Below are 72,089 nucleotides of genomic sequence, written 5' to 3' on the forward strand. Positions count from 1 at the left end.
ATCCATCTTCAGATAAAAAGGTAAGTAAAGCTTACATCTTAAAAGCTTCTTCCCGCCCCACGGTCAATCTATGTTTGCTATTTCATGGCTCACTACATTGTCCCCTAGTGTTTATTAATGCAATAGTGTACAATACTATAATTTGCCCAAATGTTGCTGCAGTTTTTTTCAAACAAGAAATCATCTGTAATTTTAGAAGGGATGAAGTATCATTGGCAAACCTAACACTCAGATTTAGATTTTTTGAAACAGTACTTTGATTTGTATCTTTTATTGGTATGTCCCTAAGTTTGAAATTCTCAAATGCCAGCCAAAACAGTGAAAACTCACAAAAGAAGAAAAGATACATTAATTTATTCTTATTAGTAGTCCTAGTTTATTTCCACTGAAAAACAGAATGGAGACCGCTAGCCTGCAGGATGCCACATTGGCTATCTCTTCAAACTGCAGAGTAAATCTGCTGTCTGAGGGGAGCCGAAGTGTACAGCAGATTAACTCTGCAGGAGAAGTTATTTGTCCCACCACGTCCGGTATCACCGGACCGCCATCCATCTCACACACTAGTGCCACAAGACTTTGAAAATGTATTGGAAGGAAGACCTTACCACAACACTCCCAAATCACTATTCCCTGCTCCATAGGATCGCACGAGTACAGCAGATTTACTCTGCAGTTTGACAAGATAGCCCATGCGGCATGCTACATTGAGAAACATTGGCAATTTGTGCACATCGGTGCTTTGAAGAGAAGATACATTTGTTGGGATTGAGATCTTTACCATGAGACTCCCACACCTCAAATTACTGTATTTGATTTACGCAAACTAGGAAGAGCACACCATCCCTTAGTCCCCAGGCAATCCCTGTCCAGATGATTCCCTCACATTACAAGTATGGTGGAAACGTCATCGACTACATCAAAAGGATAGTCCAGATAGTGAAGCTCCAAACCAATCTGGTTTATCTTTCCCTCATTGATAACCAAGTGATTGGACAGCCTTACTTAATACCAATAACAGTGTTTTCTAATTCCAAGTCACCTTATTGTCACACATTCTTAGGTTATGGGTTTTTCACTGGGGTTTCATTGATCACCCACTACAATCAAAGTATAGTAGTGAAAAAGTATAAAATATATGTGTAAATAAACTTTTCATAATTTTTTCTTTTGTATTATATCATAATAAATAATTGATTCGGCTGAATCAAGTTAAAAGAAAATAAATTGTTCTGACTACTTCTTACCGGTGTGGAACACAACTTTGGACAGATGTGCTCCGTATATCTTTCTCTTGGATTTAACCAACACAGTAATTATTTGAGATAATATGTAACTGTAACTTAAAATGAATTCCTTGTGAACACTTGCCGAAAGTTAATAATTGTATACCTAGATCATATGGACATATGGGTTGCTCTTGTTTTGTTAATAAAGTTGTTATAGTACTACACACCAGAACCATATGTCAAAACCAGAAACCATTTCCTTTTATACATTTCTAAAAGATGTTCAATAGGTTTCTTCACTGTACTTGAGGCCACATTTTAAAAAAACCCTACATAGTTTGCAAAGCATTGTCTTTTTCTCGAGAGACAGGGAGTCCATTTATCTTGAATTTCAAAAGTGACTCAGAGGTGCGGGTACTAGTGGGTTCTACCAGTAACTTTGCCCACAGGGTTAAAAAATCGAGATAATAAGTTTCTTGGGCCTCATGTGAGTTTTGTTTAAGATGGTATCATGGTTTAGCATCCCCATAAAGTCGCTGAAGGTTTCAAACAGAATTTAAAGGCCGTTAGGTGTCCTGGACAGTAGAACGGCTTCGACTGCACACAATAGCACAGGGACTATTCTTACCAACAGGCATATCACTACCTTTGGAGACTAAAATAGTTTCAAGCCAATTTATGTATAGTAAAAAACAGAACTGGAGCAAGAACATAGCCCTGCCAAACCCCCCCAAACTAAACCAGATGATTCAGAAATGTCTCCATTAGAGCCAAACCTAACCAATAAAGCAAGATCATAATGGAGGGCCCCCAGAAAACCTTCACGGCCATTCTCAAACCATATAGTCTCTTACATGGCCCCAAGCTTGGACCTAATTAAACTGTCAAAAGCACATGAAAGGTCCATTACAGCAAGGTAGATGGAACTATGTTTGCGAACAGTATATTTACATACCAGGAGATGGAGGTTAAGACATTGCTTCATCGTCCCCAGCCAGCTCAAAACCTGCACTGTACTATCAAAGGAATCCTATGTTCCATAACCCAGAGAGTTAGGCATTCAAAGATGCCCCCCACCCTATGATCTTCAGGATGCTATCCAGTAGGGAAATTGGATGGTAACACTCTGGATCATGGCAACACCCTTTTGTGAACACAGGGACGATGAGTGCAGTCCCCCAAGATGGGGGAAAGCCTGGTCTACAAGCATAATTGATAGAATTTGATAGCGATGGGGCCCACAATTCCTGATTCAATCAGCATGATGCCTCCTCTAAGACCAATTGGAGACGTTGGCTTAGTTAGTTAACATTAAATTGTTTAAGTAGTGCACCAAATCTGACAACCAGCAGATAACTGTGCAGGAAAAAACAAATAATGAATGAAAATCATGGTAAAGTCAAAAGGAGCAGGGAAAATTATTCCAAAAAAGTCCCTGAAACACCATGTCTCCACAAACATTGTTTCCCAAGCAAAGTAGATCTCAGAGTATAATATCTTTTTCATGGCCAAAATATTTTCTGGTCAAGAATGTTTACCAACAAACTGAGTTCCACAAAATTAATTATCATTCTAAAAAAAAGAGATAAGGAGAGGTTAGAAAAGGAGTCATGAAGTTGAACTTTAGAAAGCAGCAGTTGTAGATACAACAGGCAATCACAGAGTTTTAATGACATTATAGAGCAGCAAGTTCCATCGCAATAATGTACTGAAACATGTAGGTCCTGAAACATATAGTTCCTGATGAGGCGTGGGGGTACAATGTGGTCCAGAGTTTTTCAAACGCACATTTGGACTGCTGAAAGCATGTGAAATGTGTGAGCGAAAATCCTGTAAAAAACAAGCATTTGCAATGCAACCGGTCTCGCATTTGTGAAAGTTAAAGCTATTTGCGTTGTAAATGATATTGTTTTTTAATTATGTTTTTGTTTGTAGTGGAGTGGATTTATGTTTGTAGTAGAATTATGTGTTTTACATTGGAATTGTTAGTTTTGTAATTTTGTGGGGTGGAATTATGTGGTGTGTAGGGTATTTGTGTATTGGAAATATGTGGCATGGGCAAAAGATAGGGGTGAGAGCTATATAAAATAGATAGAAAGTAAGAATGAGAGGGACAGGTAGTTTGTATATGAAGTGTTGAAAGAACTCTATATAGTAGTAGAAAGATCATGTGAGAAAGAGAGAATAAAGGGGAGAGAAGGTTATAGCTGCATAAAGAGATTGCGCTTGTGTACAAAGAAGATACTGAAAGAAGAGGAGGATAGTTTGCGGTTTGGATTATTAGAAACGTTATGTTAAAGAAACTGTGCTGAAAGACTTGAAGTGAACCAATATGAGCAATGCTGGATGAGTGTGTGCAATAGAATTTTGTGGCTAGTAATTATGTGGTAGTACGTGTAGTGGACTTATGTGTAGTGGTATTGTGTGTTGTGGAGTGGCATGCATTGTGTGGAATTATGTGGTGCGGTTCTGAATTATTTGGCATGATGTGGAATTGTGTGCAATGTATTGAGTGTATGTGGTGTGTAGTGGAACTGTATTGTGGAGTGACATTTTCTACAGTGGAATGGAATTGTGTGAAGTTGAATTGTGTTGTGTGAAATTGTGTGACACTGAGTGGATATATGTAGAGTTGAATTATGTGCTGTGGTGTGTATTTATGTGGAGTGTAACGTGGCATGGAGTATATTTATGGGGAGTGTAATTATGTAGTATGGAGTGGAATGTAATTATGTTGTGTGGCGTGGAATTGTGTGATGTTGAATTGTGTGATGTGGCATTGTGTGGAATTGTGTTGCATGGTGTGAAAATATGGGGAGTGTAAATATGGGGCACATTGCGGAGTTGACATTTGTTGAGTGTAAAATATGTGTTTTGGAGCTGAGTGGATATATGTGGAGTGAAACTATGTGGCGTGAAGTGTAATAATTTAGTGTGAAGTGTAATTATGTAGTTTGCAGTGTAAATAAGTGTAGTTCAATAATCTGGAGTTGAATCACGTTGTGTGCAGTATAATGCAATTACTTTCAATGGAGTGCAGTTATGTGTTGTGGAATTATGTGGCACAAAGCAGAGTGGAAATTTGTGGAATTGAATTTGATAGATTGTCATTATGTGGCATGTAATGGAATGATGTTAAGTAAAACTCTGTGGTGCAGAATTATGAGATGTTGAATTGGTTTGTGTAGTGGGATTATGTGGTGTGCACTTGTGTGTTGTGGAATTGTGTGGTATTTGATTGTGTGGGGTTGTGTTGAATTATGTGATGCGGAATGCTTGTTGTCTTTGAAAGACCTGAATAGGACCAATATAAGAAATGCTAAATGAGTGTTTCTGTGTGCAATGGGATTATATAAATAGGAATTATGTGGTATTAAGTGTAGTGGACTTATGTGTAGTGGTATGATGTGTTGAGGAGTGGTATGTATTGTGTTGAATTATGTGGTGTGGTGCACAATTATATGGCATAATGTGGAATTGTGTGGTGTGGATTGGATGCATGTGGTGTGTAAAGGAATTACATGTTGTGGAGTGGAATTTTCTGCAGTGGAATAGAATTGTGTGAAGTTGAATTGTGGTTTGTGAAATTGTGCAGCACCAAGTGAAAATACGTAGAGTGTAATTATGGGCAATGGTGGGGGGTGTATTTTTGTGGAATGTTATGTGGCATGAAGTAGATTTATGTTTAATGTAATTATGTGGTATGGAGTGTAGTAAAATTATGTTGTGTGGTATGGAATTGAGTGGCATTGTGTGGAATTGTTTTGCATTGTGTGACATTATGTGAGGTGTATTTATGGGTCATGTTGCAGAGTGGAATTTTGTGGAGTGTAAATATGTGTTTTGGAGCTGAGTGAATATATTTGGAATGTACATATGTGGCATGGAGTGTAATTATGTTGTTTGGAGTATAAATATGTGTAGTGAAATTGGTTTGGAATTGCTTGGAGTGTAATGGAATTACGTAGTGGTATTATGTGAAGTGGAATTATGTGGTGTGCAGTGGAAATTTGTGGTTTTGAATTTGATAGATTGTCATTATGGGGTATGTAGTGGAATTATGTAGTGTTGACATGTGTGGTACAAAATTATGAGATGTTAAAATGGTTTGTATAGTGGAATTATTTGGTGTGTATTTGTGAGTTGTGAAATTGTGTGGTATTTAATTGTGTGGCATTGTGTTGAATTTTGTTGAGTTGAATACTTTTTGTCTTTGAAAGACCTAAAGTGAACCAATATAAGAAATTCTGGATGAGTGTGTGTCTGCGTAAATAATTATGTGGATGGTAATGATGTGGTTTTAAGTGTAGTGGACTTATGTATTGTGGTATTGTGTGTTGTGGAGAGGCATGCACTGTGTTGAATGATGTGGTGCAGTGCTGACTTATGTGGCGTGATGTGGAATTGTGTGGTGTGGGTTTGATGTATGTGGTGTGTAGTGGAATTTTGTGTTGTGGAGTGGAATTTTCTGCAGTGGAATGTAATTGTGTGAAGTCGTGTGGTACTGAGTGAAAATATGTAGAGTGTAATTATGTGCCACGGTGTGGAGTGTATTTATGTGGCATGTTATGTGGCATGGAGTGAATTTATGTGGCGTGTAATTATGTGGTATGAGGTAGAATGCATTATGTTGTGTGCTGATTGTTATCTTGGCGTTGTACATGAGGTTAGGTGAGCTGCTGTATTTATTTGTGTGTTAATGCATCCAGATTAAGCAGTCTCCCCACTCCTGTGGATGTGGAGAGAGTTCCTCAAACTTGGACAGCTCTTTGGCACAATGGAATTTACCAGGAGAGTGAGGCAACAAAATGACATGGAGAGCTGAGCCAGAGGCCGGCTCTGGCTCTAAGAGCCTGTGCACAAGCAGAGCATTTCAAATACGGATTCATGCATCTGTGTGCTATTCACAAACCATGGGACTGGCCACACAGGACTGTGTTTCAATAAGTGCAAGTATGCAAAAGGTTTGAAAATAATAAACACTTGCATATCATTGCAAAAACATGCGTAAATAATGAAAACGAGGAAGAAAATAAGGAAGGTTAGTGAAAGAAGGGCAGAAAAAAGACTCGAAGGGAGAAGTGAAGTAATGGAAGAAAAAGAAAGATTCAAACAAAAAGGAATAAAGAATTAGGTATGAAAGCTATACGAAAGGAGCATAAAATAAATAAATAACTCAAACACAAGAGGAAAAAAAGGTTAATGTTGTTAAATCAACGCTTTGGTTTTGAAAGAACCTAAATGTAAGTGTGACTTTTCATATCGAACTGAAAGTCAACCAAATGCGATTTTTGCCACTCATGGCACCATCACGGAACAGTTCAGAGTATAGTGAAGAGACCCCAGAGCTGTTGTGCACTATCTAAGAGTTTACAGATCTCAATAATGGCCCCAGCTGCAGCAGAGCACACACATGAATGGGTGAAAACGTTCAGCTCACCACACAGAGTCAGCAGTGCAAGCTTCTCTCATGATTTAACTGTGTGTGTGATGTTATTTATTTGGTGGGGTACAGTTGTGTTTGTTATGGTAATAAGGTGTGTAAAGACAAGTGTTTGGTGAAGTGAGATGGTGAGTGTTTGTTATAATTTTCAATTGTGGTGGTGATAAAAATCTGGCCTTCTTGGCTAATACTATCTTTAAACTCAGGTGCTAAACAAGTGATGCTAAGGCCTCCCCTTGGATGAGTGACACGTTTCTCAGTGGTACTTACTTTCCTTTCTTCCATAGGTTTACACCAGCCAATATAGCACTTAAGAATTAAAGTGCGAAACAATACTGTCAGCTTTATAGCTCCTCAGGCAACCCTTGCCATCGCTGAATTTATGCCGGTGGTTGCAGATGGGGCCCACCAAAGCAAATTTTTGGGGGCCAGAACTTATTTTTCTTCATAATGTCTTTGACCCAGAGAAAGAGAGGGGAAAAACTCATGGAGAAAGAAGGAGGATGATATTTTATATGTTTCCCTTCTCTACAGCATAGGCGACTGTTGTGGGCATTAAGACAGGTACTCACCTTAGCGCCAAGACACCACGGCATACGAGCGCTCTATAAACACATATCCTATCCTATTCTATCCTATCTTCATTGCTTGGTTTTGCTCACCAGAAAGTGTCACTCATAAGCAATCTGGAACCTTGGCAGCTATGGTGCCTTGTGTGGCATGCGCAGCCTTGGCCTCGAGTGGCAGAGAGGCTTCAGCAGCACTGGAGCCCTGAACCTGAACACAGTCGGGCCCACATCCGCAGTCCAGAAATACTGGCGGGCCCGAGGGATTAAAAACATCCAGAAATTGTACGACAGCTGATTTGGTGCCCCGCACGGACTTTAGATAGCGAGGCACCTGATTAAAAATTACGGTAGAGACCAGTGACCGGCGCCTTGCACACCACCTCTTCGTCGTCTTCGGGCCTGATGAGAAGTGCCCCCCAAACCTCTCCCGATGATCACAGACCCCTGTGAGTGGCCTCGGGGTTTGTCCAAAGGAGCAGACAGAACCTTATGTCATGCGGGGCCCCTGGTGTGTGAAAAGGGCACAGAGGATGTGGTCTGATGGCTAGATTGCCAACTTTGGTGCTGGAAAGCAAGGTTCGAGCCTCGGGGTCGCGTCCATATCCTGTGATTTTGGACAAATCACTTAATCTCCCCATGCCTGAATGATCCTTTGTGTAACGTAACCAGTGCTCATGTAAATCGCTTAAAGACCTCTGGGTCGAGTTTGCACTATATAAATCAGCATAAAAATAAAAAAATAAAAATAATGCTGGGCAGGTGCACTTTTCGAGCCCCTACCGTCCCTCTCTTCTTTCAGTCAGCCTACTGGGCAGCGCGACATTGGGAAGCGCTGTTTAGGATCCCTATGTGTGCCCTTCATCTATGTAGGTGCCCCACAAGGCCTTGGAGCAGCAGGACACCAGAATGCTACTGCGGAGGTGACGGTCTGTTTTCCCTGCATGCATTACTTGAAGTCCCTCTGGGGGTACAAAGCCTCACTCCTGGAGAAGCACTTGGGTGACCCCTGGGCATCAGTACTGGACTGTCAGGCATCTGGATCCATTGGAGCCCCTGGTGAGTTAAAAGGGGCCGGGGATGGCTCTCTTACTTCTCACCCAGCCAGCCTCACATATTCTATGCAACCAGGGGTTGCCCGAGATGCATGGGGGCCCTGAGAGAGAGCCAGATGGCCTACCGGTACGCTGGGGTGAAGACTGATTGCACCTGACCTGGCTGAGAGTACCTGCTCAGAACTGCCACATACTGACCTGGCGCACAACGCACTGGTGTTTGGGGGCACTCCTCTATCAATTTGCACTCCTACAGACACACTAACAGCCTCACTGTGAGACGCTCTGTCAATGAAAAAGAAAAAAAAGAATGGCCGCAGCCGCTAAAATTAAAGTGTGTCTTGCCTGTTAATAAATAAATAAATACATAAAAATGAAAAGGACAAAGTTGCCAGGAAAATAAAGGCATGCTACAGCAATATCGAGCAAGCTGCTGCGCTGCCTACCATAAAAACTTACGGAAAGGGGACAGCCACTAATGTTAAAGCATGCCGTGCTTGTACAAAATAAAAAAATAACTCTACACTAGCCACTCTCAATAGAATGCAGGACTTGCCAATATCTACTCACCACTTTCTCTCCGGTTGAAGGCGTCTCTCTCTCCACCAATGAGAAAGTGATACTGCACCGAGCTCCTCCCGACGCAAGAGTGAAGTTCTCATCACCAAATATATGCCTTTCTCTTCTAGCAATGCTCCCACCCACAGTCAGTTATCGCAAGGTGGCAGCATGTTACACTGAATCAAGATAATCGATTGCCCATGATACAACAGCTATTTTTAAATTGTAAAAATGTATGTCGATGTCTTCAAGAAAATTTTTATGTTTTTTTAAACTAACTTTTAATAATTTTAATACTCACATGCACACTTTCTATCTAAAATTCAAATCAACATTTAATTGCTAAATATACTTAAAAGGGTATGGCGAAAATATTCCTAAATTAACTTTTATCCTTTATTTAAAAATACAAAGCAATCTAGCACCTCACCTTTTTTCTAATGCTTGTAGATAAGCTATGTATATTTTACGCTCCATTTGTTACAAGCCACACGTTTATCTTCCATTTCAGTTTTTGTTGTTACGGAAACCCCCCAAAAATTTGTTCTCATAGAAATCCCCCAATCCCCCATAAAAGGAAGCCCAAAATGAACCAAATATCCTACCAAAGATGAGCCCAAGTGCCGGTACACTTTAAAAAGTGGAAAAAGGCTGAATAAATACAATCAACGGAGCAGGAGGAACAGAGAGGAAGGCAGTACTGACACAATAGTGGCATTAAGAGGAGATGGGAGGGAGGAATGATATATTTACATGTGAGCTGCTTTGCCTCCAAAGCTGAACACAGGCAAACAGTAACAAACCAGGAAGCAAAAAAAAATAAAAAGTCCTCCGAAGAACACTTAAAGAGCCATCGGTGAATGAAACAGTACTTAGTCCCTGCTGCATGGCAAGAACAGAAGGGGAAAAGGAGGAAGAAAGACGCAGGGCTGACCACTAGCAAGCAAATATTTCTAAAGGACACTGAAACAAGCAAATCAAAAGCAAGGGGGTGGCTTTAAGCCAACATGAGAAATTACAAAAGGTCTAGAATGCTTGACCTAATGAAGAAACAACACCGGAACTGGTACTGACACACCCATGCCACCATGTTACATGCCTTTATCATAACTTCACAGATAACCCCCACCACATACACCCACACACTGTATGGTGCCCATTATGTCATTCGTTTAAGGAGTGAGCACATTTTGTATTGATTTCCAACCGACTTGTAGTGGGTCCCATTAATTCTGACTAATATATCAAAGAACTAAGATAAAAAACATATCTACTCATGTGTTTTTTTTTTACTCAGATATGCTTTGAAAACATTATGGAGCGCGTATACGTTTTATGTACTATATTAGTGAAAGAAAGAGCAATTCTACACCAAACATAGTAAAAAAAAAATCGCTACAAGTAAGTGCATTTAATGTTCAGAATTAATGACGGATATGTTAGTTTATTGCTGTGAGATATATATATATTACCTACTGGCGGTCGCCAGTAGGTAGTTATAGTTAGGACCCTGTTTCCATAGGAAATCCGCAACATTCTATTTTGAATAACTTTGGCGCCGGTCAACGAATCCTCGCGAAATTCTCAAAATAGGTGGGGCGCTATGCTCCGCTCCTACCCTGAAAGTCTCGGGGGGATTCGTCAAGCGGGGGCTGAGATAAAAGGGGGGTCCCAAAACGCGTTTTTCCCATGCATTTTTCCATAGGACCTTTAGACAGGGCTACAGCCCGAACGGCTGAACAGAATTACTAGAAATTTAGCAGAGAGGTAGTCCTCAGGTCAAGGAAGTGCCTTTTGTAGGTTTGGTGTAAATCTGTTCAGTAGATTCTGAGAAAATAGCCTTTAAATCAATATATATATCTGAGCCAGCTTACGGTACGCTTACCGTAAGCTTACCGTACGCGTACGGTGGCGTGCGCGAGCGCGATTCTGATTGGCTGTTACATCTAAGTAAACATTCGAATCAGTCGAAACCAGGAAGCGGCGGCCGCCATTTTCTCTCTCGCACTCTGAGGGGGGGCTGTAAACAAAGGCAAAAAACATATAAAGGGGCTGTTTAGACAGCGCCCATGCACATAGCCATGTTAGTTGAGTCCTCAAAGATCCCCCAAGGCCAAAAACGGTACATTTTTATTTTTCGAAAATTTCGCCGATTACGCTTACCGTACGCGTACGGTGCGCTTACGCTAAAAATTTTATTAAAAAAAAAAAAAACACTCTCTGTGCATGGCATATTATTGTCATCACTTACAAATTAAATTTAACAGATTACCTATCACAAGGAAGCGCATAATATGTCCTCCATGTGCGCACGGTGCGTAACGTGGGCATGTGGTGCGCGTAGCGCACTGCATGCCCACCTTGCGTGTACGGCACTAACTGCGTAAAGTGGGCGCGCGGTGCGCGAAGCGCACCGCGTGCTCACTGTGCGCGCACGGTGCGTGAAGCGCACCGTGCGCGCACGGAACGAACTGCGTTAAGTGGGCGTGCACGCCACGAATGGCGTAAAGTAACTTAGCATTTAAAAAACCGTACAAATTCACTGAAAAAACCATAGGTTTCACACACGTTATAGTTAGGAATTAGCATTTAAAAAACCTTGCAAATTCACTGAAAAAACCATAGGTTTCAGACATGTTATAGTTAGCGGAAATTTTACTGATAAAAAACCAATGAAATTCCCCCGTTATAGTTAGTGCAGGCAACTATAACTCACGCGACCGCAATCTTCTGCTGATGACATATGTGTCTTTATGAAAAAAAAATATTTGTAATATATGTATAGCTAAAAATTTATGGAAGAAGACATGGGCAAATAAGTGTCTAAATACAGTATTAGCATCAGCAGAGGATTGCGGTCGCGTGAGTTATAGTTGCCTGCACTAACTATAACGGGGGAATTTCATTGGTTTTTTATCAGTAAAATTTCCGCTAACTATAACATGTCTGAAACCTATGGTTTTTTCAGTGAATATGTATATATTTATATATATATATATATATATATATATATATATATATATATATATATATATAGAGAGAGAGAGAGAGTGTGTAAAAAATAATATAAAAAACTTCAAAAGAAGTTAAGGTGGCCTGATCTCGGCGGATCACAAACTTATCATTTTGGAAGTTAATTAAAAAGGCAAGGAACGATTCGTGGAAGGACATAACCGCACCATCATATTTACCTGCCAGTCTGATGAATTGTGTAATTAAACATTGTATAATGCATTACTCACGATCTGTGAAGACGAGTCTTATTTGCACCACTATTAAAATCGGGCTTTGCTGCAAAAAAATGGCATTCGTAATGGAAAGGGCAGGAGTGCCCCCTTTTTTTTATTAAATGGATAGGCGATCAACAGAGCATTGGTTACTTACCCCTGCTATAATCAGCGAATAGCTCTGTGATAAGTTCTCTACGTGATTCGCTCATAGACATCCAACCATGCCTCATGAAAATGGGCTTCCCTTCCATTCTCCAATTGCAATGTAAACCAATACCAAATTGCACAAATAGCAATGGCAGACCACCCAGAATAAGCCCAGTTTGCATTACTGTGGGTGGTGATATTGAATACTTGGGCGCGTCTATGTGAAGTCTTCACACTCTGCTGAAAACATAGGAGCAGGCAGTCTGATGACGTATGGTAGAGAACCATCAAAGATGACTCCAGGCAGGCAGTGAGAGTATTGCCTGAGCTCAGCTCAGCTAAAAGAACCACATGCAATGCCATAGTGCAATGTGCATTAATTAGACAACGCATAGGATCAGGCTTTAGTCATGTTCTGCAGCAACCACAGTTCTTAAACTTTGCCATGTTGTTAGTAAATACATGGGTCAGATTTACAAGCCCCTTGCGCCACTTTTGCGTCACTTTTAACATGGGAAAAGTGACGCAAAAGTGGCACACGGGGCTTGTAAATAAGCCCCAAGTTATATAGCACTTCTCCACTGTATTAACCACATGTACACAGCAACACCTCGCAACTGATTTTCATCTGATGCATTTCCAAATGTAAATGCTCCTGTGAAAAAAATTCAGTGATAAAGACTTTCTGAAGTTTGATTTCAGACCCATCCATTTTATTACTGACATGTTGCCGCTAAATCAGAATCTATCTTAAATGTCTGTCACTGTTCACTGACTTTCTTTCTCATCTGGTATAGGTATTAATGACAAAGGTGTCAAAAATGACTTATATCTCTTCCACAATTGAAAGTAGTTTCACTGTAAAAAAAATGTTGGAAGCTGTAGGAATTTCAAAGAAGAATGAATTCTTAAAAATGGTTTCAGAGATGTACAGCAAGTTCTTGGAATCTTACAAATTGCATGAGGTCCTGACAAGTAGTTCTCATACTGAGACATGCTTAAATTTGAAATCTTATAATTAGGTATTTTAATAAAAACGAACTGAAAACTGAAGGCGCCCTGATTTGTCTTGACTTTTTCTTATACTGTAACTCAATTGACAGTAGCAGAAATTCTAGGTACAATATGTTTACATTGTGACCATTTCTGTAGCCAAGAGTATTTATTTTGGAGGACCTGGCCCCCTGTAATAAAATTACGAAGGTAGGATTTTAAAGGGGCGGGGATTGGTCTCTTAAACAAATCTATTGAATTAATTTATAATGCAATTTGTGACTGGATTGTAACCACAATATCTGCTTGCCTTGCTTTACATCCTTACCGCTAAGCTACTCTTTGCTTCAACCTTATTTCTTAAGAAAATATTGGCTCAACTCTGCAATACCAGTGCTCCGAACTGACTAGTAGGTGCTATTTAGGCACATTAGTACACCTTAGTGATTAAATAGCATAACAATTTGAAAAGTGCCTTGCCTTAAGTCGGTGAACCCTACACTGCAAGGAGGAAAAAGAAGATTATCATAGTCATGGAGCTGATGCATTACTGTCATTGATGTCAGGCTGAACCTGCACCATTTCCAAAAGATCCTGTTTATTGTTGGATCTATTACCCCATTTGCACCACAAAGGCAACAGGGGGAAGTCAAATTGTATAGCCCCAGTGTATATCCTGGTTGGAACTGGTGACACCAAGAACTTGGTCCTATACATTCCCAGAGAGGCAACTTTTATTCTCACCTTCTCCTACTTTCATGACTTCACCCTATGTTATCTCAGAGGTATCCATGCACCTGATAGGGTTCCCTCGTCACAACAGCAATATCCATTGCCCAAACTCAGACCCACATTTGCAGCAACTTTGCTCCTGCAAAGAAATAGGGAACACATCAGGAACCACATGCTCATAAAACTCCTTGAGTCATCTGATATAAACCCCATAAGATAAAGTTCTCCATATGGTGAAATTTAAGAGAAATCTAGTTCCTATCACAAAGAAGTTATATTAATATTTTGTCGAAAACAAAATGGCACAGGTGGGACAGTGTAATTTAGACTCCACCCTCTGCATAAACTTTACTCATATGGTACCACATTTAATCTATATATTCAATGTGTGCCTGAACTCATTAATGTGTCTCACATATGTGCAGTATTATATATTGTAATGTATTGTATTGTAATTGCATTTATATAGCACTTACTACCCTGATGAGGCGTTGAAGCGCTTTTTTAGCGAGTAGCACGCTACTCCAGAACCCAAAAAGGATTAGTGGTGAATTAGTATACTGAAAGTGATTTGAGTTGTGGATATGTTAGTCACTTATTTTGATTGAGAAGAATAGTGGAGGGATAGAAGAGGGAAAAAGGTTTGCATTTATATAGCGCTTGCTACCCTTGATGTGGTGTTGAAGTGCTTTTTTGGGCGAATAGCACGCTACTTCAGAACACATAGAGGATTAGTGGTGAATTAGTAAAGTGAAATATGAAAGTAATTTAAGTGGTGGATATGTTACTCAGTTATTTGGATTGGGAACGATAGTGGAAGGATAAAAGGCGATAAAAAGGTTTGCATTTATATAGTGCTTGCTACCCCTGATAGGTTGTTGAAGCACATTTTTAGTATGCTACACCAGAACCCATAAAGGATTAGTGGTGGATTGGTATGTGAAATATAAAAGTATTTTGAGTAGCGGTATGCTACAACCAATGGAAAAGGGAGAAAAGTAAGAGACAAGTACAGGAACCAATGACAAGCAAACAATGGCAGGAGGTGAGCCCCTTTAAAGATTAATATTAAATACAATTGATTTCATGATCACAGCGCAAGCACTGTGCAGGCAAAACCTACACATGGAGGTTCCAGTTCACAACCTCATACCTGAACGTATAAAAAAAAGCGAATCCATTAGTTCTCTTATTTCAACACAACACAATTATTTCTGTTTCATTAAATACGGCCCAATTCCTGTATCATGCATTTAAAGGATAGTTCAAGCAATTTCACCTTCTGAGGATTGGAGGATAATAGAGATGCTCTTTAAGTTACTTTACTTTATTTGTAAGATAACAAGGACAAATGCTTTACGATTGACACTTGAGGTCTTCCTCTGAATTGTTGGCATGGCAATGACCACCGCCTTCCTTTCATAAATTAAGAATGGGATCAATTACAAAACTAAGATACAGATCACGTAACTTCCTTATTCTATGTCGCATTAAATCATGTCGTTTAATGCGTAAGATCAAGTTTTAGCACTGAGAAACAAATGGATTAGGGTAGCAGATCTCCTTCTCCTGGGTCTGTAATTGCTCCCCTAATCTCAAGCACGCACGCACACAGACACACACACACACCTTCTCTTGCCATTACACAAGAAGCAACTTTGCTAACCCATCACTCCTCTCAGAAGGCAATCCAGATGTTAAACAGAAAAGGTTTATTACTACTCTGAGAGGGTTTTCCCACCACCCTGTTGGCATGGTAACAGCAACATGAAGTATAATGTAGGGAATGGGTTAGTCCCAAAGCATACTCTTCAGTCAAGCCAGGTATCAAAAGGTGCAGCGCAACACAGTGCAATCCAGTTACCACTCAATACATAATGAATGACCCAACTTTGTTTTTAGTATAAAAGGAATGTAAAAAACTATGGATGCTAAGAATATGCTAGCTCTAAAGATCTAATTACTACTTACTCTAACTAAAGAATGCTTCTTTTACACTTGGAGAGATTAATTGTAATTTTGAAAAACACACGTGTTTACTATTACAATTAAAGTAAGGCAAATACAATATGTGATACTATAAGAAAAAAGCAAGAAACACAGGATGCAAGTCGACAATGAACCATTCCACACACTTTTTTGAACATGACTAATCCACTGGAGTCTTTGTAACTTCAACACTGTAATTGTAAACAACGTCAAGAAGTTACCTTTGCTAGAAATACCAGCCTTATCCAATTCCATTATAGAAATGAAATCTGAAGGCATTTTATCATCCTCCTTATCTTCTTACTCTTCCTGATTACTGGAAAGAGGAGTTGGATACATCTTGCCATATACAGCAGGGCTTAAATCTCCTGTGGTCGTACTGAGTTCATTATTATTTAGTTAAAGCCAGAATTTCCAAGTCTCCTTGGGCTTCATGACCTCGTTGGTATGTGAATCCAAATAGCCACCCTTTTTAGCAGATGTCACACAAGTTAAGTTTCTCAGGACAATATTTTTAGGTGAGAATTAGTTTAGAAGATTTAATCCACACTATTGAACGCATTACTCTTCAACCCACGTTTATCTGAGAGAAAGATCGAGGAGCACCCATTAGGATGAAATCATCTTCAGGGAATAAGACTATTAAAACACCTTACTTCAAATTCTTCTTCTTTATGGATTGTAAATTTGATTTTACATTTTTTTTTTATCTTAGCCTATTAATCATTTGTTGTTATTAAATCTTCACCTGCTAAACTGACCACTTTACGGTGTCTTATTTTATTTAAAACAAGTTTCAGTTATGAGAGCTCTGGATATAAATTAAAGGTTGCTTTTCAATATTTGTAGAAAAACAAAATGCAGTTCTTCTGGTGCTCAACATTCATCTTTACCTGAATATCCAAAACTATTTGTGGTTTGCTGTTCAAAAGATTTCTACTTTATAACATGTTCTCTAAGAACATCGTTGCATCATGTTTTTTAAATTTCTTACAGGTTACATCACAGTGCTTCTTATTAGAAAGTGTCAAAATGTTTGTACTTTTTCCCCATGGTTTCTTCTACACTAATACCTCCATCACTGTGATGATTTACAGCAAAGTAGTTATTGGAGTTCTAATATTCTCATTAGAGTATGTTTGCTAATGACTTTGTTCCTGTTCTCCAAAGAGCATAATACTCTGCTGCGTCTTTCTCATTTAAGTAATTGCCGACTTGTCCCTTACTGAATGCTGGGCTATAAAAGTATCCACGCCCTCAGTGGTGAGGAAGTTATGCATCTTATTAGTCAAATTAACTGTCAAAATCGCTGGGAACCTTAACTGCACTTGTGCCCCCATTTCCCTAAGGAAGCTCCATTCGCTTGCCCAATTCCCACCGTCTATCCTCGGTGGTACGTGAAATGTCTGACCTGATTTTAAAGGTAAGATCCTGTACGTGCAGTGTTTTCTCCTTTAATGCTGCCCCCAGAAATGTTTCTTTGGTTGCATAAGACTGAAAGTTAATTAAGATTTTCCTGGGTTTCTTTCACCCAAGATTCAGTTTAAAGGGATCTCGGTGCACTGTTTCTGAATTTCCGTTTCCAAGTTCACATCAGAGACCACCTGAGGGAAAGCTTTAGTAAGTAGATCTACAACAGATGACTGGACATCTCCCCGTACGCCCCATCCTTAACCTCTAGAATCCTAATGCTGTTTCATTTGGTATTGTTCTCCAGCCTCTCTAGTTTCTTGGCTAGCTCTTTGTTTTAACCTTCCTACCTCCTGGGTGTTATCACTCACAGTTAAACCCAGTTCCTGAAATTATTCTGCAAGAGCTTCTGTGCGTTGTGTAAGGATTGGCATCTTCTCCTCTAGATTCCGACACGTGTCTTGTATCGCTCTTTGATTAGCTTCTGATGTTGAAAAACGCTCTTTAATCTCCTTCAAAGTTGACTTAACATGCCTTGAACCATCTAAAAACCAGCCATTTTGCTACCTGTTTTTTTCTAAAAATTGATCTAGCGGGTGACAGTGTTTACATTCCTCATACCATGTTGCCCTGCTTCATACGCTACTCCACACCTCATTACTTAAAGTTAAGGCCGGTCCTTCCAATGGTGTAAATCTATTTGCAGTAGGTATATATGGGGGAATGATGGGATTTTCCACTTCCCTAAGTATGACCATCTCCTGACACATCACTTTCTGCACTATCTGAGACTACCATATCAGACATTGTGTTTACTCAATGAGGGAGTTACTCTAGGGTCTTTTGAGGCAGGCTTATTTCTGTTCTCCTTTAAAGCAGTGCCATTCTTTTGAGAGGTTTTATTGAGGACTTTGGACTGGGTGGACCCTAATAGCTGCTTGCCTTACCTCTATTAGGGCCAGTCTCTAGTTCTGTTCAAAGGATGGAGCAGGATCTAAGCTTATATCTTTTCCCCAAATTCTGCTCTGTAGCCTCCCTCTCTGTCGCTTACGGCTCTCTTTGTGCTGCTGGTAAGGCCACCCCCACCTTTAACCACCTTTCCCTCTGAGCAGGGGTTCACCAGTCCCATAAGTTCATGGGTTTCTATATTCCTTAGGCATTCTCTCTTGCCCCAGTTCGGTATACTCAGCTGGGAGACACCAAAGCAGTCTCCTTTTTCCCTACACCGCCGTTGTTTTGCTGTTCTTTCTCAAATGCCACATTAGGTGCAGAGCAACCACCTCCTTTGCCCAGACTGTCACTGCTGGTACTGGCTCTGCCTCCATGCCGCCCGGACTGTTTCCGTGTCAGGGAAGAGCACGCTGAGATCAGGGCCGGACTGACTACCGGGCGTTTTGGAATGCTGCTGAGCTGGGGGCTGATTTCGTTGATGGGGACCTGCGTGTACTGAACGAAATTCGTTTTGCTTTAGTTATTTCGAAGTACACGCAGGTCTCCATGAACGAAATTAGCCCCCACCGCAGTGGTAGTCAGTCCGGCCCTGGCTGAGATGCTCTAATGCTGCCGTAAAGACCCAGGCAGCTGCACATTGGAGAGTCCGCCTAAAAAAACAGATGGCGCCGGAGCCCGCACTCAATCCGGCTCGCGCTATACCCCCAGGACAGCAGGCAAGTAAACCCCAATGACTGGCCACCGCTTTCATCATCGCACTCACCTGGACTCTACTGAACCCCTGGGTGGACCTTCCCACCAGCTCTGCTAGCTGGCCGCCATGTTCCCACTCGATCTGTCCTTTCTCACCCTTCAGGTGATTTTCCTGTTTCTTGACTAGGAAGAGCCATATTTACAAATGATACAACCAGGAACGGACTGACTACCGGGCGTTTTGGAATTCTGCCAAGCCGGGGGCTGATTTCACCGAGGTGGGGGCTGATTTAGTTTATGGAGACCTGCGTGTACTTCGAAATAACTAAAGCAAAACAAATTTCGTTCAGTACACGCAGGTCCCCATCAACGAAATCAGCCCCCAGCTCAGCAGCATTCCAAAACGCCCGGTAGTCAGTCCGGCCCTGGATACAACATTGTCCTGAGTAAAATGTGCTATAATCAAGACCACTGTTAATATGCGCCTCTGTAGCTGCTGCATTTTCCACATACTTATGGATTTACTTCACTAACATAATGTAAAATCTTGTGCATAATTTCCAGTTTTTAACAAAAACTGATTTTCTTTCTAGCTAAAATCGATCAAACTTAACTCTCAAAAGTGCCACACTCACACTCCACACAGAACAGTGGCAGATACATTGAAGTTGTTAAACAATTTGGTGCTGATTTCTGTATTCAGTTGTTCAATGAAGTAAAACATCTGCACAGACTATTATAATGTGAATTCACATAACCAAATAGCTAAATTATACTGCCAAACAATGCGCTGCATTAAATTGTAGAAATTGCCTTTACTTGCCATATAATTGAGTTAACCCACCCAATAATATGATTCTACGATGCCAAATAATTCCAGTAGCCCCAACTGTGTACAGCTTCACTCTGGTCATAATACAAATATCAAGCACATTCAATTTGAAATAACTGAAAAATGTAACCAGTCTGAAACAAAATTGTGGAAAGTATTGCAATTTCAAATGTATTTCTCATTTCACTCTTCTATTACTAATTTGATATCACACCGCTGTACAAATCAATAAATGAACATACCAATCAACTGCTCTCTGGTGGGGCTGAAAATATAGAGCTTCAAGGCTCTTTCACTAATTTTTTCCTTTGACTCTGGAGGTTTTTTCAATTCCTGGGTCACTTTAACATCTTCACCACTCTACATAGCTTTCATCTTTTTATGCTTTGCCCCTTGATAATGTCCTTGAAGAGTTACCGGATCGAGGCAAGGAACTTCACAGGTATAATGTTGCAGTGCACATTTGGAAGACATAGGGCCTGATTACGAGTTGGATGGTGTGGCAACGGCCCAACCTGCTGCCTCACCGCCAAACCCCCGTGAAAACCGCCTGTCGTATTAAGACTTTTTCAGTTACATGTGGGCTTCCCACAGCGGTGCCTATAAAATAGGCACCACAATGGGAATGCCAAAGGAAGTTCCAGCACAGCATGGACTGTGAAGTCCATGCCATGCTGGAACTGGGGATACATGCACCCTGTAGGGCCCCGATTCCTTCCTCACTGCCACTGTTTTCATGGAGGAAAGAACTCAATGAAATCAGTGGCAGTGATGAAAGTTGTAACATGCTTGCCAAGCATACTACTGCATCAAGACTACTGCATCACTGGCAGGGAACGGCGGTGCTCTGTTGGCTGCTGTCGTCCCAGACAGTACAACCAGCGGGTTCAAAATGTGGCAGTCAGAGGACCACCAGACTCATAATTAGGCCCATAAAGTAGTGGAGTGGAGTGAATAAACAACACATGCATTTACATTTTTGAATATTCACAATTATAGTTATGACAGCTTGCATTCTTCTAGCATTGTAAGGTGCTTCCATTTTGATTCCCAAGTTAACTAAGCCTGACTTTAGACCTCGGCCAAATGTTACACATCTTGAAACTGTCAGCATATAACATGCTCCTTTCTTTGCAGGTTTCTATGCAGTGTGGTGAATCTGGGATAATAGATGCTGTTGTACCTTGGGAGACACAAATGAAACTAATATGAGTGAATGTTGCTCTCATATTCTTTTGAAATTGTATTCTTCAGTACACAGCCTTGATTATTTCTCCTATTACCTTAACTGAAATTATCTTCTTTTCTATTGAGGGCCCACTTACGGTTGGGGAATTTTCTTAACCTGTGAATGGGATTCTCACTGTTCCCTATACATTTATTTATTTCCTTTACTACTTAAGTGTAGCGCTGTCTAAATACAGACACAAGTCATTGTAATATCACAAGTTCAGATTTTCTTCAAGAAATAAATGTTTGTACATTAAGTTTGTTTCACTTACTTATAACTGTGTGATAAACTCTTAGTAGATTGATCTGTTACTTCACGGATTATATTTCTCTTCTCTTGCTGATTTTCTAACTGCATCATCCTTTAAAATGTAATTTCCAATCAATCAATCAATCAACCAATCAGACATTTATAGAGCGTGACAAATCATCTGTGAGGGTCTTGAGGCGCTGGAGCTGTATGCTGCTGTGGGGAGATTTTTAGTTATCTTCTGAATTTCTGGAGCAATGGTGTGGTGCTGACATGCAGGGGGAGGTTGTTCCAAGCCTCGGCTGCCAGGTGCAAGAAGGAATGTCCTCCGCAGTTGGCTTGACAAATCCATGGAATGTCTGCAAGAGAGAGGGAAGCCAATCAGAAGGGCCTGGTTAGTTGGTGGAAGGTCAGTTGTTTGCTGATGTTTGCTGGTCCTTCGTTGTTCCTTGTAGACATGGGTCAGGATTTTGAACTGGAATCTCTTCTGAATCAGGAGCCAGTGCAGCTTCCTGAGATGGGGTGTGATTTGGGTCCTTCTGTGGAGGTCGTGTATGAGTCTTGCTGCTGAGTGCTGTATTGTCTGGAGTCTCTTCATGAGGGTTCAGTGATTCCTACATAGAGCCTGTTTCCTTAGTACAGTCTGCCGGTGATGAGGTCCTGTATGACAGTTCTTATGGTGTTTATCAGGAGCCACCTGAAGATCTTGTGCAACATACGATGGGTGTGGAAGACTGTGTTAACTTCTTTCTTCATCGATAGTTTGCTATCTAGGATGATGCTGAGGTTGCAAGTGTGGTCTGTTGGGACCGGTGGTGTGCCGAGCTCCTCGGGTTACCATGAGTGGTTCCATGGTAGCGTGTTGTTCCCAAAGATGAGGACTTCTGTGTCTGTGGAAGGTAGCTTTAAAGATGGAGGGATCTTTGGAAAGTAAGAGGAACAGCTGTGTGTTGTATGTGTAGGAGATGATGGTTAGTCATTGTGATCTGACAGTGTCGACCAGGGGGTCATGTGGTTATATTGAAGAGAAGAAAGAAGATATATCCTGAGCATATTCCACATTAATCAATTAGAGTCCTTAATGAATCAACAACAAAGGTTCTTCTTAGTCTTCTTTTATTTCTTTATTCTCCAAGAGCAGTCCTAGCCGACAACACGTGTTTCGTCTCTTTGTGGTGTATACCACAGACTTCCTCAGGGCTAATGTTTCACAATGTACCAAAGTAAACAGCAAATTCCAAAATATCAACAAATATATATATATTTATCATATTTCCAAGGTTTTATCAGAGTCCCGATCCATGAGACAAAAAATGTAGTCTCTCCAGTTTCCCTTGTGTATCAAGAAACCATCAGGTACCCTCACCGTAAAGAGTAGCGTGGTCAGTAGCGAGTTCTGGAGCACGGCGTCTAGGGTTGAGCTTGGAGACGATCCTTGTGGGGCTCTGCAGATGATCTTCTTGTGCTCTGAGTTGAGCAATGGGAGATCAATGCTTTGAGTTCTGCTGGTGAGACATTTCCTTCAATGCCAATGTTGTGGAGTCTGTTGATCAGGATGTGGTGGGAGACAGTGTCAAATGAGGTGGACAGGTCTAGGAGGATGAGGCTTCTGTTTTCCCATGGGCCAGGAGGGTTCTGATGTTGCTGGTGGCTGCAAACAGGTTTGTCTCTGTGCTGTAGTTAGCTCAAAATACATATTAGAAGGGGTCCAGGAGGTTGTGGTATTCTAGGTGTTGGATGAGTTGCTGGTTCATTGCTTGGTCATTATTCAACCTGGCTGGGTCGGCAGAGGGTTTTGTCCTCAGGGAAGGAGGCAGCACTGATGGAGGTGTTCAAGACCTTCCTGAGCTCATCTCTGATGGTTTTGCTCACAAGGTTGAAGATGTGGTGGGGCCATGGTTCTTTGGGGACTCCCTAGTGCACACAGTTCATGATGGAGATGGTGTTTTGCGTGCTGTGAAGTTCCCAATGGGTGACAAGGTGTTTGAGGTGTGTGTTTGTGGATGTGAACTGGTTGATGCTGACTGCAGCAGAGGGTTGGCATTCAGAGTTTTCGTAGATGACTGAGATCTTGGCGTGAAAGAAGTCAGTGAGGTTGTCGCACAATTCTTAGGAGTGTGTGATGGCGTTCTCAGTGATTGCAAGTTTGGTGAACTCCTTCTTGACAAATTATTTGCTGTGGTTTGCGCTGGCTTTGATGCGGCCTGCTAGGGCATTCTTCTTAGTTTTTTTCAGGAGGCAGTGGTAGTGGTTGAGAGCAGTCCTGTAGGCGGTGTGGTTTTCTGTTTTTTTGCTGATGCTCCACCTCCTTTCAAGTTGCTAGCAGTTGCTTTTGGTGGAGTGCAGATCCTCGGTGAACTAGCTTTCTCTTTTCAGTGCATTTTGGATGAAGTTCTTTGCTGCTTGTTTAGGGTTGTGTGTAGAGTGTGGGAGTTGGATGCAGAGTGTGGCATTCCAGTTGACTTGTGATACCTTTTTCCAGTCTCTTTGCATGAATTTGAGGGGCCTGGCGATGGGGTTGTTGGGTGAAATGTATGCTGTGATGGTCGTACCAGGTGAGTGGTGTGGTGCCTAGGTTGCGGGAGGTGAAGAAGGAGTCGAGCGTGTGTCCTGCGATCTGGGTGGGATAATTAATGAGCTGCCTGAGTCCGGTGTTGCTCATTCTTTCCAGGAGCATTCGTGGAGCTGGTGTCACTGAGGTGGAAGTTGAGGTCACCTAGGAAAACGTAATCCTCGGAATCGATTGTGAGTGAGGCGTGACTTCTGGGATGGTGTTGCAGAAGCTGAAAAATGCTCCTGGTGGTCTGTAGGACCGGTGCCTTGGATGGTGCTTCTCTAGTCTGTGTGGAGTTGGAAGTTGAGGAGGTGCATTACCAGGGTTGGGTCGTCTGGGGATGTTGTGCAGAGGATGGTGTTCCTGTAGATGATGGCAATTTACCTCCGTGGTTGTTGGTTTGTCCCAGTGTGTTATCTTGTAACCTTTGGGAATGGTGATAGTAACGTCTGGTGTGGAGGTGGGGTGAAGCCAGGTTTCTGTTTGGAAGATGACAACTGCGGTGAGGGAGGAGATTGTGTTCCTGATCTCCGTCGCATGTTTACAGACAGAGCATGCATTGAGTAGGAAGCACTGGATTTTCATCATTATGGTCTCTGTCGATGTTGCGAGTGCAGCTGCGGCCACATTCGCTGTTTTGCTAGTGACATTGGTTCCTTGGTTCCTTTGGTGCTGAAGGTGAGGCTGAAGTGTCAGCAGGAGGACGATCCTTTGGTGGTCCGTGGAGATGTGCAGCCACAGAGATTGTTGGTGCACCTGGTATCCAGGCCATGGAGGTTTGTAGCAGTGTAGCACAGTGGAGTGGAAAAGCCATGGCTCCTGGCGCTTGTCACGGTCAAGGACAGGACAGGCACAGATGGGCTTGCCTTCGTCGTGCCTTTGACTCTCCCAATGCACAGCCGGGCAGCAGCCTCCATAAGTATTCCTGGGAGATAGGAGGGACTGGCAGGGAGGGAAAAGGGCAGAGAGCATGAACCTGTGGGAGCGGGAAAACAGCAGTAGCAGGTGAGGGTGGGGCTGCAGCTGATCCAATGGCAAAGCAACTCCTGAGAGTCGCAGAGCACCAAAATTTAACCACGAGGCTGATAGAAGAATTTAGAAGCCCGGAATAAAAATATCGCCGAAGCTTGTTAAATGAAATGTAATCCACCCTACCATGCAGCTGGATCGAACTGGTAGTATCAAGGGCTGAGAGCAGCAGTGCTTTCAGAGGAGCTGAGTGGCAGTGGCTTCAGGGGATCGGCGTGTAACACCAGGAGGTCATGGTCTACACACAATGGCTGCACATCACCCTCCATAAGTTGTCCTGGTAGGTGGGAGGGGCTGGTGGAAAGGCAGGAGGGTGGGGGAGCAGGGAGTGAACCTGCAGGATAATGGAAGGAGTGGGCAGGGATTTAGCTGATCTGATGGCAAAGCAACTCCTTGGATTTGCAGAACATCCAATCTAAACACAAGGCCGATAGAAAAACAAAGAAACACAGAATCCCTAGAAGCTAAAGTAACCCAATCTGTCAGCCAGTCTATAGTTTTATCCAAATCAAACCAAAAATAGCACAAGCTCTGTTAAATAAAATGTAATCCACCCTACCCAGCAGCTGGATCGATCCAACAATCTCAAGGGGAGAGAGCAGTAGTGATTTCAGAGGAGCTAAGCAGCTGAGGCAGTAGGGGAGAGCGGCACACAAGACCAGGAGGTCAAGGGATACATACGCACCCAAACTGTACAAACATCCGTTTATAAAATGCTTGTCAATATTGGTATTAATTCTCAAAATGTCATTCACTTGCTTTTGCTTTCTCAAAATGTAATGTGCTTGCTTTAGTGTTCCAAAATGTAATGTTGCTTTATGAATGCATTCAGTCTTTTGGTGACGGCTCGTTTTTTGTGCTGCAAATTTTAATTGTCTGTTCTTTAATTTTCAGGTTGACTCTATGAGCTGACGAGACTTGCTTAACTTGTGCAAGATCCCATGATAAGTATAATCTTGTGGGACTTCGAACAACTTTAATTGAGATAACTACTACATCAACATGTGCCAATCTGTGGATTGAGGGCTTAGATACTTGATATAGAGGTTAGGAGATTGTCATGGGCTGAGATATGAAACATAGCAACAAACCCACAATTGTACCAACAAGACATACAAGATCAGGGGGCTCAGATTAGAAGCACAGCAACAAACATAAAGGTGCACTGACAAGACACAGAAACTCTAGGTAGTTATCTGTTAAATATTGTTATTTCGCATACCAAAACTGTCTGGACATTGATTTTGTCGAGTGATTGTGCCACCCACACAAGTAGCTTTTGCCTTTCAACCCTGTCTCAGGCCTGCCATCTCAAGGCCTATGTTTGAAGTTTACTGTCACTTCGACTTGGCATTTGAAACCACTTTCCAAGTCTTACATTTTCCTTTTATTACAAATAGATCACCCCTAAGGTATGCCCTAGGTAGCCCTAAGGGCAGGGTGCAGTGTAAATTGCCTCTAGAGGAAAACAAAAAAAAGAAAAAGACTTACCTGAACCGGCCAGCTGCCGCCTCTTATCCGTCCTCTTTCTTCTTCCGGTCTCCAGTCCCGGCCGATAGCCGGAAGCACCAGAGCTCCCAGGATTCCCATAGCCAATCGGAACACTTCAATACAGCATTGGGATTTGTCTGAGCGCCATGGTTCGGTGCTCAGACAGGGACTGGGAGGCTTTGCATGTTCCTCACAAGGCTCTGTAATGCACCCTGGTGGGGAAGATACAAAGTGTGCAGGATTGTATGGCCGGTCAAAGAGGGCCGGTCAAACAGTCATGCACACTTAAGGATTGTGAACCACTCCTCTCCCTGCTCTTGCCAGCTCCTCCCCGCCACTGACTCCAAAGGGAAAAATAAAATGTTAATAACTATATGTTTTCATATCATTTTATTTTTCCTTTAAGCAGTGGGGAGCCGCTCCTCCGCCTTAGCAGAGGAGCCGCCACAGCCGGATTGCTGGCTTGCCCCCTGTTCTGAAGTCTCAGGGACATCAAACACTTCATTCAACTCTTAACTAGCCATTTGTGAGTCCTGACCTGCCAAAGGGTGCCAATCCAGTCCTGGGCCCTTGCAAGGCGATTTCTGGTGGCCAGAACCATCAACCCTTTGATGCTGATGCAGGATCGACAACATCTCCTCGAAGGACAGCACGGCTCGATGATGACGCAGTGCCTACATCGTAAAGGGGATCGACGCCGAAGCCTGCATTTACAGATTGGAACCAGCGTTTCGTCTCCATCCACGTGTTTGATGACAAAGCGGGGCCTCCTCAACTCCTCGCATCAAGTCTTCATCGTTGATGCTTGCTCCATCCAAGTTACTGTGTCAGTGGGACCTGTCGTCTTGTAGCCAGCCTGCCCTCTATTGCTGTGGGCCTGAACTTTGGATTCACCCCAGTCAAGTGGAATCTCAGGTAACCTTATGGCTCTATTGACTTCTAGTGTTAAAGCACACAAATAATAGATGGAATGCTGACAATGCAGACATTCTCCCCCAGTCAAAAGATCTGGGTTAACTCCATCGTTCTTTTGCCCACTATGCCACCCCAGTTTGGACCCAGCCATATGCAAATCAGTCTTGACCCTGTGCCCCATGGGAACAGTCCAGACCGAACTGCCAGGCCAGGTCCTCCCTGGACTTGAAACAAGCATCCTGGGACCGGTTTCAGGGTATGTCACCTTTCTTCAGCCAGGCTAGCTTGAATCCAGTGGCATAGAGAGCAAGGGACCCACGTTTGGGCATACCCATCCCACTTAGGGTGAATAGTTTTACAGCAAACAAATGATAGACGGAATGCTGACAATGCAGACATTCTCCCCCAGTCAAAAGATCTGGGTTAAATCCATAGTTCTTTTGCCCACTACGCCACCCCAGTTTGGACCCAGCCAAATGCAAATCAGTCTTGACCCTGTGCCCCATGACAACAGTCCAGACCGAACTGCCAGGCCAGGTCCTCCCTGGCGTGGAAACAAGCATCCTGGGACAGGTTTCAGGGTATGTCACCCTTCTTCAGCCAGGCTAGCTTGAATCCAGTGGCATAGTGAGCAACGGACCCACGTCTGGGCATACCCATCCCACTTAGGGTGAATAGTGTTACAGCAAACAAATAATTTCAAACTGGAATGGCATGGTGAGCAAAAAAACAATGGATTTAGGCCCAGATCTCTGTACTGGGGTGAATGTATGACATTGTTCTCCATTCTGTCCATCAATTGTTGTTTTTGCATCTATTGACTTCTAAGCACTAGTTTTGATTTAGTCTTTAAAAAGTAATAACTTTGGTTCTACTTATTGTGTTTTTGTCATTTTTTATCTCTATTTACTAATACAATTATGGTCTATTGTTTTAAACATGTGTGGAGTCTTCATTGTGTTACTATGTGTGGGTGTTGCACAAAAAATGTACACATTGCCTCTTAAGTTAAGCCTGCCTGTTCTGTGTCACTACCTATCCTTTGATGCATACCGTCACCTTTCATTTATTCACTGTAGGGAATTACCACATTTTGAGTGGTATCTCCCAATGTGTTTGCTCTATCTGTTTAGCTGGCATTAAAACCGCTAAACAGGAGTAAAGTGCCTGTTATCCCACTTTAAACATGTCATAATTGGTTTGAACCTGATTGGCAAAATTAACTTTCCTATAGGGCCATAATTTGGTGCAGTAATATACTCCTAGCATAGTATGTTTACTGCCACCTGGCATTTGCAGCACCTATTGTGCTATCTACTACAATGGCAGTGAAAACGTGGCTTCAGGTGTACACTAAGTAGCCCAACAACATCAGCTTGAACACTGCTACAAAGACCTGTCAAAATTACCACACCATTTGGAGGGTCGTAAAAACCATAATTTAAATATAAACTTTTGCTGCCCCCAGGATTTGAAGCATAATATTTAAGAGCGACTATGTGTGACCATAGAAATGGCATGTGCCCTAAGTGATTTTGCTCAAAACAACATTGTCCCTGGTCAAGCTGTAACTAGTGCATAGTGGAAGTCAAAGTATAGATTATATACTTTAATCTATAGTTTTTGACATGTGAATACACCAGACTTCATTCAAAAATGTATTTTTTATATGTAACTTGATTTCTATTTGCAAATATTGGAGATGCAACTTGTAGACAGCTGCCTTTACCCAGCCTGAAGCTGCTGGAGGCTAATTTGTATTAACTTTCCAGCCACTGCCCAAGCTATGCTTGGCCTTAATGAGGTGTGAAAAAGGAAAGAAAACTGATTAGAGCAGAAACAGGTGTGGAGAGGTGTTTTCTTCCCTAGCAGGAAGGTGAGATAGGGTGGAGCAAGAAACTTCATTAAATTCAAAGGGGTCTGCCGTGGAACAAGCAAATGTTAGGTGACACTTGTACTTGCCACTAGAGATAGGTTGGTACCAAACCCAGTGAGAATAAATCTACCCCCAGAATTGGTTTGAGTGACCATAAAGGAAAGGACAGCTTATTACCCTAGCCATACTATTGGGTGGGGACACAGGCTCTGCACAACTGGACAAGAGTTTCCCCATCTTGAAATTCTAGTGTGAGCGGCACTGTGAGATTTTTTGCCGCAGGGTAGTCAGGAACAGCTGAAAAGTGGGTATGGTTACCCAAGGGAACCTTTGCCTCATTGGTTAGTGAGTGCCCGGGAGTCCCCCATCTCGCTAGCTAATGCAATGCAAAAATGGAGCACCTCAAGCCACCATCTCAAGAACGCCTAATACACCTGTGGAAGATCAAAAGATGAATGGACCTGCTGTTTGTGATCTGAGAGTATCCCTAAAGGAAGGGGCCTGCTCTTCTATACACAGGGCAAATATGTGAATTCTGGGGTCAAGTGGCTGACCTCGTGTTTTAGTAGAGGGACGCAACAAGTCCTTTCCCCTGAAGTGCCCTACTGGTAAGTGGCAACTTGACCTAGACAGGACTTTGCTCCTGTCATTGAGAGTTTCTAAGTCCTTTCCCCAAATGTCCTTGGGGCCTCACAAGTGTACACCCGTAGTTGTCTGGGCACCAGAAGAAAGTATGGGAACTTTTAACATTTCTCCCTGCAGAGGTCCTGCAAAACCTATGTGAAAAATTATCCGACCGGCGGTTCCACTGAGTCATGGTTGGATTTCAGCTTCGTCCCACTCAAGGCTTCCAGCTCCTCCAAAACTGACTAAGTCGTATTCCTCTCCAAGATTCCAGAGCTCCAGCTGAACCAACCTGCTTTGAGTATCTGAACTTTGGTTCCTTGGCAGGATCTACAAATTCACCAGCGGCCCACTCAGGGCAGATTTTTCTTCTCAAAAAGTGACAAACTCTTTTCTTGTTGGAACTTGAAATACATTTTAATACTTTTTCTAAAAAAAAAGTGACAATGTTCTTATCTGCATTGGGAAAATGTTGATGCTTTTCTGAAAAAAAGTGACTTTCTGAAGTGGAACTTAGGGCCTGATTTAGATCTCGGCACACGGCTTAGTCCATCACAACGGTGATGTATATCCTGTCTGGCGAAATCTAAATTAGGCCCGTAGAAATTTTCACACTCTTCACTAGCACCCATCCCTTTGTTATATCTGACGAGGGCTCTATTGTGGTCTGTCTCAAATCATGCCTACATCCCGGTCTACCACTTCCATAGACTATCAATGCCACTGTGGGATTTGTGGCAGTATTTCTACTTACAAATTTAATTCTACGTACAAATTTAAAAACTCATATATCTGGTTCTCTTAATAATTTCTTCCCATTTTGGGGTCATTATATTAAGGTTTTCTCTATTTTTCTAATTCAGTTTGGAATTTTGAATGTTTTGGTGTTTTGACTTTACTACTGCTTTTCTACTGCATACATACTTTACAAATTGCCTTAAGTTCTGCTGTGTGTTTGAGAGCTACCAGGATGTTAAGGTCAGGATAATGTAGTGACTTTGAGGATTCTCTCTGAAAAGAAGTGTTATTATTCACCCTTCATAATGTTCCACTTTCTAATAATCATCATGATAATTAAGTGAGTTCAAAGCTTGTTCTAAAAGATGCAGCCCAAAGATGGAACCAACTTGAGGTCAGTTGTTTGTATCCTGGCAAGGCTGCCTTCCATCCTTCACAGGGTCCGATTCCGATCCGGGTCGGAAGGGCACCGAACGTGATCCGGCCGGAAAAACTACGAGCTGTACGCATCTTTTCCACCCGACTCGAACAGCTGTACGAGCGAGCCAGTACGGTGCAGGCTTCATGAAAATCACCGACCTAGTAATTTCAGGGTCTGAACCGCTCCGTTCGTCTCGGTCGTAAGCTAACCGTGGCGTGCAATCGATGCGATTCATGACCGAGCCAGTACGATGCATGCGTAGGCCAGCCTGTCCGAGCCGGAGTGTCCGGCTCGCAAAAGCTCCCAGAGTCGGGCTTCGGGGGTTCGCGTCGGACCCCCCGACACCCGCAGCCATACGGCTTGCACACAGGGGGAGACACATGGGACTCCCCCACACAGGCATGTGCGGGGTGGATGGCACTGACGCATACCCACTGTAGGGGGCGCACTTGTTCGAGACATTCCCGTTCAGTCAATGGGAGCGCATGTACGCGTCGTACAACTGGCTCCCATTGAGAGTCCGACCGAACCAAGTCCGACAGCATACGTGCGCATCTTACTCGCTCGGTCAGACTGTAGGGGTCCAGCTCGGTTGGAAAAACTCCGGATCCGACTCGGTCGGAGTGCTTTCCGACCCGGATCGGAATCGGCCCCTAAGTGTGGTAACCTATGTACAATTACATGTGGTAAGAGGAACAGAAATTGTTTATAATGATTGAAAAGGGCAGCAGTTCCGAAGGCAGCACTTGAAAATGGCAGTAGTGCAGAATGAAGCACAAAACAAAAAGCGAGTTAATATTGTTAGCATTATTAGTAATACAGGCAGAATCTGTGCATGATGTCTCTTGTTTTTCCTCATGTGCTGCGGCCATGTATTTAAGCACAGATTCACTTCCCTATTTCTTGGGAAAGGATTCATTCTCTGCGTACCTTGTTTCAGTTTTGCCTTGTAGTGCTTCACTTATTTGTAAGTGTGCTTGATTGAATTGTGCATCTACAAAAGTGCTTAATAATGATAATTCCGCTTATATAGCACCTGGTTACATCCAATGGTGTGTCCCCATGCTGGACACCATTCTCCTGAAGGGAGCGAATGAAGAGAAGCCTAGATACTAAACAGGACAGAGTACAGATGGAGGACTCAAGGATGGAAGAGCCCACTTTTAAAATTTTTACAGAAGGTTATTTTCCGAGGACTTGGCTCGTAGGGAGAGAGGTAAGGGATCCAATTTCTGGCTGCCAGGTAGCCAAAAGAGTGCGCATCCATTCTGGTACTTTGAACTTTGGGGATTTTTACCAGTTGAGCTCCAGTCGATCTCTAATTCTGGCCAGGGTGATAAAGAGTTAGTATGTGATGGAGATAACTGGGACCTTTTCCATGCAAACTATGATGACAATTGCACATGGCTTTATAGAGTATTCTCTTTCTTATTGGCAACCAGTGGAGAGTGTCGAGAGCTCTAACAGAGGAGGCTCTTCTGGGCAAATTGAGAACCAGACAGGCAGCCACATTTTGGATGCGTTGCAACTTGTTGAGACTTTTTTTGCTACTCCTAAATAAAGAATATTTCCATAGTCCAGGTGAGATGTCACAAGGGCATGAACTAGGGTTTTTCTTATGAATACAGAGAGTGTGTCTAAGTTTTCCTGAGAACTTTCAGGGTTCAAAAGAATGTTCCAGCAGCCTTCTTAATATGTGTCTTGAGGGAGAGTTTGGAGTCTATCCAGAATCCGAGATTTTTTGTTTCCTCCGTCGGGGTCAGGTTAGGGCCGAAGGTCTGGGGCCAACATGCTGAGGACCAGATTGAGGGAGCCATTTCCACAATCAGTACCTCAGTTTTACTGCCGTTCATTTTAAAGCAGTAATTAGTCATCCAGTTCGCTCAAAAAGGAGGAAAGCTGGTTAGCTGCATCTTACCAGTTTTGAGATAAGGTGACAATTAGTTCTGTGTCGTCTGCATAAGAACCAATGGTGACTTTATGTTTGTCAACAATCCCTGTCAAGGGTCCAATATAAAGATTAAAGAGAGTTAGCCTAAATATTGAGCACTGTGGGACCCCTTGCAAAAGTGGGATGTTTTGGTAAATATGAGGGTGCTGTGCTACTTGGAAACTATGATTATGAACAAATAAGGTAAGCCATCTTAAGGCTGGGCCCTTGATCCCACGGGTCCTTAATCTCTGAAGGAGTACATTGTGGGAGACAATATCAAAGGATGTGCTAAGGTCCAAAAGGACCAGAGCAGCAGTCTGACCATCATCCATGCACTTATGCAAGGTCTCAGTTGCAAAAAGCAATGCTGACTTCATGGAGTGGGTAGCTCAAAAACCTGATTGTGAAGGGTGAAATTAGTTGTTTTGATTGATGTGGGCGACCAGCTGGGAATTCACCACTTTCTCGGCAATTTTGGAAAAATAAGGCAATAGAGAAATAGGGCGGGGATTTCCCAACAAACCCAGATCGCCAAAGGTTGTTTTTCTTTAATGGAAGAAAAATACATTAATTTCAGAGGGACTTTGCCACATCGGAAAGAGAGATAAAGAAGTTACTGTACATAAGGTAGGATAACATCAATACCTTTCCTTAGGACTTTAAGCGAGGCTGGGTCCACCAGGGAGCCCGATTTGATGCTCAAGGCCAGACTTTTAAGGTCTTCCAGCATCTGAGATTTAAACTCCGAGAGGGAACTACCCTCAAACGGGGTATTAGTGTAAAAGTTGGAGCAAGTGCCATTTCGAGCATCCGGTATAAAGGAGTCGAAGATTTTTGCTACTTTTGTAGCAAAGAAGTAAGCAATCTTGTTGCAGTACGCCAGAGAGCTGGGAGTAGGGGCCACAGTAACGATCCAGTGAGGATAAGGATTTAAAGGTAGAGAAAAGGTATTTGGAGGAGTTTTAAGATTGCTCTATTCTGTCTGTGTAGTAAGTTGCATGAGTTTTTCTGATAAGAGCTTTTTAAAATTCTTACCTCATTCTTATTGGCAATTTTATTGATTACAGAATAATCCTTTCTCCATTGGAGCTCCAGGTGATCACAAGAGTTTTTGGCTATCATTAGGTCTTCATTGAACCAAGGCGTCGAGTTGGTCCGCCTCTGAGAAATGTAGGTTGTCCAAGGGGCGGTTGTATCCATTGCTCCTAAGATCTACTTTTCAACTGCCGAATTGACAGAGTTGATATCAGCTCCAAATTGAGATGATTTTGCAGGAGTACTTGAGTGAAACTTTCTGCGTTAAACCTAAAGCATTTCCTGCGAGCAACTTTCAGACAGGTCCTGGCAGGAGGAGGGGTCTGGCCAAGAGGGTGGAAAAAGCCACCAAATGGTGGTCGACCAAGGAACCGCAGTTGGGGATTCCAGTATGATCTCAGAACAGTTGGAGAAGATAGAGTCTAATATATGACCCAACTGATGTGTGGGGAGATTGATTTTGTAATTTAACTGCAAGGAGGTTTGTTCCTGAGATAGGGACTGCGCTTCAACATTCGTGCTCGAGTCGAAGTGTAAATTGAGATCGCCTAAAATAATCAGGTTGTTTTGGTGCAATACTGGTTGAAACACAGTCTTCACAAGGCACGAAATAAAATTGGCTGCCAGGCTTTGGGGCAAAATAGATCAGGAAACCGGTTAGCGCATAATTGTCAACAGCAGCAATAGTGAAGAAGATGGTGAAGAAGATAGCTTCACAGCTATCAATATCAGCAGTTTTAATAGTGCATTTTAGAGAGAGTTTGTAAATAATAGCAATCCCTCCACCGTGCGTAATAGGGGGGGCTGTACCTTAGAATGCCATTATCTTGGGGAAGGGCTTCTAAGATATCAGCGACTGAGGATTCATTCAACTAAGTTTCAGTAAGAAACAAGGTGTCGGGTTGTTTGGCGACAAGGCATTCATAGATTTCATATTTATGTTTGTGAAGCGACCTGCAGTTGTTGAGAAGGAACTTAAATTTTGAATTTATTACAGAGGATTCCTTCATCAGAGTCTGGTTGAATGGGCAATAGGTACATAGCAGCTGGTCTGTCTCAACAGACAGGGTTTGGTGGCAGGCTTCCTAGGTCGACGGCTATAGCTCCTTTAGTCGTTCATCTAAATAACTGAGAGGCTGATCGTTAGGGGAATGGGAAGGGGTTCTGGGCCCTGGGTCTGGCCAGAGGCAGACGGGCACAGACGGGCTTGCCTTTGGCACCAGCAGCACACCCCCCTGCGCATGTCCGATGTGAGTCTGCACCACAGGCATCGAGAAATAGACCGCCTTCAGGGGCATGGCCAGAACAAGCCAATCCAAGGCAACAGGGCATGAAGCGAGATGACTCTCCTTGCCCTGCACTCGGTGTCAGGTGAAATCAGAGGCAGAGAGCGTGATGGAGCAGGTAAAGTATGGGGAGTGGAACCAGGGTACTCCGGCACTGAGGTGCTACTCTAAGATGCTACAAGGAAAACAAATACAAAAGCTATACTGAGGGAGGCAGGCAACTCCCAGCAATAAGTGCTACAAGGAAATTGAAAGTATTTAAAAGCAGTGCAGGAAAAACACAGTGGATTATTAGTTGGGGGAAGTATGTCTACTGCAAATAATAATATCATTTTTCCTGCTAGGTTCAGTAATGGTTTAATTCATTTAAACCTGAGCTTAACCTCTGGCAGTAGACAGGCTCAACTTAAGAATGTAAAGCATCTGGAAGTACCAAAACAGTCAACATGTTGACAGCACAACAAAATAATAAGCCCACTCCAATTTATAAAATTGGAGAATAATGTGATGAACAAAATGACACCAAAATGATAAAAAAAAAATAAGGGGAACTGAGATATGGATATGCATTGGCTGGCTGGTTGTTCACAGTCAAAGTATTTTATTCCCAGGTCCAAAAAGTGAGGTAGCAATAGAGCGCTGTAGGGGCCTCTAGCCCAAAGATCAGGAAGTTGTTTTCTCTCAGTGTGATGGTATTTACCTGTAAATAGCCCAAATGTTCAGCCCAATATATTGCTCCTCACAGGGCTTTTATGTTGTAAATCTGGAGTGAAGGGGTTAGCAACTTACTTGGCAAGAATGTAGATACTCTAAAGATTCCTGAAGTATTCCATTGCAGTTTTAAGCTGCTCCTGTTAATTTGCATGGCCCCAGGATATGTGTGCTAGAAATGTTACTCCTAAGTACTCAAAGACATAGACCCTTCCAAGATTGCTTCCACTCAGGATAATTGTCCCTTGAAAATTTGTCACTCCCAATTTCCCCAGAACAAACCAAAGTTTATTGTGTGGATCGTACAAGGAATTTAGGTTTATGAAAGCAACATATAAATGACCCTTATTCAGGGCCATGGCTATCCAATAGATGGTGTGAAATCTGAAGCCCTGGTGTTGGACCTGGGTATTTTTTCAGGGTCTCCCCAGATCTTTGCCTTCTGTTGCTGAACCCATTGTTATTGGCATTCGTACTCTGTGAACTTTTTCCCTTCTAACTAGTGGTAAAGTGCTTGTGCTCTCGCCCTAAAACATGGTAAAAGTGGCTCACATCTAATTGGCAGATTTAATTTTTTGCCTGTTGGTTCCTAATTAATGTTACTATTGTACTACAGATACTCAGGGCTTATAAATTAATGCCATTAGTATGCTGACAGCACTCGTTGTGCCACCCATTAAAGTAGCATGTTAAAATATGCTTCAGGCCTGCCACTGCAGCCTGTGGTGTAGTTTTAAACTACTATTTTGACCTTGCAAAATAAACCTTTTGATAGGCCTAAATCTTTCTTTAAAATACAGATAAATTACCCCAAGGTTGTACCTAAAGGCTCATAGGGCAAGGTGCTTTGTATTTAACAAATATATGTGGGTTTCAATTTTACATGTCCTGGTAGGGAAAAAATCCTAAAGTTGTTTTTTACTACTGTTAAGCCTATTACTCCCACTGACTAACATAGGGTAACCTTATTACATTTGATTAAAAGAATAAAGATATATGAATTGCAAATGAATTGCAATTTAATGGTAAAGTCAGATTGTAAGTTACAATTCTGAAAATGCCCCATTATAAAGTTGCCATTTTTTTGTACTATCTATGTATGTCCTCTGTCATTGCCCTAAGTCACATGACTGTGAATGGTTCAGCATTAGGGTGAAAATATTCCTATTGAGAGTGAGACAAAGGTGACTGAATTACTGGGGCAGAGCTGTAACCAGCCCCACTTGCATTTCAAATGGCTTTTTCTCCAGCCCACACAAAGGAACATGACATTAGGCTTTTGTCACCCCAGATTTCTTGGAGACTTGACAAAAGATAGGAACATTTTCCAGAACTAGATGCGGGGTAGTATAGGAAATCCCCCACTTCAAAGTCTGGTGCCAGGTTTAAATATCAGACTTTCAAAGCCACTCTTATTGAAACTTCTAGACCTGCAGGCATTACAAGAGGAAGGACTGCCTTGTTTCCCAGAGTATTTCACTGCTGCTCGAGGCCTGCCTTGCCCCCTAGAGGACTGTCCTGCTGCTTAAGGTGTTTCCCGATCTCTCAAAAGGAATACTGAACATGCTCCCTTCATCCCAGGATACTTGACTGACTCCAAGGGTCAGTTGGCTTACCTCAAGTTCTGAGCTATAGGGACACAAGCTCCAGAGGCCTCCCTGTAACTGCTCAGCTGCACCTCTGCACTGGGCTTGCCTGGACCTGCAACTTGACCTGTCTGAGCACTGCTGGCCTTTGCTAGAGTGAGTCTCTGATACCCAAGAAGTGCTTCCCAGGTCCTTGACTGTTGGCTGGCATCAGAGTGCATTCCTCTTCAATAAAAAGACAATCTTAAGGTTTTGGGTTCTTCATGACCGTGAACAGGCTATTTTGTGTTCAGACTCTGCTGCCAATTACATCTGCCAACATGAATCTCCTTTGAACCGGACACTTTGCGCTATAGGGACTGCCAGCGACAACTAGCAAACCAAGATCTGTACTTCGTGCTAAAGCAATGGCATCTAGTGGAGGCTTCAACACAAAGCACTAGCTATTGCCATCCGCAACGTCTGACTGGTTCTTCTTACTACAGCGGCGACTATACGAGACACCAGGCCTGGTCTTCATCTACAGCAATTAACATCTGCAATTCTCTCCTTGCTCTTTGTGGCCTCCTCCATGGTGAACTGGAATTATTTCTGCAAGTGGGAGACATGGAAGTGCCTGATATGGTGGCATTGCCTATACTTTTTGATTATTAAAAAAATAAGTACCCTATTTGGGCCTTGTACTTTGCCTGGAAAAACACTTTCAATGACATGCAATTTCTCCTTATACTCTATTTCAAAAGGTGGTACATTCTGAAAGAGGGGACTCTGTCCCAAAGGGACTGTCCCACAGTTACCTCCTTCAATATGTTCATGTATCTTAGCAAAGTGCTTATATCAGGCTCTGGGTTGTACGAAGTTGTTTATAGTACTCCAGCTGTTTTTGCTGTAGTTAGCCATGACATACATGATGTCACTTTGCTATCTAGGAGTTCAAAAGTGGTGTAAGTGGTGTTAACATTGCTTGCGACAAAAGTGGATTCATAGGCTGTGCACATCTCCTTGTAGCACTCAAACTGTTTTGCCATTTCAGATTTACCTCCACCTCACTTGCTTGTGGAAGGTACAGTGACAGCTAAAATATCGTAGCATTTGATGGTTAGCTACCTAATTAAGCAGTTTAGAAAAATGCTATCCAGAGGACTAGCCCAATATATGGATGACCCACTTCCTTGTATTAGGTTGAGATGCAGTGTTTGGTATAACCTGATCTTAGTACCGGTCTAGAGCACCATGACTCTTAAAAAAGACATATGTCATGAAGATCTATAAACTAAGGTGCCCCAATCAGGGTCAGCTAGGTTTGCTTTGATTCCCTCTACATTCCATGATAAAATGGTAGTTGTCAAAGTATTTGGTAAATCACCAAATCTGCTACAGTATGTCATTTTGCTCATACTTTGTGTACTGTCCATGGTCTGATGTTCAGTTTCCAAGTCTGCAAGAGGAAGCTTATTCAGGTTCCTAGTGTAATGAGACTGGTCATGCACGTATTTACAATACATGTCCCCTGCAATCAATCCACTTGTCTTAGTCTGAAGTCCATTGCAATAGGTGCGGTATTGTGTGTATTGAGTAGGTCAGTGGGCACAATGGGAAGTGGAGGGCCCAGTGGACCATTATGTTGAAATTGGATTGAATAATTTTTAGGAGGACTTGTAAGTATATCGAGCCCTATTGGCCCAATAACTAGCTTTCCACTTTCAAGCCTGAGTTTTATGTAATCATATTGATTTGTGAGAGAAAAAGGCTGGGACTAATGCCTAGTCTCCAGGATGTCTGAGGAGTTCACTGAATGACAGATCTTATCCAATGAATGCATGTGTTTTTCATAAAGCCTTCATCCTCACTAACTTAGGGGCTGATTTTGACTACATTTATCATGAACAAAATGAAAAGGTCTCTTCATCTCCAGTTGCCCCAGAACCTCATCCCAAGGTGGTATGGATTCAGTTCTGCTTATGGAATGTCTTCACTGTAATTTACCTGCCCTTTTCCTCCATGTTTGGGATTATAAGACTCTGGTCAAGGGAAGGCAATGCCTCACGTCAGCCCCATTGTTCTTGCCCAGATTTATAACCCAACAGTGTGGGTTTCTTTTTTTTATGTTTGCTGCCATAATTCTCCTCGGCCCGAGATTTCTGCCTGTTCACCACTGCTATGAAGGAAGAATGAACGTCCTTTTTGGGAAACAAGGATCCCCTGTGGTGCGCCTGGATTGAATGCCCCAGTCTCATCGCATTCCGGAGCTTGTTGACTATACATGATACTACTGCTACCATAGCTTTCAGCTCAATGACGTCAGACTGGAGACTCTTCACTACAACATGGGGGGCTACCATCTTGCCCGTATCTATTTAGGGTAAGGTGTTTTGGCCCCTCCCCCAATTTAAGTTGGTTTCCATGTCTGTAAGTAGTGTCAGAGAGCCATGAGTTAAAACAGCAAATCTTTGTATGGTTGATTTTTGGCCCAAGTGACAAACATGTAGGCGTGGCGGAAAAGAAAGCTGGATGACTTTCTGGTGGACTGAAATCAAGTAACAGTACACTAGGATTTTGAATTATTGCCAGAAGTGTGCTTTCAGGGTTTTTAATGAATATGCTGCAACTTTAGTAAGAGATTTAATGGGACATGATCCAGATGCCTTATCAGTATTTAGCAGTAATTCCAACTCCTCTATAAATGTATCTATGTGTTTTAGTGTGCAGTGCCCAGGTGGTTTTGGAGCTTGGTTTTTTTCGGCTCGGTTGTCTCCTGAAAAGACTGTTGCCTTACATTTTGTGTGCATATACCTCCTATCACGAAATATCAGTCAGTAATTTGAGATCGGTACAGTGACAATAAAAAGTCAGTACGAGGGACAACATTTGGGGGTGTGGGGAAAGCTTGGGTTAGCTCCTCTGGTTTGGATTGATTTTGAGAGGGAGAGAAAGAGTAAAAGAAAGTCTCAGCAACAAAAGCCAAAATTGTTTCCGGCCCAGGAAGGGTGGCCCAGCCTCTTCCAGGGATGGCAGGTGAAGACGAGCCCCTCCTTGGACAGAGCTTTGCGAGGGCATGGCCCACGCTCTGGCCACACAGGGAAATTTAGGTCAGTATTATGCAACTCAGGTTTGTCGCTCCTCCAGCACCAGCTGCAAGATTTGGTCCAGCAAAGTGCCTCCTGGAAACCTTAGGCCTCAAAGTGCTGTGTGCGGCCCACACAGCAGGGTTCAGGTTAGTGCTTTGTAGCTCATATTTGTGGCTACTACACCGCAAGCTGAAAGTCTTGGCTTAGCCTAGCAAACGGCCTAGCAAAGAGCCTCCTAGGACCTGAAGTTCGCAAAGTGCATGTGTGTTCGCCACAACGGTGTTCAGGTTGGGCACTTTAAAGCGTGAGCGCAAGGCTCCTCCTACACGGCTGCGATGCTTGGACCAGCAAATTCATCTTTGAACGTGGATTCCCAAAAGTGCTTTGTGAGTCACCTGCAGCTGGGTTCCCTTGGCCTTTTCTAGCCTCAGTTATTGGCTCCTCCTACTCCAGCTGTAAGGCCAGCATAGTGCTTCCTGGTACCTGGAACCTCTAATGTGCTGTGTGCATCCTATGCATTGGCGTTCAGGTCAGCATTCAGTAGCACATGGTTGTGGCTCCCCCTTCCCTTTCATCACTTACCAACCAGCTGCAAGGTTTTGCCCAGCAAAATGCCTCCTTGGTCCTTGAGTTCCCAAAATACTGTGTGGAACCCGAGCAGCAGGGTTCAGGTCGATATTTTGTAGCACAAGTTCATAGATCTACCCCATCAGCTGCTAGGCTTGGCCCAGCACAGGGCATTCTGGGACCTGGAGTCCTAAACTTGATGTGTGAGTCCGGTACCGCAGTGTTCAGATCAGCACTGTGTAGCACAGGTTTGTGGCTCCTCCCTCACCATCTGTGAGGTTTGGCACAGCAAAGTGCCTTTTGGGACCTGGGGTACCAAAAGTGCTGTCTGCATTGCATTTTCCTATTTGTTAACCATTTTGTTTTTGAAAATATTTGATTGCAGTTGTAGTTAGGTGTTACTTCTTGGGTATTACCATACAGGATAACGCTAATGAAAGTTTTATCTGTATGCTGTATTTGTTATATGTGCCTATTATAATTTACCTTTTATCTTATGTTGTTGAGGGTTATTTTTGTGTTCAAGGCTTATTCTTACTTATAGCGATATTATAGTAGTTGATATATTTATTAATGATAGTTTTTTGATTTTTTAAATATGCTCTTGGTATTTTAATAGTCTATATTTCTTTTTCAATATTATTTGTTTTCTAATGTCTAAAATGTCAATACTTTAGATCTTTCTTTAGATGTTTTAGAAATGCAATGTTATGGTTATTGATGAATTTGTCATGATAATTTTGTAGCACAATCATTTTGTACTCAATGTGTCATGGCGCAGCTTCAAAATTATGTCCTTTTTTATAATTGTGACTGATAACAAACTCTACCAGTCCTGTCATTTCATGTAAAGCCAAGGGCTCTTAAACTACTATGAATGGAAAGCACTGAGCACTGGTATCACATGGCCTTGCTTGCTAGGAGCTGTTGTACTTGTAAACTTTGCAGCACATATAACGGTATAGTATTAATTCCACACAGTACAAGCTGTGACAGATTTTATTAATTGAATTCCAGTGACAAATTAATCAATAAGAGCAGCACCAGCTAAAATGTGTATGCTGGCACTTTTAGTTTTTAATCATTTTTCATAGCTGTCGGTGTACGAAGGAATATATGCTCATATGTCTTGAAGTGAAAACACAGCCACCCTTCACCTGAGTAGTAATTAAGTAATGGCAGGCACTTATGGTGACAGACATTCAGAATGGTAAGAATGCCAATTTTCTAGACACCAGTTATTTAGAGAGTGACAGAAATGTTATAATGGTAGTCTATTTTAAAAGTGAACACAGTTCAGGCAGTGATTTCCTCAAATTGACCTTGTAAAAAACATCAGAGTTGTTTTTTTTGTTGTTTTATTATCAAAAACCCATTAAATGTGTGTGTGTGTGTGTGTGTGTTGACGAGCAAACATTTTGGTACTTGCATTTTCATTTGTTTGTAGTCTCAAAAAGACCCCAACCGGTAGAGCGTTATCTTTAAGAAGCCAGCTTACATCAAATACGGAATGCAGTGTGTTGCATCTATCATTATTATAACTGTCTTCAACTACCTATAAAACAGTGAATACAGTTGAAGGACACAAGTTTAATCATTCATAACATTACAAATCTTCAAGTGTAAATATGAGCTGCATCAGTATCAAGTATAAATGAAGTGCTATGTATAATAGCCTGAATTCAAATAGAATCTTGCTTAAAACATTTAGTAATATCAGTTCAAACTACAAAATTTAAGGTTTAAGAAAACAGTTGCAGAAACAACAGATGAATTATTTGGATATAGGATAGGCGGCTGCCCTCATTAGCACCTTTTTTTGCTTGTTTCTTCTACCTCACTGTGCCTCAGAAGTGAGTGATGTCTGTGGATTTTGACAACAGTCTTTTCTTTAAGTTCTAAAAAAATCCTTCCCGATAGTGAAACGCATGATTACAGCTTCACTACTTGAAATTTACTTGTTTAAAAAATGTTTACAATTAAAAGCTGTTTTCACAGAGAATGTGAGGCAAATGAAGTGCTGCTTCTGCCAGGCAAAATGCAACACTTAAAGTGAATTGAAATACAGAAGCATTCCTCCAGTTTGATAATATGTCTAACACCATACGTCAACCATTTCATATGCATGAATTACCACTGAAATTTCAATCACATGAATCAAATTCTGATTCCTGAATGCTATTCAATAAACATTTTCAAAAAAGTTTAATAAAGTACTAAATGTTACCATATATTCAGTCAATGGGTATGTCAACAGGGTGTATATGTATATATGTATATATATATTGCCTCAGCTAACTGTAACAGCTGAATTTCTCTGGTTTTGTACAAGTGAAAATTCAGACAAACTATAACGTCCATCTAACCTTTGTTTTTTCTGTGAATATATTATATATATATATATATATATATATATATATATATATATATATATATATATATATATATATATACACATTATATGTATATTTATATTACCTGCTGGCGGTCTTACCAAAGGTTAGAGTGATGTTATAGTTAGTCTGACATTTCACTCGTATAAAACCAGCTGAGCTATCTATAACTCATGCCCCCACAATGCACTGCTTATGATCTCACATACTACAGGAGCCAGGAAAGAGTTCAGACGCACGTATGCCCTGAGACAGCAGGAGACAGCTACATCGGATTCTAGTTCTGACGTCTCTTATTTGGATGATAGACAATCAGCCTCATTAGCTGGCCAGATTAATTTTACTACACTTGAAGAATATTGTACGACAGAACCAGGGGCCCAGACATAAACTGCCAAAAGAAAAAGAAAAATAAGGTAACAGCAGAAAAGGAAAACAAGGAGGGGCAGAGGAGGAAGGAACAACAGAGAAGCCGCTTCAGAGATCAATTCGGCAGAGTAAGAGAAGCAAGTGATGGGTAAGCCAACTTTAACGGTCATTAATCTGTCTTCCCACACCCTCACTCATGATGAACAGACGCTGTTGGAATTGGGATTTTCTTTTTGTCCCACGAATGATTTTGACTACTCCCGGACACGAGTTGATATGTTCCTTTTTGCTAGAAAACTCAAGTTGATAAAATGCATACCCTAAAAGGGTTGAGAACCTTAGGAGATGTTATCACAATGGGGCGGGACCCTACTAACCCCAACACCCCCAAGTGTCCTCTCCATTGGAGATATCGCCGACCTAGCTTCCATCAGGGAGTTGGACTTGGGCGAGAGGGGCTGGTCTACTGAGAGGGAACTCTTGAGTCTCTTAGATCTAGAAACTGGCAAGAGGAGTCACAGTGATTTCAGACCAAAATCAGGTTTTAACCCCAATACCCAGCATGATAAAATTGACTCTTTTATGAAGGGGTGGTACGTGACATTTGCAAATTGGGTATGAAGAAAAGCAATCGTGCTGTCACAAACTTAACCAAGGGCCAACAAGCAGCACTTCACTCCCTGAAGCAGGCAAACTCTTTTGTCATCAAACCATCTGATAAAGGGGTTAATATTGTTTTGTGGGATGCTAAAAAGTATATGGCGGAAGCCAAGAGACAGGTTGATTTTTCTGGCAGCTATACCAAGGCTAGAATTGAACAGTACTTTGCCACTATTGATTGCTTTCATGAAATGATCTGTAAATGGCACTCTTCAGGGCTTGTGAATCAAGAAGAACTTTTGTTTTTAACTGTCAAAAAACCAGTTAGCCCCTGTTTTTATATGTTACCTCAGGTTCACAAGCACAGCACTAACCCACCAGGTAGGCCCATCATTTCTGCCAATGATAGTCTCTTAGAGAACGCATCAATATACTTACTTAGACCATTTTTTATTTCCCTATGTCTGCAGCCTACCCTCCTACTGTCGGGATAATATAAACTTTATATCTAAGATTTCTGAGATACCATGGCACCCCAGCTACATTTTCTGTACAGTGGACATGGTCTCACTCTACACATGCATCCAACACGAACTGGGGATCCAGGCATGCAAACATTTCTTTAAGGACAGACCTATTGCCACTTTTGACCATTCTAACCTGTTACTGGAGATTCTGCAGTTTTGCCTGGAGAATAATTTATTCTTGTTCAGTAAACAGTGGTACAGACAACTGACAGGGACTGCCATGGGCAGTTGCTTTGCGCCGAGCTCCGCCTGTATGTTTATGGGGTGGTGGGAGTCAGAATGCTTGTGGTCGGAGACTTTTGACAAATACACCACGTACCTGGTCCATTGGACTAGGTACATTGATGACATTTTCCTCATCTGGGTCGGCTCCCAAGCCATTTGAGATGAGTTCCTTGAAATCATCTCCGTAAATGACCTCGACCTCAAGTTCACTAACAAAACCAGTAGAGAGAGGATTGATTTCCTAGACGTGGAGGTCATAGTTCAGGATGGTAAATTTGAAACGAGGTTGCACAGGAAGGAAACTGCTGGGAACAGCATCTTACATGCGAGGAGTCACCATCCACCTAAACTCAAATGCAGTATCCCGTACAGGGAACTTCTTAGAGCTAGGATAAACTGCAGCACCCTAGAAGCCTATGAGCTAGAAGAAGTGAAGATGATTGAGAGATTCCTCCAACAGGGGTATACACACAAAGTCCTTGATGGTGCTAAACGCAAGGTCAGGGAGGTGAACAGAATGGCCTTACTTAAACACAAACCACACACACCCACCAAACCTGAGATTAGGCTTATAACAACTTACAACTCCAGCTCTACTGAGGTCGAAGCCATAGTGAGGAAACATTGGCATTTGGTCAAGCTGGACCATTTCATAGGGAAATTAGTCAGCCCCAATACACATATCATATACCGAAGGAGTCAATCTTTAAAAGGCATTTTGGTACACACAGTGATGGAACCAGACAAATCACAAGGTAGCACTTGGGTAAACGAACTCCTAGGTTTCTACAAATGCAGCAAGTGCAATGCTTACACACACAGCTCTAATAACAAATCTGTGCCGCTCGCAGCTGTTGGTGAAGTTTGCCTGAACCTCTACGGACCTTTGCGGTGTGGGACTGCGAGGACCAGCAGTCCACACCACCTCCAGCTGGTTCCTCTTCCCGCCCCGCCTCTTTGGTGTTTAAAACGGCTCGCGGCCCCCGCTTCGCGGGAGCCGCTCGCAGCTGTTGGTGAAGTTTGCCTGACCCTCTACGGACCTTTGCGGTGTGGGACTGCGAGGACCAGCAGTCCACACCACCTCCAACTGGTTCATCTTCCCGCCCCGCCTCTTTGGTGTTTAAAACTGCTCGCGCCCCCGCTTCGCGGGCGCCGCTCGCAGCTGTTGGTGAAGTTTGCCTGAACCTCTACGGACCTTTGTGGTGTGGGACTGCGAGGACCAGCAGTCCACACCACCTCCAGCTGGTTCCTCTTCCCACCACGCCTCTTCGTGCCCCGCCCCTAACGTCACTATATATACTGACGGTAGTTGCTGCACGGGACGCGCGCGGGACGTGCCGGGCGAAGCCCGGGCCAAGGGCGGGCCCGTTTGAGCCCGTTCGAGACCAAAGAGACAGGGCTGGGCCACCTCCTCTGCATTTATATTGAGGATTGAGGATTTGTGTAAGTAAAACCTGCTCTAAGCTTACCTTATGACAATGGCGGGTGGAACGGGCAGGGGAAGAAGCGCTGCAGTCGGCGGTACTGTGGCAGGTACATTGGACAATTTCATTATAAGAGCCGCTACCCTTCTTGAACGTGAAATTGATCTCACAGAGCGTCGCCTCTCCCTTGACCCTGTTTCCCATAAACAATCATCATTGGGCAAAATAGCTTTGTCTGTCACACCCAAGGGAAATACTAAAATTTTTACCCTACATGACTCTATGGACACTGATGAAGACATTAATGACTCGTCCACGGACAAAACTATGGAGATTAAGAGTGGTAAAGAAGGGAGAAGTACTGCTAAGCATCTAACTACCAAAGCAGCCCCTACGACCGCTTTAACAGAAGGTGTATTCACTCAAGCACAAATACACGCTGTTACAGAGGCTACAATTTCTCCCTCAGGCCAAACCTTAGGAGCAAAACCGAAACAGAAGATTGTCCAGCGAGAAAAAAAGGGCATACAATCGAGACCGATGAAATCTAAAAACACAAAATCGGTATCCAATAAACAGATAAGTGCTGCTGACCAATCCCTGCCCACAGTGTCTGCGGATCCAGCAAGGAATCTTGATGAGGGACTTTGCTCCAAAATTGGGGAACTTTTTGCCCTTTCAACTTGTCCCATCTTGGACAGACTTACGCTTATCGAGGAGCGACTTAAGAAGCTAGAACAAATGGCCCTGTCGAATCTTGAATTCAACAAAACGTTGGAGTCTAGATTACTAACAGAGCCTAATGAGCAGCTCCACTTTGGTAGTCAGGCAAGTAAGGCCAAGGGGAAAACTCTCGTGCCCCCGGTTCTTATTTCAGAACTTCCGATGGGATCACATAGGGATAAAAGTGAGGAACTACCATGCACTAAAAAAACCTCAGACGCCAACGGACTAAAAGACCTACCCCTAAAACAAAACATACCTCAAAAACATACTGATGTTAATGAAAAAGTAAAATGTGGTATGGTCCAGAATGCTAATGAGATAGAAAATAGATCCGTTCGCAATGACAGTCGAGGTTTTCTGTTACCTAGTATAGATTTGCCGCCAGAATCCTCTCCCTATGTCATTGTATTAGCAGGGGTTCCTGGTTTGGGAAATAATGCCACTGAAACATACCATGAGTTAAAGAACAAAACAATGCACTGGCTTAACATTAATCGACCACTTCCCCCTTACATACATAGTAAAATCCTGTTCGTTCGGAGAGTCAGCTGGGTGGGTAAGGGTAGTAAAGACATTCCAGGGGATTGTATTGTTGTTAATTTTAAAGACACACAGGCCGTAAAATACATCCAGGAGGGGCGGCCATTTATGCCAAATACAAGAATTTGGCCACTTCCCCTTGGTTATTTTTATGGTTTCAATCCTCACCAAACAAACAATAGTTTATGGGAAAAGGTTGGGAGGGGCAAAATAGATACTGATATTCAGAGACACAGGTTAGCCCCAGCAGATTATGGCTGGTTAGAGGCCTTCCCGACAAAGAACAGATATAGTGGTCTAGATATGGTTGATTGACTGTGCCCAAAAAACACTGACCTCGAATATACATGGGAGGTGGTAACTGCTGAAAGGAACAAGCAAGTTAGCGATCATAATGTACCCTCTGGTTTCTTGGCTGCGTTCTTGCCGATTGATTCTAAGGACAAATCTAAAAATGCTCTCTCGACTAGCGAAGAGGGGGAGCAAAATAATTACCTTTCATTGACTGAAAGCCCAAGAGGAGCTTCTGTAACCGGGGTCCCCTCCCAAATATCAATCGCGAGAACACTCAAAGATGTTGATAGAGTCCCCGATCTAAGAATCCTAACTTGGAATGTTGCAGGGTTATCTGCCAGGTTAGGGGATGCAAATTGTATATCTTTCTTACAGCAGTTTTCGATTATTGGCCTACAGGAATGCTGGACTGTGGATCCCATTCATATGAATGGCTATCGTACCTTTCATACACCGGCAATTAACACGACAAGGGGGAGAAATAAAGGAGGTCTTTGCACCTACGTATCCAATTGTTTAAAAGAAACAAAAATTATTTTTGCCCCTGTTTCTGATTTTTATCAGATATTGACAATTACGTATGGGGGCAAACAAAATTTAATTTTGATACATTTTTATAACAATTTTCCAAAAGGCGAACGGGCCACGACTTTCAATGAATTACATGAGACCCTTAAAAACATGGAGGAAAAACAAGTCGTTGATACTTGTGTGATCTGGTTGGGTGATTTTAACTCTTTTTTTATGTCCACATAGCAATTTAAACATTTGCGGGTTGGGCGAGGTTACAGATGATCCCACAGCGCACTTTTCCCACACGCCTTTGGGTAATTATTTAAATGAATTAATATTTCGATTGGACATGGGGTTTGCTAATGAACTCTGCTCCCCTTCAGTTCCCTTTAATACCACTTTCATAGGAAGGGGATGTAAATCAGTTATTGATTTTATGTTAATATCTAAACGGTACTCTAGCTATATTTGCTCATTTGAAACATGCGAGATAGCTATGAGTGATCATTTGCCAATTAGCATGTCCATCTCCTTCTTGGGGGGTAACAGAAAGGCTAACACAGTGGTTCAAAACCTATACAACTATCGGTTGGGACTCGCCAGGAAGAATGGACACACTCTAAAATGGAATAAAGTGGAACCAGTGGCTTTTTTTAGAAACCTGATTCAGACTAAAGTGAGGGAATTTGATACCTGTCTTACTGAGAATGATGATCCCACCAATGTGCCCGATGCATTTCTTAGCATCTCTGAGGAAATACGTAATTTACATTCAAAACCTCAGAAACTAAGGGAGAGCAGGCTGAAGAGGTGGTTTAACAGGGAGTGTAGTAAGACCCATGCCTGTTTAATGGCACAGTTAAAACGAGACCCTAGGGTTATGGCTGAAGTTAGATCTGCTAGATCTGCATATCAATGTGCATTGAAAAACAGAAAAAGACAGCTAAAACAGGAAGCATGGCAGGCCTTGCAGGAAGCCTGCCAGACAAAAGATAATATTGCTTTTTGGAGAGCGGTAAATGCTCCCTTTTTTAAAGATAATGCAACAGATACAATTGAGGTAGCAATCACGGAAGAGTCATGGGTGACTTATTTTGGGGAGCTCTACCAAGCAGAAACCGTGGAAGGCTCAGAGAGGGGTTTTAACTTATTAGGGGAGGACACTGTGCCCTACCCAATAAATGTTGAATTCCTATTGGATGATGTGCTGGTAGCTATTGATAAGAGTGTGGCAGGGAAGGCCCCGGGCCCAGACAGAATTCCTGTTGATATCTTTAAGGCTAATACTGCTTTGTGGGCCCCGCTTTTAACAAATGTCCTAAACAGTTTTACTAAAATAGGATTTCCTTCTACTTGGCAGGAAGCGATTGTGGTTCCTATTTTTAAAAAAGGTGACCGAAGTGAGCCAAAGTGTTATAGGCCAATTTCTTTATTGGACTCGCTCATGAAGATTGCTGGGAGAGTTATACTCAATAAACTGCAATTATGGGTTGAAGATAACGGTATTCTCTCACAGTTCCAATACGGCTTCAGGGAAGGTTTGGGAACAATAGAGCAAGGCCTGAACTTAGCTCTGCTAGTAGCCAAATATGTTGAGGCTAAAAATGAAATCTTATTTCTTACTTTTGTAGATCTAAGCTCGGCCTTTGATTGTCTTAATCACAACAAACTCTGGTTAAAAATGCAAGAAATGGGAGTAGACCCAAACCTCCTAATTTTTATTAGGGAACTATACCGAGGGGCAGGTGCCAGGGTTCGTTATGGGGAGAAGGGGGACTGTACTTCCAAATTTGGTATAGAGAAGGGTGTGAGACAAGGCTGCAGATTAGCCCCATTTTTGTTTAATTTATACATTAATTCGGCAGCCTCTCACCTCATGGAAGACAAGCAAGATTATCCCAAAGTTGGAAATTCCTATATCCCCATTCTTTTATATGCAGACGATGCAGTGATCATGGCTCGGACTCAAGTGGGCCTTCAAAGATCACTCAAAAACTTTTCGGATTATATGGGCGATAGGGGCCTAAAGATCAACATAAGTAAGACCTTCAACATGTGTTGTACCAAAAAGAAGAATATCACTTGCAAAATCTTTCTATCTAATCTAAAAATTGATACGGTAAACACATTTTCTTACTTAGGTATCAATTTTGAAAAAAAGGGTTCTTGGTCTGTAGCAGGCGAAACAAGAAAGTTAGCATTTTCTCGAGCAATTGGGGCAGTTAAAAACTTTGCTAATAAGGTGGGAGGACGCCCAGTACCTGTCTTAGTTGACATCTACAAATCTAAATGCGTGACTACGGCGCTATATGGCGCAGGGATTTGGGGGATAGCGAGTAATCACAGCATACAGTCTTGTGAGAACACTTTCCTTCGTTATCTGCTGGCAGTGCCTGGGTCCACTTCCACCTATGTATGCCATCAAGAGCTAGGCCTACCTTATATTATGGATCTCATTAAAGTTGACCCCATTTTACTGTGGCACAAAGTTTGGTCCTCTAATGAGACAGGCCTGAATAGGGATATAATCATGGACTGTTTAGGTCTTGAGGGCGTCTCAAAGATTTCCTGGTTTAAGTACATAACATTTTTTTGTGCGGCCATGGGTCACCAGGAATACTTTGATACACCGGATAGCATGGTAGGGACGTCAAGGAAGAAGCTCAAGGAAATATGCTTGCATTTCCTAGAAGCTAAACGTTGGCAGATAGAGAAATGCAAGAGCACTGTCATGGCTAATTGCTTACTCATACAAGATCGGGGCATCCAGACATACCTGACGCAGGTGCCCAGCTGCTACTCCCGTATGTTATTGACTCATTTCAGGGTGGATACCTTTTTTAGATTAGTTACCTTCCCAGAGATGAATGGCTGGACAAAAGAATTAATCCCCTGCCCATGTGACCAGGTTTCCGCCCAATCCTCCCTTCACTGCATTTTCTTTTGTAAATTTTATTCGGGACCCAGGAAAAGCATTTTAATTCCTGTTTTAAGAAAGTTTGGTTTGAGACAATGTAGAGTGGCACTGATAAGATTGCAAATGTTGGAGGACGAATTGCTTATGTCCTCGTTGTCAATGTTTCTTAAATCCATTATTAGATTTAGGACCACAATGAACTACGATTCTATATTTTTTTTTCTTTTGATTCCTTAAGGTTAACTATTTATTAACCATGATGTACTTGAATGATATGTTTTAAAGTGTGCTTTTATGGTTTTGATTTTAAAATCGAATAAAGTTGTTTTTGATTTGATTTGATTTGAACAAATCTGTCATTTTGTCCAGTGGCATAGAACACAAGATTAAGCCCTTCATTACATGTAACTGTGACTTTGTGGTCTCTGTACTTGTATGTGTGTGCCATAAGAGGTATGTGGGGAGTACACTCTTTCCCGTTAAGAGACGCATCCTGGAACACCTTAGGGCTATTTGGAACAATGATAGAACATATCCCATAGAGCTCCATTGAAGCTGAGAATCGGAAAATCAAATTTTTGGGAATCGACAGGGTTCCAACCAACATCAGAGGTGGAGTCAGGGAACGGGCCCTCAGAAGAATGGAATCCCGATACATAATCTACCTAATCTACCTATGCTGTAAAACCCTGGGAGGCCTCAACCAGAATGAGGAGCTTCATGTACATCTGGGATAGCTCAAAAGAAAAATCAAAACAACTGACATTTGATAACCTAGTAGCACTGTTGTCTCCCCCACCCACACCTCTGACTCCTCTCTGTCTTCTTCTACCCACTTCTCTACCCACTTCTCTTCTTCCACCACCTCTCTCCCTTCCTTCATATCCTTCTCCAAACCCCCCTCCCCCTCCCTCTTTCCCTCTCCCCCTCTCTTCTCACCACAATCTCGCTTTGGGGCCTTCCTCCCTTGATTTCATCATCATTTTTTATATGAATATACTACCTTAGACCCCATTTGGCTGTCCCTCTTGGTTCCCCTGGTCACTGAACCGGGATTCTGCTTCGGCACACTCCTTTGAGGGCACATGATAGGGTTACTGTTGCACCACGTATACATGCACTGGCATGAACCATTATTTAGTTGATAAATTATTTCACCTCTGTGTTTTCTTCTATTTTTGGATTTATTATGTTATTGTTATTTTTGAGTCATTTTAATTTTTATAATACATGATATACAATGATTTATTTAATTTACGGAAATAAACATTTTATTATTTTTTGGTATTTTGTTGACATATGAATCTTTTTTCTCATGAACTGAGTGGCACTTCTTTTATGTAACAGTGCCTAAAGTCTTTTCCCTATGTTTATCAATTATGTAACAGTGTCTCTCTGGCTATATAGAGAGCACTGCCACAATGTTTCCCCAGCTTTGATAAACACTGCAAGGTTAAAACGCGTCAGCGAAAATAAAATTCTTTGGGCTTAACCTGGTGTGCGGGCTTCCTTGCAGCCGCGGCTGCGTCAACAAGGGATGTGAGTACATATATATATATATATACAGTCACAGAAAAAAACTAAGGTTAAAGGGACGCTATTGTTAGTCTGACATTTCTCTCGTACAAAACTGGCTGAGCTAACTATAACTCATGCCTCCACAATGCACTGCTTATGACCTCACATATTACATCACTCATGACATGCTCAGTGATGACATAATACAGTGACTATGAGTGTTTTAAAAAAGTTTATGACTGTTAAATATATACCAAGGTACCCCCTTGAATCAGTGGGTTTATGAGCGATTGTATGGATGACTCAGTGGGTGCGTGACTCACTGTGTAAGTGAGTGATTAGGTGTCTCAATGAATGTATGGGTGAGTGACTGGATGTGTGAATTTGTGTATCTGTCTGTTAGTTAATGTCTAAGTGGGTGTATGTGTGTGTGGCTATATGGGTAATTGATTGGTTGTCTGACTACGTCTATGGTTGTCTGGGTGTCTGTGTTTGAGGGTGAGGAGGTGTGTGACTGCCTGTATGGATCAGTGAGTGGGTGAGTCAGTGGCTGCATGGGGTACTGTTACATGTGCGAAAAGTTGTATGAGTGAGTAAGTGTCTTTATGGCTTTATCAGTGATTGAGTGCATGTGTCAGTATGGGTGAGTAACTGAGTATGTGAAAGTTAGTACACATGAGTGATGGGGTATATGAGTGACTATGCGTGTGTGAGTGAATGTGAGAGTGGCTATATAGATGAGTGCATGTTGCTGTCAGTGACTCTATAGCTAAGTGAGTATGTGTTCCTTTTTGTATGAGTAAGTAAGTGGGTGGGTATGTAACTGTTTGGGTGAGTAAGTGGATGTATGATTGGCTGTATGGGTGAGTGTCTAGGTGTGTGAGTAGTTCTAAGGGTGACTCATTGTGTCAGCACCTGTATGCCTGTATGAATGGATATGTCAATGGCTGTATTAGTGAGTGAGTCGGTCTATGAGTGGCAGTATGGGTGAGCGAGCGAATGGATGTGTGTATAGATCAATGATTCAGTGAGCAGGTGTGTAAGTACTGGTATGCCTCTCTGAATGGGTTTGTGAATTTTTGTGTGGGAGTGGCAGTAGGTGTATAAAAGATTCTATACTGGTGTGAGTGAGTGCATCAGAGAAGCTGTGGATGATGTAATCACTGATGATGTCAACACTGATGCCATCAGTGATGTCACTGAACATGTCATGAGTGATGTAATATGTGAGGTCATAAGCAGTGAATTGCGGGGGAGCAATATGTAGTTACATAAGTTAACTATAATAGCTGAATTTCTCTGGTTTTGTTTGAGTGAAATGTCAGACTAACTATAACGTCCATCTAACCTTTGTTTTTTTCAGTGAATTTCCAACGTTTTTTTAAATGCTCATTTTTAACTATAATGTTCCTAAAACCTGTGTTTTTTTTCAGTGAATTTCTATGGATTTTCAACTAGCAGTCACATTTGCAGAGTGGTGGAGAAAGAGGTCTGGGCCTCCAACCAGCGCTCAGGAATTCCGCTGCTTAGGACTTACAAGAGGTACCAGGAGGGCTTCTTGGCCCAGAAGGTTTTTAAGGAGTAAAGTAGGATTAATCCCCCAACCAGTAAAGCACCAGGAGGCGCATATGCAGAGTAGTGGAGAAAGGGGGGCCACCAAAAATCTCTTAGCAATCCCACTGTATGGGACTTATTGGAGCTAACAGGAGGAGGAGTTGGCCCCCAAGGACGTCCTTTGGGACCAACTACCCCTCCTATTACCTCCAGTAAGTCATGCACAGCAGAATTGCTGAGTTCTGATACAGGCCACTCCCCCTTTGTTCACTATGGCAAAGGCACCTCCTGCCATGCTCTTGGTTGGGGGATGAGGTCCCCTTCACTGCTGGGGGTCCTTAGGGGCCAACTAGCCTACCTGTTATCTCTAGTAAGCCCCACACTGTGGGATTGCTGAGAGGTGATCACAGTCCACGCCCCCTTTCTCCAACACTCTGCAAATGCGCCTCCTGATGCACTCTTGGTTGGGGGATGAAGTTCCTTTGCTTCTTGAGGGTCCCTGGGGGCCAACTAGCCTTCCTGCTACCTCCAGTAAGGCCCACACAGCTGGGTTGCTGAGATGTGGTCAGAGACTATGCCCCCTCTTCACACCACTCTGCAAAGGCTCCTTGTAACGCACTGCTGCTTGAAGGATGAAGTCCACTTTAGTCCTAAGGTCCTCAGGTCACAAGGGGACCTCAAAGCCCCTCCAGCAGTGCGACTCGAGGTGCGTTTGCGGAGTGGTATAAAAAGGGAGGTGGCCTCCAACCCCACTGTGTGAGGCTTACTGGAGTTACCTGGTGGGCTAGTTGGGCCATAAGGACCCTCAGCAATGATGGGGCCTTCATCCCCCAACCAAGAGTGTGCCAGGAGGCACATTTCCAGAGTAGCGGAGAAAGGGGGCGGGGCCTCCGTCAAGTTGGCTGTTAGTGTATTTTTTTAATTTAGGAAAGGGGGCTGTGTGGCCCCCCTTCCGTTTGAACTTTTCAGCCCCTCGGACACCATCCCCTGAGGCCTGGCCAATATTTTTTTTTAAGGGAGGGGGCCGAGCAGCACCCTCCCCCATGCCCTTTTCAGCCCCAGGGATCCCATCCCCCGGGGCTTGGCCATTTATTTTCCTTTTTAATGTTATTTATTTTAAAGGAGGGGTCTGTGCGGCCCTCTTCCCCAGGCCTAATGCAGCCCCTGGGACCCCATCCACCGGGGTCCGGCCATTAAAAAAAAATCATTTGAAAAGGAGCTGTGGCATTTTCAGCCCCGGGGACCTCAGCCCCTGGGGCTTGGCCTCTCGTTGGGGACTGCAGGGGATGCCCCAAGGCAGTGGGATCCCCTGAGCAGGCCTAGGGGTTCAGGGTGTTTTTACCCTGCCCCCTTTTCTTAATTTGTAACCTTTTTTTACCTTTTTTCTTGTGAGTCGGTTCAACCGAGTCACAAGATGGCTGCCAATACTTCCTGGTTTGAAGTGTTGGCAGCCAATCAGATCTCAGATAAATGAATATCTGAGAAATGTTTACATTTCTCAGGAAATACTGAACGGATTTACACCATTTAACAAAAAGAGTGCTTTCTGGACCAAGAGCTAACTTTTGACAAATTTGGTGTCATTTCGTTCAGCAGTTCGGGCAGTAGCTGTGTCTAAAGGTTCCTATGGAAATGAACATGGAGAAAACACATTTTGGGACCCCCCTTTTTCTTGCCCCTGACTTGACAAATCACCCCAAAACTTTCAATACAGGAGCTTACCTGACCACCCCATAATTTTTTTTAATTTTGTGAAGATTCATCAAACGGCACCAAAGATACAGGCAAAAGAAAAGATGCTTTTGAATAGATACTACGTATTGGAGGCTGCCAGTAGGCAATATATATATATATATATATATATATATATATATATATATATTACCTACTGGCGGTCGCCAGTAGGTAGTTATAGTTAGGACCACGTTTCCATAGGAAAACCTCAACATTCTATTTTGAATAACTTTGGCGCCGGTCGACGAATCCTCGCGAATTTCTCAAAATAGGTGGGGCGCTACGATCCGCTCCTACCCTGAAAGTCTCGGGGGGATTCGTCAAGCGGGGGCTGAGATAAAAGGGGGGTCCCAAAACGCGTTTTTCCCATTCATTTTTCCATAGGACCTTTAGAACGAGCTACAGCCCGAACGGCTGAACAGAATTACTTGAAATTTGGCAGAGAGGTAGTCCTCAGGTCAAGGAAGTGCCTTTTGTAGGTTTGGTGTAAATCTGTTCAGTAGATTCTGAGAAAATAGCCTTTAAATCAATATATATATCTGAGCCCGCTTACGGTACGCTTACCGTACGCTTACGGTAAGCGTACGGCGGCGTGCGCGAGCGCGATTCTGATTGGCTGTTAGATCTTAGTAAACATTCGAATCGGTCGAAACCAGGAAGCGGCGGCCGCCATTTTGTGTATTTCACTCTGAAAAAAAAGAGTGAAAACAAGGAAAAGGGGCAATGAGGAGAGTTACAGACCCCCTAACATTTGTAAGGGGGTCAAAGAAGGACAGAAAAGTACAAAAAAAACATTTATTGATTTAAAAAAAAATCACGGGGTACGCGTACGGTAAGCTTACGGTAAGCGTACGGTAAAAAAATTAAAAAAAAATGAAATGAAATGCAGATTTAAGAGTTTAGAAATTAGGGAGCTCTAAAAAGAGCCGTTGTGTTTATGAAGTCATTTTTTTAGTGGTACCTACAAGTAAGTACCGATGCAGAGTCTAAGGTTCAAGAGGAAGACTCTGTTCCCTTCATCATTGAAGTGCACACCATCTCCTCTATAAATGTCTTGCATGTCATAACGCAAGTTGTTGTGGTAAATGGCACCCATACCATAGTCACGGAGGAAAGCAGAAACAGATTTGTTGACGTGCTTTCTTGCTTTGTCAATCTGCGGACAGAAATGATTGGACCAGTTCCATTTTTGCCTTTGGCATATGTTAGAAAACACAAAGGCAGTTTTAGGGAAAAGTGAAAACAGTTGTGCAAAGGTGTCCTTCATAAGCATTTCCAGACCTACCCCAGTCAAAGTGCCTAGGTCATTGCCACCACAGTGCACTATTATGAGGTCAGGGTGTTGGATGTGCATGAAGGATTTCACCAATGGCATCAATTGGTGCCACTTTAACCCTCTCTGACCAATCCATTTAATGTCTACATTTGGCAAAGCAAGGTCTCTCACCATATCTGTTTTCTCTGCAAACTTTTCACTCCAGAAGACATAGCTGTGCCATACAATCCACACTGTGAACATCTTCAAAGGAGAACTGGATGCACTCAGGAGGTGTCTTTCAGTAGAATGGCAATAAGAAAAGAAAGACAGTTTGGAAATGGAGGCATACATATTTTTTTAAAACAAAAAGAACTGATTGGCTGTTTCATACCATTCTAGAATAAAAACTAGGCTGTATGTGAAAATTAATAGAAGCATGTTTTGTATTGGTACAAAAAAATGTGTAACCAAAGAACAGTACTATGGATTTGCTGTAAGGTTTGAAAAGTCAAGCACTCTTGCTCTGTGGAATTGAAACATTGTGTGTCGAACTTCTGACCTAACTGCACACAGCAGTGTTCCATGAGCTGTTGCTATGGTAGCAGGCAGAAGTCAAGTTGGGGGAAGGGTACTAGGCAGAAGTCAAGTTGGGGGAAGGGTACTTTTGGAAAAGGGTTGGTTTTCAACCAATAGAAATGTGTGAATACATTTGAAAAAAAGGGGGAAGCACTGAGATTTGAAACTTACATGTATATGTGTGGAAAAAAAGAGGGAAAGTTTGCCATTATCTGGTTCTGCTGAGAGGAGAGAGGTGAACACAACAGAGATCCTGGCTCTGATAATCTGCTGTTTGAGTGTCACATTTCTTTCACAACTAACTAATTTTAAAGGTGAGTTTAGAGTTTGAGAGGGGATGTATGTGGTAACTTAAGAAATGAATAATAGAAATGGGAATTGTTTTTGTTGTAGTTACACATGGTGGTTTCATAATGTGTCAGTGTGTAAAAGTGATTTACACTTGCCCTGAAAAAAAAAAAGAGCAGTAAGTGTGCTTTCAAATTGGCAAAGAAATTTCGTTTTGGCACTAATGTGAAAACATGACTCTGTGTGCATAGAAGAATTATAGGCAGAGATTTATTGCGTCTTGCTCTGGTGATTTCACAGTTGCATTAGATGGAAAGGGGGAGCGAATTTTTGGGGGAAGAAGCAGAGTCTTAGCACACACCCATGTGCTTGCCGTGTATAGTCATGCACAGTATTTAGAAGCCAGTGGGGTTTTCAGGTTTAAGTCTGTAATGCAAATACATTCAGCATCACTAAGGCTGGTTGCCCTTGCTGGAGTGTAGGCAGTCACAGAGAATGCACATGGTGGTGGTCTGAAAAAAAAGCAGCTTGGACACGTGCAATTAAATAAATCAAAAATAGTGGTTTCATAATGTGTCAGTCTGTAAAAGTGATTTCAAATTGTAAAAAGAGATTTTCACTTGGCCCGAAAAAAAAAAAGAGCAGTAAGTGTGCTTTCAAATTGGCAAAGAAATTTCGTTTTGTGACTAATGTGAAAACATGACTCTGTGTGCATAGAAGAATTATAGGCAGAGATTTATTGCGTCTTGCTCTGGTGATTTCACAGTTGCATTAGATGGAAAGGGGGAGCGAATTTTTGGGGGAAGAAGCAGAGGCTTAGCACACACCCATGTCCTTGCCGTGTATAGTCATGCACAGTATTTACAAGCCAGTGGGGTTTTCAGGTTTAAGTCTGTAATGCAAATACATTCAGCATCACTAAGGCTGGTTGCCCTTGGTGGAGTGTAGGCAGTCACAGAGAATGCACATGGTGGTGGTCTGAAAAAAAAACAGCTTGGACACGTGCAATTAAATAAATCAAAAATAGTGGTTTCATAATGTGTCAGTCTGTAAAAGTGATTTCAAATTGTAAAAAGAGATTTTCACTTGGCCCGAAAAAAAAAAAGAGCAGTAAGTGTGCTTTCAAAATGGCAAAGAAATTTCGTTTTGGCACTAATGTGAAAACATGACTCTGTGTGCATAGAAGAATTATAGGCAGAGATTTATTGCGTCTTGCTCTGGTGATTTCACAGTTGCATTAGATGGAAAGGGGGAGCGAATTTTTGGGGGAAGAAGCAGAGGCTTAGCACACACCCATGTCCTTGCCGTGTATAGTCATGCACAGTATTTACAAGCCAGTGGGGTTTTCAGGTTTAAGTCTGTAATGCAAATACATTCAGCATCACTAAGGCTGGTTGCCCTTGGTGGAGTGTAGGCAGTCACAGAGAATGCACATGGTGGTGGTCTGAAAAAAAAACAGCTTGGACACGTGCAATTAAATAAATCAAAAATAGTGGTTTCATAATGTGTCAGTCTGTAAAAGTGATTTCAAATTGTAAAAAGAGATTTTCACTTGGCCCGAAAAAAAAAGAGCAGTAAGTGTGCTTTGAAATTGGCAAAGAAATTTCGTTTTGGCACTAATGTGAAAACATGACTCTGTGTGCATAGAAGAATTATAGGCAGAGATTTATTGCGTCTTGCTCTGGTGATTTCACAGTTGCATTAGATGGAAAGGGGGAGCGAATTTTTGGGGGAAGAAGCAGAGGCTTAGCACACACCCATGTCCTTGCCGTGTATAGTCATGCACAGTATTTACAAGCCAGTGGGGTTTTCAGGTTTAAGTCTGTAATGCAAATACATTCAGCATCACTAAGGCTGGTTGCCCTTGCTGGAGTGTAGGCAGTCACAGAGAATGCACATGGTGGTGGTCTGAAAAAACAGCTTGGACATGTGCATTTAAATAAATCAAAAAAAGTGGTTTTATAATGTGTCAGTCTGTAAAAGTGATTTCCAATTGTAAAAAGTGATTTTCACTTGGCCCGAAAAAAAAAGAGCAGTAAGTGTGCTTTCAAAATGGCAAAGAAATTTCGTTTTGGCACTAATGTGAAAACATGACTCTGTGTGCATAGAAGAATTATAGGCAGAGATTTATTGCGTCTTGCTCTGGTGATTTCACAGTTGCATTAGATGGAAAGGGGGAGCGAATTTTTGGGGGAAGAAGCAGAGGCTTAGCACACACCCATGTCCTTGCCGTGTATAGTCATGCACAGTATTTACAAGCCAGTGGGGTTTTCAGGTTTAAGTCTGTAATGCAAATACAATCAGCATCACTAAGGCTGGTTGCCCTTGGTGGAGTGTAGGCAGTCACAGAGAATGCACATGGTGTTGGTCTGAAAAAAAAACAGCTTGGACACGTCCAATTAAATAAATCAAAAATAGTGGTTTCATAATGTGTCAGTCTGTAAAAGTGATTTCAAATTGTAAAAAGAGATTTTCACTTGGCCCGAAAAAAAAAGAGCAGTAAGTGTGCTTTGAAATTGGCAAAGAAATTTCGTTTTGGCACTAATGTGAAAACATGACTCTGTGTGCATAGAAGAATTATAGGCAGAGATTTATTGCGTCTTGCTCTGGTGATTTCACAGTTGCATTAGATGGAAAGGGGGAGCGAATTTTTGGGGGAAGAAGCAGAGGCTTAGCACACACCCATGTCCTTGCCGTGTATAGTCATGCACAGTATTTACAAGCCAGTGGGGTTTTCAGGTTTAAGTCTCTAATGCAAATACATTCAGCATCACTAAGGCTGGTTGCCCTTGCTGGAGTGTAGGCAGTCACAGAGAATGCACATGGTGGTTGTTAGACCTGTCAGCCCTTTGGGTGGTCCCTCCTCATCATTATTTATTTTGTCCCACTTTTGCCTCAAACCCTGTTTGAATTTTTCCTTTTTTTGGGAACCACCAGACTTTTTCGTGTTGCTACAGATTCAGGGAGCCATTTTAGCTACCCCTGAAACTTCTGTCTGAGGGCCTGGAGCACAAAATGGTGGCCACCTGTGACATCACCAGCATCCACTGGAACCTACCAGCACCTTCCAGAACATTCCAGGAGATTCCAGAACTCTGTGACAGTTGGAGGCCGTTTAGAATGTTGGGAGGTTAAGTCAGAGTGTTGGCAGTTGGAGCTGGCAGTTGGCACCTGACTGGTGAAGAGAGAGGAGCACAACAGTGAAGGAGGAAGGAGTGAAGCAGCAGGGGTGGAAACTTGTGCCTGGAGTGGGGTCCATAAACCCACCCTTGATACTTGTCCCTACTGATGGATCCCAGCCTATAGCCCTGTGTGGGAAGAAGACAGAAAAACTCATCCTAAGGACCTGGACAGCAGGAACAGGCCTTAGAAGCAGAAAGCAGCAAGATCCTGACCTGGAAACTGGTTTCCCTGGAGTCCGGCGTCGAGTAGCCTGAAGACCTGGAGCCGAGGTGGAGAAGCGGCGCTGACTGAAGTAGCAGACGTCGTACCCGGAGCCGCCCGAGGTCGTGAGAGGGCGCCGACAGAGGTCGTGAGGAATACCAGAGGTCGAGGAGGAAGTGAACCGAGGTCGAGCGAGCGGCGTCATCGGAGGAGTGAAGTCCGCCCTCCGGAGTCGTCGGAGACCGAGGTAGAGGAGCACCGGAGGTCGGGAGTGAGGATCGCACTCCGGAGTCGCCCGGAACCTGTGAGGAGGAGCACCGGAGGTCGGGGGTGAGGATCGCACCCCGGAGTCGCCGGAAGTCGACATCGAGGCCAGGCCGGCCGACGTCATCGGAGCCGAGAGCGCCATCGGACCGGAGCCGCCCGAAGTCGACATCGTGAAGAGACTGCCCGACGCCGTCGAATTGGAGGTAGAGATCGAACCGAGGCCGCCGACATCGGACCGGAACCGCCTACCGGCGTCGTCAAAGAACTGACATTGTGCCGAGGCCGTCGAGACCGAACCGGAACCGCCTCACGGCGTCGACACGACTCCAGCGGCGTCGGAACATCAGAAAAAGGGCAGTAAGTGGAGTAGAGGGCGCCTAAGGCCCTGTGGAGACCTGAGAGACTGCTCTAAGGGGCTAGGGAGGTGCTGAAACCCACCTGACTGTGCCTGGGGTGAACTGGGACTAACCTAGAGAGGTTGTGTGGAGAAGGAAAGCCAGGGCATTGGTATTCCCCCCTTTTGATCTACCTCAGTTTAGGCCTCAGCCTTGTCCCAGCCAGGGAGTAGCCTCCCCCCTCAAGCCTTCCACCACCCTACAAGCTGTGCCTGGGCCAAATCAGCCCTTAAGGAATTGAGAAGTCAACTGATTACATGAGGGTTGCTGTATACTTTTAATTATTTATTGGGGATACTGTATTTATTGAATTTTTATCTAGTTATTGCTGCACTATATTTATAGGTCCACAGGACTTGATGGTGTACAATATTTATTAGTACAGTATTTATTGCCTCAAAGTATTTAATTGTCTGTATATATTGCACTTGTATTTATGCCCTGTTATTTATGATCACCCCTATTTATTTCATCAAACAGCCAATATTTATTTGACCTGCACTAATTTAAAATTGTATATTGTGATTGACCTATTTATTTTTCCAATCAGCAACTAAGAGAAAAAGATAAAGAAACATATTTTCATAATTTTTACGGTGTAGAGTCGTTTTTGGAACGGATGCACGCATGGTTATTGTATGGGTATGTTGTATGCTTAGCACTGCGCCTGTTTCCTGACCACTCGAGCCAAGCTACCACAGTGTGTTCGGGAAGTCCACCACCACCCTGCGGAGTGGGAGTGGGCTGTTTCCAACAGTGGTGGTCTGAAAAAACAGCTTGGACATGTGCATTTAAATAAATCAAAAAAAGTGGTTTTATAATGTGTCAGTCTGTAAAAGTGATTTCCAATTGTAAAAAGTGATTTTCACTTGGCCCGAAAAAAAAAGAGCAGTAAGTGTGCTTTCAAAATGGCAAAGAAATTTCGTTTTGGCACTAATGTGAAAACATGACTCTGTGTGCATAGAAGAATTATAGGCAGAGATTTATTGCGTCTTGCTCTGGTGATTTCACAGTTGCATTAGATGGAAAGGGGGAGCGAATTTTTGGGGGAAGAAGCAGAGGCTTAGCACACACCCATGTCCTTGCCGTGTATAGTCATGCACAGTATTTACAAGCCAGTGGGGTTTTCAGGTTTAAGTCTGTAATGCAAATACATTCAGCATCACTAAGGCTGGTTGACCTTGCTGGAGTGTAGGCAGTCACAGAGAATGCACATGGTGGTGGTCTGAAAAAAAAACAGCTTGGACACGTGCAATTAAATAAATCAAAAATAGTGGTTTCATAATGTGTCAATCTGTAAAAGTGATTTCAAATTGTAAAAAGAGATTTTCACTTGGCCCGAAAAAAAAAGAGCAGTAAGTGTGCTTTCAAATTGGCAAAGAAATTTCGTTTTGGGACTAATGTGAAAACATGACTCTGTGTGCATAGAAGAATTATAGGCAGAGATTTATTGCGTCTTGCTCTGGTGATTTCACAGTTGCATTAGATGGAAAGGGGGAGCGAATTATTGGGGGAAGAAGCAGAGGCTTAGCACACACCCATGTCCTTGCCGTGTATAGTCATGCACAGTATTTAGAAGCCAGTGGGGTTTTCAGGTTAAAGTCTGTAATGCAAATACATTCAGCATCACTAAGGCTGGTTGCCCTTGGTGGAGTGTAGCACTGTGGACATGGGCTTTTTAAAAAATCTGAAAAGTGGTTTCATAATGTGACAGTTTGTAAAAGAGATTTTCACTTGCCCAAAAAAAAGAGCAGTTTGTGTGCATTCAAATTGGCAAAGAAATTTCGTTTTGTGACTATTGTGAAAAGAAATGTAGTAATATATTTAAATACAATAACAGATTTTTTTTTTAGTTTTTTTCAGGTATTGCTGAAGAACAGTGAACAAAATTTAAGATGCCTACAAAATCTCGAGTTCAAAAAACGCTAAAAAAAAACTATATTTGAAGACAACTGGAGGACCAAAGTTAGTAGAAGATGCTGATGTTGGGAAAAAGAAAAAATCTTCTGGTAAGGAAAAAAAACAATTCCTAAACAAAATATTTAAAACAAAGAAAAATGTACAAAATGTCTGTTCTCGGAAAAATGTAACAAAACATAGAGAACAGCAAAAAATTGAGAATTTAGTTAATGCAAATATACCTTCTGCAATTGAAAAGTTTAACATAAACAGAAAAACAGCATTTAAAGAGATACGTAGAAAAATGTTTCAGAGAAGAGTTATGTCCAATTTGATAAAGGATATAAAGAAATATAAGCAAAAGGCTAAATATTACAAGAGAAAAAAAGAAATTGAAGCCATTGCAGCAAAAGCATTAGAATTAAAAAGGAAACTATTCATATTAATTTTGAATAGGATGCGTACATTAGATAAAATGGTTAATGTACTGAAATCACAAAGCAAAAGCAAAAGAGTAGTGAACAGAACAAACTTTTGTAAAGTGTTTTTAGGAAAGTGGATGCATAGTTCAAGTAGTGAACCTTGTTTTAATGAAGAGAGCTATTTTCAAAGTAATAGTTTGCTGCATGCAGTTGACACCAGAGGTCGTTCATACGAAGTAAAAAATGGTTGCATAATGGAGAAGGAGATAATGGTTCCAAGAGATGAGGTACAAGTGATGGCAGATGAGGCAATGGGGAGACGTCCTAAAGCCCCAGTGTACACTTGGAATTGTAGTAGTATTTGCACTGTGCGTCAGGAATCTATTGACAGATTTCGAGAGTTTCTAAGAGAATATAGTAAAAAAAGTGTAAAACAAAAGATTAAGGTGCTTCAAAGTCTGGATCCATGCAGAGTGAGAGAGAATACTGGTTTGCAGGGTCATTCTCTTGCTTGTCTATCTAGAAAAGTGTGCAATAGTGTTTTCCATCATTTTAGGATGCTGGCTGTTCATCATACTGAAATGAGAAAGTTTGTGAGACGGTTGTATTTTGCCAAAAGTCCAGCAATAAAGTTAAATGAATTGAATAGGGCTCTGTTCCGAGGAACGGTATCAGATGTAGAGAAGGTTGTTGATGAAATTCAGTTTTGTTACTTTGGTCCTGAACAAAACAGTGCAGAGAAGGACACAGTAAATGAGGAAGAAGTGGAAGAGAATGTAGAACCCTCTGTAAGTAACACATTTAATGATCACATAACAAAATTTGCAATAGTCTCTAATGAAAGACCAAATTTTACTTGTATTTGTTGCCGCAGAACTCATTATAGAAAACAAACTAGGAATGTTGATCTCTACAGAAAGAGTGAAAATGAAGATAATTATAAGTGGAAGGATTTTGCCACATATATATTTCTAGAAAATTGTTTTGAATTGGGTGAAGATCAGCGTATTTGTAAATACTGTTATAATAAGTTAGAGGAAAATAGAATGCCGACCAGAGCTGTACATAATAATTTAGAATTGGATGCTATTCCTGCTGAACTTTCTGAATTAAATACATATGAGTCTATACTCATTCAATGTGTTCATCCGTTACAGACCATAGTACGTATGGAGCCCAAAACTGGTAAATTACCTCCTTCAGATTTACTGAGAGGTTTAAAAGGTAGAGTGGTGTATTTGCCCTTGGATTTGAAAAAAAATATGGAAACTATTGATGCGGATACTTTGGAAACTGAACCATTAATTATTCTGGTTAATGGTGTACCTACAAAGAATAAGAAGATTTGGCAGGAGCTGGTAGATGTGCGGAAAGTACAAAGAGCAAATTTGTATTTGAAAAAAAATAACAAATGGTATGAATCAATTTATATAGAAGAAGAAGAAGAAGAAGAAGATTTACAAGGAGACACAGAAACACCAACTGGACAAATTGAAAAAGTGGACAAGTCAAAGGAAGAAGAAATTTATGAAAATTTTAGCATACATCCTCTCCATTCGAAAGAAGTTATGGGAGACAATATTGATCTCTTTCAGATGAAGAAAGCAAAAGGAAATCCCGTGAGTGTATGGGAGGAGAGCTTGGAAGCTCGATGTTTTCCCCAGCTGTTTCCTAAAGGAAAAGGAGGACGATACGATGAACGTCCAGAACAGATTCCAGCTTCAGAGTATCGAACTACAAGACTATATGCTGAAGATCCCAGATTTCGACAAAGTATTCTTTATTTGTTCCATCTTTTATTTGAAAGCGACTTGTCTGCACTGTCTTATGCAGTAAATCACATTTTAAAAAGTGGAGTACATTTACAAAATGTGTCTGCTAAGGATTTTATGGAGAAAGTGCAGCACCGAGATGATCATTTGGAAACACAACTGATCAATCTGATGGCTTGTCAGCGTGGGACAAATGAATATTGGTACCGACGCCATGGTGAACTAAAATGCATGTTACGCAATTTAGGAACACCAACATGGTTCCTTACCCTAAGCTGTGCCGAGTACGCTTGGGATGATTTACTGGATTTTCTACGAGAGGCCAATTCAAACATTAAAAACATCGAATACAAGACAGCAGGAGAACTGTGCTCATTGGATCCGGTTAATGTTTGCAGATATTTCAATCATAGATTTGAGGCTATGATGTCCTTCATCTGCAATAAAAAAAATCCACCCCTTGGAGAAGTAGTGGATTTCTTTTGGAGAAAAGAGTACCAGGCAAGAGGTGCTCCTCATATTCATATGCTGCTGTGGATCAAGGATGCCCCAAAGTTTGGAACAGATACTGATGAAGCAGTGTTATCTTACATTGAAGAATATGCAACATGTGCTATACCAAAAAGCACAGAAGAGAACAAGTTAAAGGAGCAAGTTCTACGTTTCCAAAGTCATCGGTGTGGAAAATACTGTCGACGGAAATACAAGAGCAAAGAAAAATACTACACTAAATGTCGATTTGGATTTCCTAGACCTGTTCTTTCAAATGGAAGAGTCAACAGTTTTATGTCAGCTGTGAGACATACTATCACAAGAAAATCACCTAAGAATACCTACAACCTTAAAAGAAAAGAAGAATCAAAAAATATAAATGACTACAACCCAGTCATTTTATCCATGTGGAACGCTAACATGGATATACAGTATGTTGCTGACAATTCCATTGCTGTTGCTCGATATGTAACGTCTTACATTACGAAATCAGAAAAAACAGAATTGAAGGAAATGTGGGAAGAGATTTCTCACGAGAAGACTGTCAGTAAGAAGCTGTACAGTTTCAGTTTGAAGATGTTATCGCATCGAGAAATTGGATCCTACGAATGTTCAGATAGGTTATCTTCTGCAAGTCTCTACTCGAAGTCAAGAAGAATAATTTGGGCAAGTTTAGGCCTTGCAGCAATGAGAAATCGGGTACTGAAATCTGTTGGAGAAATTGAATATTTGGCTGAGAATGACCCAGAAAGTACAGATATATTGAAAACAAACATGTTGGACACATATTATCCCAAGAGAAGTCATCATCTGGAGAACATGTGTCTCTATGAAGTGTTACAGAACTACATTTATTCACGGAAAGCTGCAGAAGACATCAACAGTGGAAAATATAAAGTTGTTGGTGAAGAAGGATGTTTGGTGAAGCAAACCAAAGGAAGTTTGATAAATCACCGGAAGCTGAGTTGCGACACTACCGACAAGAAAGAATTTTACTACTTGGCTCTTTTACAGTTGTTTAAACCATGGCGTACAGAGGATGAACTACTGGGAGAATTCCAGAGCTATGAAGATTCTTTTAATGCTTGTAAAGACAGCATACAATGCAGTACATTCTCAACTTATCTGCAAATGTTTAATGAAGAAATTGAACAGGAAACTACAATTGCAGCAGAAATAGCTAGAGACAGTTCTCAGGACAGCCAAAGTTCAGGAACATACAGTCAAGATCCCCTAGGACAACCAATCGTTGAAAATGAAGCATCAATAGCCATGAATGAAGTGGAAACGGCTATGAATCAAGGTCAAGAAGAATTTATAGACTTAGAAAATTTGGAAAGACAACTGAATCAAGAGCAGCAACAAATTTATGAAGAGATCAAAAACAAAATTGATCACGGATTTCTACATATCAAAAAAGAGTGCTCATGCACATCATTTCATCCAATCAGGATGTATGTAAGCGGACAAGCTGGCACTGGAAAAAGTTTCCTAATTAAAGTCATCAGAAGCTACCTAAAGCAAAAAACGGATTCTACTTTGTCTTGTGTGGTTACTGCTCCAACTGGGTTAGCAGCATATAACATAAAAGGAATCACCTTACATCGTTTGCTAATGTTACCAGTGGAGCATGAGAACAAAATACAATTCAACAAGCTAACTGGAGAAGCATCCTTGGAAGTTTCAAGAGTATTGAAGAAGATGCAAGTTCTCATTATTGATGAGGTGAGCATGGTATCGAACTTAATGCTTGCCTTTGTGCATTTAAGAATGCAGCAAATTTTGAAGACAGACTATGACGTGTTATTTGGTGGAAAACACGTCATAGTTTTTGGGGATCTTTTGCAACTTACTCCAGTTAAAGGACAACCAGTGTTTAATACTGTGACACATGAAGACACGAAGAAGTCATTGGGAAGCATTGGAAATACAAATATTTGGTCCTTCTTTGAGTACAAGGAACTTACAACTAATATGAGGCAAGCAAACGATGAAGAATATGGAAGTATTCTGAAAGATATCAGGATTGGAATACTCACAGAAGTTGGGAAAAAAGCATTACAGAGTCGGCTGCTACATAATTTATTTCCAAAGGAAGAAATAGTTGCAGAGAAAATATACAAGAATATTGCAGAAAACAAAAGTGTCATCTGCTTAATGCCAACTCTACGTGAATGCTCAATATTTAATGAGGAGCTTTTGAAATTGGAAAAGGAGGACATCAGGAAATTGGAAGCAGTGGACAAAATTGAGGATGGAAGAATTACTGTCACAGTAACAGGCAAACTGAAAAATAAATTGGACTCACTAGAGAAGAACATCTCCAAAACAGCAGGATTAGAAAAAAATCTATATGTTTGCATGAACTGTAGAGTGTTTTTAAGGAGAAATTTGGATGTTGAGAAAGGCTTAGTGAATGGAGCAATGGGAAGAGTTGTGGGTTTTATTAATTATCAGAAAAAAGAAGGAATTGAATGTTTAAAAATAAAATTTGATCAGATAGAAGAAGTTAAAGATATTTGTCGTTGTACAGTTCGTTTTATGCTTGTGAAAGACTTATATGTACGTAGGAAGCAGTTTCCGTTTTCTCTAGCATATGCTGTAACTATTCACAAGTCTCAAGGATTGACTGTAGATTGTGCATTTGTGAACATTGGTTCAACTGTGTTCAAAGAAGGTATGGCATATGTAGCTTTGTCACGAGTCAAAACATTATCAGGTTTATTCATGATAGACTTTGATGACTCAAAAGTTAGTGCTGATACAAACTGTGTAAAGGAGTATAATAGATTAAGAAGAAGCTATGCTCCTCATTTAGGTCAGTATCCTGTGTTGGAGAAACGTGTAGTTTCTCGTAAAAGGAGAAATGAGAATATCTGTAATGAAGATATAGAGAAGAGGAAAAAAAAGAGGAGTGATGTAATTGCAAGCAAAAAGAAAAAGGAAAATGAAGAACAGGTTGTAGGATGTCATTTTGAAAATAGCTCTGGTGTCAACTGCTATGCAAATGTAGTGCTGAATGTTGCATTTTATCTGGAAAGTTTGCAAGAGCAGATAATAGTAAATCAGGGAAAAAGATTCTGTTCAGAGCTGAGTCTCCTTTTTCAAAAGCTGAGTAAAGATAAAACTCAAATAGAAAGTGCTACTGACATTAGAAAACTTTTAGATGTATGTTCAGGACGAACACAGTTTTCTCAAAATGAACAGCAAGATGCACACGAATTTTTGATGTATTTTCTTCAGGTAGTGGAAGAAGAAGGAGTTCCCATTGACATTTTTTTTGGTCTCTCTTATAAATGGGAACATAGTTGTGATAATTGTTATAATATATGTGGCTCTATTGTTGATAATGAAAGGTTTATTTATTTGACATTGCCAGAGAGTAAAACAGTCACTTTTGCAAAATTAGTTAAAGATGCTAATCATAGCATGAAATGTGGTGAGTGTAATTCTGACATGTTATCAACATTAATTTTAAGGGAATACGGACAGTATGTAATTTTAATGATGCAACGATGTAGAGCTGATGGATCAAAATTGGATACTTTAATAAAGAAGTTTACAGGACAGCAATTATCAATTTCAGGAAAAACTTTTGTAACTGTTGCAATAATTTTCCATGATGGACCTACTGTTACTTCTGGACATTACACAGTTTATCTAAAATGTGAAAAAGGCTGGACACTGTGTAATGATTCCCAATTGATTTTCAAACAACGTTTGCCTTTTGATTTAGCAAATTCCTATCTAATCTTCCTGAAACCTAAATTTTAGAGAGACTTGGCAAGATCTGGACAAAATAATTTTACCATTTTACTGGATTACCATTGCAATTTTGTAAAAAAAAGATTTTTAAAATTATCATTTGGCCTAATGGAAAGATAACCAATTGTAATGTGGACTTTTTTAATTTTTAATGCAATTTTGAAAAACCAATAATTTAGAGATAATCGGTAACTTCTGCACATTTTAAATTTTGGAATGCTATTGAACTGCCATTGGAAATTTTTTTCAAAAAAGATTTACAAAATTACTATTTGGCCATGTGGAAAAGTAAGCAATTCTATTGTGGACTAAATAAATTATTCAAAAAATTTTCGTGAACCAAAATGTTACAGAGAATCGGTGAGATCTGGACAGATTAAACTTTAGAATTTTAATGGATTTCCCTTGGAAATTTATTCCAGGAAAAAAAAAAAAAATACTATTTGGCCTAAAGGAAATAAAATCAGATGTATTTTGGAGTTATTTGAGATATAATATTGTGATTATACTTCTCAAACAAACATATCAGACGGTATTTTAAAGAAAAAAGTATTGTTTTTAGATGATATTTTTTTAGAATAATATGCATTTCTGTAATGATAAGTTTAAGTGAGAAGAGATTCTGGGCTTTTTTAATACAATCTTTGTGATTGTTAATTTTTTTTGCCCGCTGTAAAATGATGAATGCAATTGCTTTCACAATTAATAGTGAAATGCAATATATTCTGAAAACAGCAAAAATAAGGCAAAAATATTTTTTGGTAAAAAATGTAAATATGTGTACTGTATTATAAAATGGTTTAAAAATATTAATACTTTTTTCTTTATTTTCAGATCGATATAGAAAATTTTCGGAAACTACAACCATTTTAAAAACTATTTTTTAAAAAAACAAATGAATAAATATTTTTTTGAGTGAGTATGGTAAGTCAAAAATAAAAATTGTAGTCTCTCAAGGACTTTGTAATGTGATAAATGATTTTTAGTGTTTTTTTAAAAAAAATAAAAAAAAGGTACGCTTACCGTACGCGTACGGTAAAAAAAAAAAAAAAAAAGTTTTTAAAAACAAGTAAAAAAAAGATGGAAGATAAGGTT

This window comes from Triturus cristatus, chromosome 8, assembly GCF_964204655.1.
Source record: "Triturus cristatus chromosome 8, aTriCri1.1, whole genome shotgun sequence".
In the NCBI taxonomy this organism is placed as follows: Eukaryota; Metazoa; Chordata; class Amphibia; order Caudata; family Salamandridae; genus Triturus; species Triturus cristatus.